The sequence below is a fragment of the Schistocerca cancellata genome, chromosome 7 (genome assembly GCF_023864275.1).
Source record: "Schistocerca cancellata isolate TAMUIC-IGC-003103 chromosome 7, iqSchCanc2.1, whole genome shotgun sequence".
Lineage (NCBI taxonomy): Eukaryota > Metazoa > Arthropoda > Insecta > Orthoptera > Acrididae > Schistocerca > Schistocerca cancellata.
This window is the reverse complement of record NC_064632.1, coordinates 163,034,634-163,106,722: the sequence shown is the minus strand read 5'-3', so window position 1 is coordinate 163,106,722 and position 72,089 is coordinate 163,034,634.

Sequence of the window (72,089 nt, the reverse complement as noted above, 5' to 3'; positions counted from 1 at the left end):
TTCCTTCTATTTTCACTTTTTTTGTATCTTCTAAGTCGTTTGGCCAATGCTTGTAATTTCTGCTTCTTTTCATCTAATTGCTCTATTGCTTCTTGTTGTGAGATTTTACCTAACCTTTTTCGTTTTTTGTCTGACATTTCATTTCTTATAAATTGTGTTAGCTGTCCGATGTCTTTTCTCAGTTTTTCTATTCTGATCTGTAGCCTGTGTTGCCATGCTGGTTTTGTGGGTTTCTTCTGTGTGTTGGTTGGTTCTGATCGTTGCCTAGTGTGTATATTTAGTGTAGTGAGTGCTCCTACATAAACCAGTAGTTGTAACTCTTCCACAGTTGTATTTTCATTTATTTTGTTGTGTATGATTGTGTTGATAGTTGTTATTGTTGTTTCGACTTGTGGGTTATTTGGTGGTCTATGCAAGAATGGTCTAATGTCTGTATTTGTGTCTTTGTATTCTATATATGTCAACTGAAATTTTTCTTCTATATCTAACAAGTGTGTCACTTCATGTTCTATTTGTGCTTGTTCTGGTGGCTGTCTTAAGATGTCGTTTTCCTCTGATTGTTTAATTGACGCGTTTTGTTCTTTGTTTGTTTTCTCTGGGATGTTTGAGTCCATTACTGTATTTTCTTCTTCTTCTAATTGCACAGTATTTTGTTCCAGTATTTGTTGTACTTGTTGTTTGATGTTTTCTAATTCTGACTGGGGTATCCTGTTATTTTTATTGTTACACGGATCTGATCAGCTAGTCGTTGCTCTGTTAAAAATTTTAATTCCGGGTATCTGGTAATAAATGTTGTGTATACATGTGATCTGTATCCAGTTGTGTTGGTTCCTAGGTTTGTTTTTTGGTAATAACAGAACATGAGGTGTCGATTAACTTCATCTGACCATCTCATCCTCTGTCTTTGTTTTCCTTCTAGGGTGGTTGCAGGAAGCGTATCCTGCAAAACACCTCTATTTGGATTTAAATCATTTTCCAGTTGGCTGGCAGTGTCGTTACCATTGTGGGCGGGCATAGGGTTCAAGCGTCGTCCCCGACCATGACGGCGCTTGTCCGAGGCTTCTTTAGTTCTGTCCTGAACCAAGCAATCACACTAAAAGGGGGGTTAGCCCTATTAGTGGTTTGTTCTTTTCGTCGCCTTTTACGACTGGCAGAACATACTGGAGGCCTATTCTTTTCCCGGGCCTCCACAGGGATTATTATTATTATTATTATTATTATTATTATTATTATTATTATTCATACGATTTTGAAGGGCGTCCCTGCTGGTTTTTGAACACATTCTAAGTTGATTTATGAACGAATCATAAGTTGATTTTTGAACGCGTGCATTGTGTACGTGATGTCTCTGCCACGGTCTGCCAGTGGTGCCCCCGTGGAAACTCGAAACAAAGAAAAACTTTTCTGCAGACAAAAGAGGACGGGGCTATAAGCCGAGCAGAACAAACCCGAACGGGTGAATGCCAATCGCTGTTTATGTGGTTGATTCTGTGTGCGAATGATAAGATTGTTATAATTATTAGCGAAATCCATAGATTCAGACAACCACAGTGAAAACAAAAGAGAGATTACATATTTTCTCGGTATATTCAAGAACATGAAATTCGAACAGAAAACTTTTGTCACATCGCCACGCTACTGAGGACTAGCTATATGGCCCCGCTTGGTAGCCACTTAAGTTCTATTTTCGAAACGCGCTGTACGAACAAATAATAGCGCCTAACAGGAGAATAAACGCGGAATAACTGAGCCAGTGATTCTGGCGGGGTTAGCGAAGTTAACCGGAGAATAAGTTTTGACAATGGCAGGATGATGACAAGATTATTTGTTAAGGCGAGGAAGGAGAAGAAACGGGGACATCACACAAATTATACGGAAGAATACGATTCCAAATTTTTATAAACATTTCGTACTACTACTTTTCGATCTCATGCTTGAGAAACTGGAGCATATGAATGAAATGTGAAACTACTTCCTAACATAAAAAACTTTTTGCGCGTATTAGGTCTAATAGGCATTTGACATTGGTACTTCGTGAATTATATTCTGTCGTGTTACTTATGTAAATCAGGAACATAAAAATGACCATTTATGCCAAAACAGTCCCGCTTATTTGGCGTGTGTTACAATTGCTGCAATATTAGAAAGGCCTATTTCGTTTTATCTAGCAGACTATGACAAAATATACGTAATTAAATCGAGAAACCACACCAGTCTTGGGTAATATTCATACTAACAGCTATTTCAGTATTCGACAACGACATTTTGATTTTCATGTAGCAAAACGTTTGAAAACTATGATGAGATAATAGATTCTTTCACAGAAAGGATGGCACGCCTTGTAAAGTTGTAGCAAGATCAGAAAGAAAAAATGCTGGGACCTAAGGATTGAAGAAATGTGTACTGCCTTGCACGTCTTTTTTTTTTTTACTGATGTTACGTTTTCTGTTACACAAAAGAGACAATTTTGTATTTGTCGGGATCCACAACCTCCAGATGTTCAATAAACGTAATCGTGGTCCGCAGTAGGCTGTAATGCGATTTTTATGATGATTACACCACGTGCTTGTAAGAAACTTGTGCAGTAATGTTTTATCTTAATGTGAGGTGTGTGTAAAGTGTTATTTATACATGGCGATGTATGCAGACAATGTAGTGCTTTCCCATGGTGGTTTTACAGATGCTTGACAATGACACGTGGTCGAAATTAGCTAATTGCACCATTAAATAAAAATCGCATTATAGCCTACTAGGGACTAAGTTTATGTTATTAAACAAAAGAAAATATTTTCTGCAAATTTTCTGAAGAGCCAGAAATAATCCCACCCAGTATTGATTGTGTTTTTAAGAGGGGTAGGATGTCAAACCGGCCCATTGGGAGCAGGAGAGGCACCACAGGGCATTTTAATTTCCACTGTCTTGATCATAGGTTTGATGGCTTCCATTACAAAATATACACGATTGAATTACATAGAGTGAAATACAGCGACGTGCAATAGAAGAATGCTGTGCGAAGAACACTACTTTGACGTACTTAAGACCGAATAACATGTCTCACATTTCGTCGAACATATATGTTTTATACGTCAAATTCTTCAGAAAGATATGTGCCACAAAATGGACATATTTTTGAAAAATCGATTTTTTTTTTATTTTTGACATCCTATCCCAAACGCTCGAGGCCGAGGGGGGGGGGGGGGGGGGGCACTATGAAGTTTTTGGCCCAGTTCGGGCTGTATGTAAGATCATCGAGTAGTGTAGAAGGAACTGCTTCAGCAAACTGTCCGCTGATAAACTGTCGCTGAGATATCAGGGTGATCTGTGGCTACTTGGGGTTGAGTTTAAGGCTTCATTAATGGGCCCAACGTGATAGCGAAGGTCGTCAACCATACCTGACACTCCAGCAGTAATGTTCTTAGGGCTGGGACTTAAAAACAACTGCGTGTTGTCACCATGTAACTGATACAAGAATGTAACACGGAAAATGTATTGTTCATGTCGTTTGTTAACGACCTTGTGGACGATATTAACCGTAACCTCAAACTTTTCGCAGAAGATACAGTTGTCTGTAAGAAAGTAAGATTTTGATAATATTTCAAAGTGGTGCAAATTTGGCAACTTGCTTTAAATGTTCAGAAGATTAAAACAGTGCACTTCACAAAACGAAAGGACGTAGTATCTTGTGACTACGGCATCAATACAACACAGCTGGAACCGATCAACTCATACAAGTACTTGGGTGCACTAGCGATATGAAACGGAACGATCAAATGTCCGCTGTAGATAAAGCATGTGGCTTCTTGCAATTCATTGTAGAATACTAGAGAAGGCGAACAGTATACAAAGGAAAATGTTTACAGAAGACTCGCGAAACGTATCCTAGAACGTTGCTCAAGTTTGTGGGACCAATACCAAGTAGAACTAACGGGGGAAATTGAACGTATATAAATAAACAAGGGCAACACGAATGGTCGTCAAAGGTTTGCTGAAACCACGGGAGAGTGTCACTACTGAAGAAGCTGAACTAACAGCCGCTTGCAGACAGACACAATCTATCACGTGGAAACCACCATAGGAAATTTTTGGAACTAATTTTCAGTACTGAATCAGGAATATGATTACAACCTCTACGTATCGCTCCCATAGGGTTTTCGAAGATAAGAGGAGACTCATTACAGCAAGTACAGAGACTTTTAAGCGATCATTTTCTCGCGCTCTCTACGACGAGATTAAACAGGAGAGCAAGGACTGAACTCTTCGGCGGACACCTGCTACAACAGAGGCCATATGGGGAAGAGGCATACGCTGGTTAAGCCCATCACCGCGCAGAGAGAAACGGCAGTTTATCAAAGTCCACAATCACTTCCGCTACAGCCGAGCAGTCGTGCAATTAGTCGCGACGCGACACGGTAGCCTGATAGGGACGCTGCTTCGGCAGTGCGGTGCTTCCCGGCGAGTACTCGCAGGAGGGGGGGGGAGGGGGGGGAGAGGACCCGTTATTAAAATCCGGCCCGCGCCACAGCTGCAGCGGGCGGCGCCCATCGATCGGAAAGGCTCCCCCCACCCCCACCTACCCGTTCCCCACCCTTCTCTTCCCTAGCCCGTGGGCCTGTTATGCCCGCGGCACACGCCGTTGCGGGTTTAATCACGCACTAATAATCTCCAAACGACACCAAGATCTGTCGGCCGAAACACTGCCATTAATACAGACTCAAAATGGCGCTGCATACACCAGCCGCGCCGAGCGACCACTTTGCGGCCCATTCCGTTGCAGTTCAGTACACACAGCGGCACCGCTTACTGAAATGTACGACACGTTGAAGACAAGTCACCGGAAGTTAAGAAGCACGAAAAGTGCCATGACTGGACAAAACTATATGCAAAACTGTGCAGTCCGTTGTAGCTCGCCCATTAAGAAACCCTATCCTGCACCTGTTTAACGAATAATACGGCCTACAAAGCTTAGTGATATTGTTTCTGACTTACGTCACCCCTACTGGCGGCAGAGTGACGCCAGTCAAATTGCCGTTCTTCGGCCACTGTATTATAAAATTTGACAACTTTGATATTTAAAAGTATCTTTAGACGCTGAAATAAGTGATGATGTTAATGACATGATCATTGTGATCGACTGTACATTCAGTTTATTACGAGCACGATATGATGGGAGCTCCTACAAACTCTGGGTTGCGATTCGGATATCCTAAGTATTGGGAAGATCAATTTATGGACAAGGACATGACAGCTGTGTGTCAAAAGGAGCTGATAGGTCCGTAGCTCAGCGGTAGTGTTACCGTCTACCACGCAAGGGGGCCAGGGTTCGATTTCCGGCAGGGGACTGGGTGTTGTGTATCCTTTATCATCATTTTCATCATCATTGACATGCAAGTCGCCGATATGGCGTCAGCTAAAAAGACTTGCAATATGACGGCCGAACCCTGAAGGGGGTATCCCGGCCAATAAATGCCATACGACCATTTCATTTTTTTCATTTTTAGATCGGATGTGGTTGTCGAGAGACGACTGAGGCGCCACCTGGACAAGGAAAAACAGGATTAGAGCCTACATTTTGGATGGGTAGAGCAGGTTATAATTGGATGGACAGATAGATTTCAGGAACCACTTCATGGTGATTAAAAGTTCGCTGGGACAGGGATCTAGATCGAATAGCGAATTCATATTTTCTTACACTCCATAACATGTTTCAACTACTGTTTTCATCAAATTTCACAAGCACGAAAAACACAGAACAAAATTATAATCACGATTTCGAAATCACATTTTAAACAGTAAAACATTTCTAAGGGCAGATGTGGGTTCTGACCATCATTTATTGGTTACGATTTCTGATTAAAGCTGAAGAAAACGCACAAAGACAAAAAATTATGGGACCTGGATAAGCTGAAAGAACCAGAGGTTGTTGACAGTTTCAAAGCAAGCATTAGGCAACGATTGACTGAAACCGGGCAAAGGAATACAATAGAAAACGAATGGGTAGTACTGAGTGATGAAATAGCGAAGGCAGAATAGAATCACATAGGTAAAAACACAAGGAGTAGTAGAAATCCTAGGATAACAGCAAATATTGAAGAAGAAAACATACGAATGCAAAAACTGAAGTAGGCGAAAAGCAACACAAACTTCTGAAGAATGTGTCTGACAGACAACGCAATAAAAGCTGGTAAGGCTCGAGTACAAGTGCATGGCTGTAGAACGAAGGATTAGAGGAAAGATAGTTACCACCTACCGGGAAATCAAAGTGGCATTTGGAGAAAAAAGAAGCAGCTGTGTGAATATCAAGACCTCATATGGGAAACCAGTCCTAAGGAAAGAAGGGAAAGCTGAAAGGTGGAAGGAATATATTGAAGGGTTATACAATGAAAATGAACCGGAAGTAGATAAGGATGAATTGGGAGGTAGGCGACTGAAAGAAATAAGTCGAAACAAGGCCACTAGAGCAGACGAAATTCCCTTAGTATTACTATCACTGGGAGGGTAAACCGTGACAAAATTATTTGTTTGACGCGCATGATACATGAGATGTGCGAAAACCCCTCAGACTTCTAGAAAGATATAGTAATACTAATTCCAAGGAAGACAGGTGTGAATATTACCGAATCATCAGTTTAAAAAGTTACATTAGTAAAACTCTGACGCTAATTATTTGCAGTAGAATGAAAACAGTGGCACAAGATGACCTCGGGGAAGATCACTTTGGATTCCCGAGAAATGTAAGAAGACGGGAGGCAGTGTGACTCTTCATCATTTCTGATAAGGTACGTTAAAGAAAGGCAAAGCTACGTTTACAGAATTTTTAGATTCAGAGAAAGTTTTTGACAATGTTGACTCGAATACTCCCTCTGAAATTCTTAAGGTGACTATGGTAAAAAACAGGGAGTTATTTACGATTTGCACAGAAACAAGACTGCAGTTGTAACAGACGTAGGACACGAAAAAGAAGCAGCGGCGGAGAAGGGAGTGAGACAGGGCTGTAACATATCCCCCTCCCCATGTTATTCAATCTGTATACTGGGCAAGTAGTAAAGGAAACCAAAGAGAAATTTGCAGAGGGCATTGATGTTCAGGGAGAAGAAATTAAAACTTTTCCGATGATACTGTAATTCCCTCAGCTCGGACTTTGACGAGCCGTTGGACGGAATGGATTGTGTCTTGGAATTTGGTTATAAGATCAACATGAATAAAAGTAAAACAATGGTAATTGAATATACTGAAATGAAAGCAGGCGATGCTCAGGGAATTATATTAGGACATGAGACACAAAGTAGTAGTATACAAGTTTTGCTATCTTTCTAGACAACAAAGTAACATATGACGGTGAAAGTACAGAGGTATAAAATGTAGACTGGAAATATTAAGAAAAACGTTTCTTTTAAAAAAGTATGGAATTCTTTTTGTGGATTTATTCCATTTATCTGAAGTATAGCCTTGTTCGTAAGTGAAACCTGGACAATAATCAGTTGAGGAAACAAGAGATCGAAAGTTTTTGACATTTGGTGCTATAGAAGAACGCTGAGGATTTCATGAGCTGATCAAGTGACTAATGAGAACGTGCTGAACCGAAATGGAGAAGGAACGATATTTATGGCGTAGTCTAACAGAAGGGATTGGTTGATAGGAGAATTCCTGAGGCATCAATTTGGTAATGGTGGGAAATGTGTGTGTTTTGAGAGGGGGCGGGGTGGGGTGGGCTGTGGTGCGGTGGGAATTGTAGCGAGACATACGGTCTGACTACAGGAAACAGGTTCAAACGGATGTGGGTTGTGGTAGTTATGCAGAGATGTAGAAGCTTGCACGGAACAGAGTAGCATGGGACTTTGCATCAAAGCAGTCTTCCGACTGAAGACCGCATAGCAAAGTAAAGCTCACGGGAGGATATATCCGCGTAAATTCCCAGGACGAATAGAACGCCACCGGTTGTTTCTTCTTTAAAAATGGTTCAAATGACTCTAAGCACTATGCGACTTCTGGCGTCATCAGTCGCCTAGAACTTAGAACTAATTAAATCTAACTAACCTAAGGACATCACACACATCCATGCCCGAGGTAGGATTCGAACCTCGGACCGTAGCGGTCGCTCGGTTCCAGACTGTAGCGCCTAGAACCGCACGGCCACTCCGGCCGGCGTTTCTTCTTTATCGATCATCACTGCAGAATTTATCACTGAGTTCTATCTCTATTGTGGTTATAACATCCTTCATCTGGATGCAAGAGCTTCTCTCTAGAGAAGGCCATTCATTATTTGTTCACACGAAACGCTAGGAAGCGGATCCGACGCCTGTTTTCGAATTACATCATTAAATCATGTCACAAAAAGGAATCTTTACAGTTTGCCATTATGCTTCTTAAACCACATTCTTAAGAAAAATCATCATCATAAAAGCGTGGAAAACCGTCGCGTATTTAGCGAAACGGTTCTCGGCTTACAAGGTCATCATGGCACAATAACAGTCCGTTACTGCCTGATATACGCCAAATAAGCCGAGAACCGACTGACGGAGTAAATTAATACTGTAGAAGATCCATAGTTCGTGGTTTTCTTGATGACTGACGATTTCCACTAGTTTTGCGGCACGACATCTTTGAAAACAATGCTTTAGTGACTGATGAACCAGACGGAGACAACCAGACGTTATTTGAATGGTATGTATGGGGGAGGGGGGGGCACTTACCATCGGTTGCCAAGTGGTCGCACTTACCTTCGATTGCAAAGTTTAGTTATAGCCGCAGCAATCATTTTCTAGGCGTTTATTATATTGTGCGGTAGATCGATCGCTGCGACACTTACCTGTAAAGAAAAAATAAATTAAATAAGCACGCAGTTTTTGATAAAGTAGTTCAAGTAGTAAATGCGTGCAATTTATTCGGGAACAATGTTCTTCGTAAGCAGCAAATTGCCGAAATGTACTGACGATGACATCGCTCTGCCGAAGGCTGTTTGGGTAGAGAGAGAGTATTTTGACAAAGGAGGCCTCACACATGTACGTAAGAGACGAGACATCCCGAAGTTATACCTTTCTGGATGCAAGGTTTCTGGTTTTTGAAGCCGTTAGTCGAATATCTGCAATATACTTAAAAGCTTTACAGTCAAAATAACGCAAAAAAATGTTTAAAACGAAGCACAATTTTATAAATGGTAACTGCAACGTATAATCGGTAAAAAACAGAATACAAAAATGCACAGTAAAAGTATAAAAGAGAAAAAAGCTATGTAAAATATTATAGTGGTCTTAATCAGCTCAGTAACACAGTGAAGTTATAAGGCTGGTTTTCTCCAAATATTAAAGACGAATTTAATATCGAAAGTCACTGCGCTCAAAAGCAGAGACTACGTCGACCGGTAGACCACTTTATGCCCTTGCTGGGCAAACGGCACCACACCCACCCCGCACACTGACTATCCTTCACGTAGGAGGCGGCCAAGCATCGGTACCAACACCTATGCCCACAAACAACACGACCCCACTCCTGGAAATCACGTGCTGCGAAGAAACGCACCATATACAGGAAAACACATCCACACAAGAACCCCCCCCCGAACCCCAAGCCCAGAGGAGGAATAGACGTACACGTAAACACAGGGCGGGGAACACGAAATCACCACAACAGGCCACGCAGCAACAACAGATCAGCAACACACAGAAAACAGTCAACAAGACACCGAGAATGTAACTCACACTACCATCCTCCTCACCACAGATGTAATACAGACGCCACAACCTCTGTCACAAAACACAAATGCCGCTCCTAACAACACACCAATACCCGCACAAGCGGCCGCTAACTCCACAACAGCACCTCAGGCTGCCACACCCAACACCAACACATGACCTGGGGGAATACTAGAAACACTATTCCCTCGACACACGACCGTTCAAATCCTTACCAAGATGCTGACGGCCGTCACTACACTCATCACCCAGCTCATGAGCGCCGAACCCGGCCAATACTGGGCTGTCATACACACTGCCATCACAACACTCTTTCACACTCTTACCTGAATAATATACCACACCCGGCCCATAACACAGAACCGCACACACTATCACAGATCCTGTTCTGGAATGCAGACTCGATCCACAACGAAAGGGCAGAATTTGCCGCGTTCATGGAGCGCAAGGGAATCCTTGTCGCGCTACTGAGCGAGACTAAGCTTAAACCGCACAAACAATTAAACTTTCCTGGCTACTGTGTCTATCGTACCGACCGACCGGGCGACGCCATGGCAGGTGGAACTGCAATCGTCATACACAAAGACAATGAGCACACAAACATAGAGCTCCATGAACTGGAAAAAATCGAGGCTACGGCCGTCAGAGTCAAGTTCAACGGAGCCTAAACCACACTGATATCGGTATACAACAGCCCTGTAGGCATTTCAACACGCGATATCAGCACATTACTCAACATTTCACCGCGAGTAATAGTTGCTGGAGATCTGAACGCAAAACACCCAGAATGGAATTCACGCATACGAAATCCCAACGGCAAAAAACTGTACGAACATTCACTAGGCAGAAACTACATTATACTAGCGCCGACTGAACCGACGCACATTCCCTATCAGAGGGGACACAGGCCAGACGTGATAGACATGGCCCTCATCAAGGGCATTACATCGACACTCAACGTTGCCGTTGAAAACGATCTGCCCTCAAATCTCCAACCTGTAATACTATACATTGAGGAAACACTGCAGCACATGGAACAACGCAAGATGTTGGACTACGGGCGTGCGAATTGGACCTTGTTCAAGCAAACGCTCGATAGCCACATCCCACCTATACACGAAATTAATGAAACAGCACAAATTGACGAGGCATTAGAAACCCTCACTAACGCCGTCCAGGACGCAATGGCAGGCACCATACCTGATCGCACCTCACAACAACGCAGTGCGGCCCTGTCCCAGGAAATCCTGGGCCTAATCTCAATGAGGAATCGCCTCAGGAGACAATGGCAGCGCACCAGGCGTCCGTACTTCAAACGGCACATTAACAGGCTACAGGGCATCATACACGATAAAATACAAACACATAGAACACAACAGTGGAACCAAAACCTCGAAGGGCTGGACACCGCACGACCTGGCGTGTGGCAACTAGCCCGATACTTCACCAGGGAGAAAATGTACACCCCAACGCTTCAAGGGCCTGACGGACCTGCATACTCAGCGGAAGAGAAAGTAGAACTAATGGCTCGAACACTCGCAGCGTCATTCACACCGAACCTGGTACCATCAGATCCAGTGTTCACACTTGCTACTGACCAAGAGGTTACACGCATTCTAGCCCAACCATCGCGCGACGACATTCGACATGCTAGCACAGCCGAAGTCTCCTGGGCTATAATGCATTCCGCTGCTAGGAAAGCCCCTGGTCATGATGGCATTCAAAACCGTGTCCTCCAGGAGTTCGCGGATAAAGCAACTGAGTACCTAACACACATAACGAATGCCATACTAAAACATCAACACTTCCCCGCCTTTTGGAAGACGGCCAAGGTCCTGATGTTCAGGAAGCCGGGGAAAGACCACAGCCTCCCACAAAATTACCGACCCATCAGCCTTCTGAGCTCGCTCAGTAAGATTGTTGAGAAGGTGATTCTCAAACGCATCACTAGGCACTGCATAACAAATGACATCGTGAGACCGGAGCAATTCGGCTTCAGGAATCACCACTCCACAACACAACAACTCCTACGGGTCGTTGAACATATGGCTTCAACATAAACAAAGCTACAGGAGCGGTGTTCCTGGACATCGAAAAGGCTTTCGACCGTCTATGGCACAACGGCCTCATCCGCAAACTCAGCGACGCGGGATTCCCCGACGGGCTGCTACGTCTAATACACTCATACCTCACAGACAAGAGTTTCAATACTGACGTGCAGGGAAAACAATCAACACGACACGGTATACAGGCGGGAGTACCCCAGGGAAGCATCCTAGGGCCCCTACTGTTTAACCTCTACATAAACGATCTCCCAACCACACATAACACAACGATGGCAATCTACGCGGATGACACAGCCATCCTTGTGCAAGATTGGAAACCATCAAATATTACGTCACGCCTACAGACTGCACTCAGAGTGGCTGAGCCTTGGTTGAAGAAATGGCGTGTTAGAGTAAACGTCGACAAGTGCGAAGCCGTTCTGTTCACTAGAAGACCGAAGCAACTGCGCAAACACCGCTACTGCAGACCAATAATTCTACATGCACGTCCAATACGTTTCCGCGAGAAAGTCATATACCTAGGTGCCTGGCTGGACCGGAAATTACTCTGGGAGGACCACATACAACACATGACCAACCGAGCTAGCGCGAGGCTCAAACAGCTCTATCCTATGCTCAACAGGCGTAGCACACTGAATAGAAGGGTGTAGGTCCATGTACATGACGCTTATCCGACCCCTGACGTACGCAACTCCTGTCTGGGGATACGCTGCGCCTACACGCCTGCGCCGTCTGCAGCTCATACAAAACAAAGTACTCAAAATCATAAGCAATGCTCCACGATACACACGCATCGCGGACCTTCACCGGGAATACCGACATGAGACTCTCACGGAGGTAATCCACAAACTCACCACGAGACTATACAGAAACTCCACACATTCGCAGAACCCGTTTATTCTGAATCTGGGGAACTACGACCACAACCATAGATGGAAACATAAAAGACCAAAAGACATACTTGTAAGGACGTAACATCTATGGCCAAGCATACGCAAACATAACGGCACTGGCGAGCCCCTGTTAATCACACGCCATTACTGTATATCCAGCTGAAATACACTGCCGAATAACTGGCAACACACAGAGAAGCCGTACCGTACACTGCATGCAAACAAGCTCCACACATCCCCCACAGAGTGAGATGATCTATGGCCGATCTCCCACTACTGTATAATGATCTTGATTGTTCCAGGAATGTAGCAGCTGCAGCAACTGGGACACATCGCCATCGCTTGTCACGGTAATGATGCATGATACCTATACTAACAAATCCAACCTCGCATGAACTATCGCAGCTAGTAAGCCACTACTGCTCTTACTACCCATCCCACTGTCGCAGAGGTTTTTTTCCCATGGCACGAGCCATGGCACTTTTTTCCCTCTGCTCTTCAAATCGCTACCCTCACTCGCGTTTCGTCCACTATCTATCACCTGATGGACCGTGTTAATGCGTAGTCTTACCCAGACGCACGGACAATATCACAGCCCAGCATCTTGTGATCCACTTACTAGATAACTAACATGTTTACGGAGGTGACACTAGAACTTTTGGTTTGGTCACCACGTTGGTGCGGGCGTGGAGGGGCCCCATCTCTTTAATAATAATAATAATAAAAAAAAAAAAAAAAAGCCATGGGTCAAGGTGGAGTCGATCTACTGCAAGCTCGTTACGTCGCAGCGGCTGGAATGAAGACCACTGCGGTCGGGTGGCTGGTTAAACCAGTCGGAGTTTATTCTGCCTCACCACCAGCCACTGTTTCGTAACTGATGGTGTCACACGAAATCGAGATCTCCTTAGGTGTAATGAATGAGAAACACCGTTCGCATCACTCTACGATGAAATCGCCGAACAAAAGAATTTTCTGCAGCATCTCACATCTATTTAGCACGAATTCCATTGTGTCCTGGTATCCAGCAGAATCAAGTCTATTTAGCCTGCTTTTAGTTACTGTTGCATCACACTATTTAATTAATTAATTCTCTCTCTCTCTCTCTCTCTCTCTCTCTCTCTCTCTCTCTCTCTGATGGATAACGCATATCATTTTGCGAAAGAAGGGAATGTCCTGGAAAAGTCAGTCTGTCTGTAAATTCGTGGAGAATCTGCAAGAGTACTTGGCGAATCTAAACAGACTGAGTGAGGCCCCAGCACCTCAAGAGATGTTCTCAGCTCATCTGTTTGGCAGCCTCCATATAAATGTAGATTTGCGCATCAAAAAGTTTAAGGTGTGATGGTACGCGAATTCTTGATATTTTACCTGATGAAAAAACAAAACAGCAACTAAATCATCTTGTTTTATGCCATCAGTGTCAACTGCCAAACGGCAACATCGCTGTTTAAAATACACCAACAGGAGACAGACAGACAAAATTAGTTTTGTACCTTTGTTGTATTCCACTAGTTTAACTTCGTGGCAAATTAAAATTGTGTGCCGAACCGAGACTCGAGCTCGGAACCTCTGCCAGGAAGTTTCATATCAGCGCACACTCCGCTGTAGAGCGAAAATTTCATTCTAGAAACATCCTCTAAACTGTGGCTAAGAACTAGCACTCCTTCCAGGAGTGCTAGTTCTGCGAAGTTCGCTTCTGTGAAGTTTGAAAGGTAGGAGACAAGGTACTGACGGAAATCGAGCTGTGAGAACGGATCGTCAGTCGTGCTTGGGTAGCTCGGTTGGTAGAGCACTTGCGCGCAAACGGCAAAGGTCCCGAGTTCCAGTTTTAATCTACCAGGAATTTTCGTATCAGCGCACACTCCACTGCAGAGCGAAAATTTCATACCTCTAGTTTAGATTTAACTTGGCTCTGCTAGCGTAATCTATTCCTCGCAGATCCATGAACTATGGTTCACACACAGTTCGAGGATAATTGTTGTTGTGGTCCGTCAGCAACGATTGTGAAGACGTTAGCCTTCAGGACCAATTTCGATTGTGAATGCGTGTCTCTGAGCTAGGAGCGGGTGTCGAGGGTTAGAGAAGAACTACCAATTGTGGCTTAGGGGCCAGAGACGGAACTGTCCCACGAGCCTTGGCCACTGTGGCGTATTCAGCCAGGACTGGTCGCGAAATTTAAGCAGGGCAAATGAACGCTTTTTACAAATGCAGCAGACTTCGACTGCGTCCATCGCACGTCAGGTACTGCCACATGGGTAATTTGCAGCGTTCAGTGTCGTATCAGTGATGGAAAGAGTCTCCTCGCATGGTCGTGAATGACTCATAGTGGGACATGAAGAGATCACTTGTGGTCTGGAGAAAATTTAAAGTGATGTTTATGGCATATCACTCCCTTAGATCTACATCTATTGTCGTAACCATCTTACGTTGTGTGGCAGAGGGTACTTTGTGTACAACAGTCACTTCATCCTCTTTCCTGTTCCAGTCACGATCCTCTTTCCTGTTCCAGTCACGAATGGTGCCCGGAAAGAACGATTGTTGGTAAGCGTTCGCGTCAACTCTAATGTCTTTAATTTTATCTGAAGGTAAAATCAAAGACTTTCCTCGAGATATACGTAGGAGGAAGGACTACATCAGGTGACTTCTCTCGGACCGTAAACGCTCAGTATTTTAACAGTAAACCACAGGGTGATGCACAGAGGCTCTCTTGTAGCGCCTGCCACTGGAGTTGGCTGTGCACCTCCGTGACGCTTTAGGGCTTACTGAGAGAACCATTCACGAAACTTGCTGTTCTTCTTTGAACCTTCTCTATTCCCTCAGTCAATCCTATGTGGTAAGGGTCGGCCACGCGGGATTAGCCGAGCGGTCTTAGGCGCTGCAGTCATGGACTGTGCGGCTGGTCCCGGCGGAGGTTCGAGTCCTCCCTCGGGCATGGGTGTGTGTGTTTGTCCTTAGGGTAATTTAGGTCAAGTAGTGTGTAAGCATCGAAACTGATGACCTTAGCAGTTAAGTCCCATAAGATTTCACACACATTAAACATTGCTAAGGGTCCCAGACTGACGAGCAGCATTCAAGTATTGACCGAACGTGGGTTTTGTTAGCTACCCCCAACATAGGTAAGCTACACTTCCTGGCGACAGCCTCTCGTGTGAATCATTTTGTATACTCATTCAGCTTTAAATGGCTCTGTACGCATACTACTAGATATTTAATGTAAAATGCTGGTTCTAGTGAATGTTGGGCTAATCATATAACCATACAATAAAGACTCTTTCTGCCTATTCACGCGCAATACATTCTCGGTGGCTAGAGGCTAAAGTGCCAGACTCCAAATCCAAATGTCTCGGGTACGATCCCCGATCATTCCTAGGATTTTTACCTGTCACGTATCACTTCTTTCTCCTCGGACAGTGTTTCTTGGAAGCGAAAAATGCCAAGTTGCGCAATGGTTTGTAATCCACGCTGAACTGTAGAGCCTCCTGTAGCTGGCTGGATAAGTCAGTTCAAAGGCGGTAGGAAGTCATCGTCATACGAAGTCCATCAGGGCAATGTCTAACAAAGCGCTGCGACGTTCAAATCAACCATCTGGATGGAAAGCTTTACTTTTACATTGCATTTGTTTATGTTGAAGGTCAACTGCCATTCTCTGGATCAAGCGTGAATCGTCCGCAGATCTTTCTTTATTTCGTTGCTTCACTACAATCTGCTAGCCTTGCGACATGTCAATCATACTCAAGAGCGTCATTTGCGATCAACGTCGTGGAGCTTCTAGCGTTATATGATAGATCACGTAACATTTTGCGAACACTAATGGCGCTGTAACATTACCCTGTGAATACTTTAACCCTTTGTTGCCTGACGGTACTTAAAAGTACCAGTAAGTTTTGACTCTCATTATTTTCTCGTGGTGCAGTTTCGTGATCTGAGAGTCTGTCGGTACGTAACAGTAACTCTGCTCTACTGTTTCATAGATGTTATTGTGCAATACATAGACCTCTCTGGCGGTCAGAGCTTGAAATTGTTTTTCGCGCGCTGCTGTGAAAACAGAAGATTGTATGTGCTTGTTTCCATGGTGTTGCCTGAATTTGTGCGCAATTTATTGAAACTTCCGTTGAGTTTTCCATTGTACGTACTTATCTTCTTTGTTTTTTCATAATAGTTTGAAGCATTACGTTACATGTGAATGAGATAAAGTGGAAAATATAAGGAGGACTTATTAGTACCGTCAGGTTGTGTGAACACTTTATTGTAGCAACAATGCGTTACCTCTCACTAGTTGTTCTGTCCACTTTTTCTCACATAGAAATCGGTAAATACATTTGCCTGTGGAGCAATTAGAACAAACAGGAAAGGTTTGCCAGGCAATTTACCTAAAGAAAAATGTCTAAATCAAATCACAGAGAGTCATCTTTAGACCTAACAGTATTTCAATGGAAGGAAAATAAAGTAGTGTATTTTGCGTCAAACTTCCATGGCACTGAACAGAGCGTAGTGACAAGAAAACAGAAAGATGGAACTAGTATGACTATACCATGTCCAGTTATTGTATGTGATTACAATAAAAACATGGGTGGTGTGGATCATGCAGACAGATTACGTTCAACTTATGGTCTTGACAAGCGATCAAAGAAATGGTGGCACCGTCTCTTCTGTGGAGCAATAGAAATTGCTTTTGTCAATGCTTACGTCATTTTCAGTGATCTACATGGGGCACTGCCACTGCTGGAATTCAGGCGTGCTGTGGCACTAGGGCTAATGAATGAACAGCAAGTGCCAAATCTCAAAAAGAGAAGGAAGGATAACTTTTCTGTTCCGAAGGATGTACGTCTTGGCAACAGAGGCAACCATTTTGTAGTGTTCAGTTCTAAAGGAGGACGATGCGAAATTTGTGCGAAAAATAAAATTCAGTCGAGAGCACATTCACAATGTGGTACATGTAAAGTGTATTTGTGCTGCAATGAGAGAAAGAACTGTTTCCTACAATTTCATGAGGTATCACTAAATATGTGATACGTATATACTGTCAAAAATGTATAACTAAGTTACTATGTATTGTGAAGTTGCTCTAGATTAAATCTATGTGAAATTTAAAAAAAAATTCAGAAATATCATATTTCTGTTAATTAATTTTCTAATGTTAAAATATTTAATATTTATGTGGAATAAAGTACAACTTATAAAAATTGGAGCATTTTTCTGCGCATGTTGTGATTCTGTCCATGGAGTCTGACGGTACTTGTGAGTACCAGGAGAGAAAAAAGTTGTGAAAAATAAAATAAAATTTTACATAAAATCCTACCGTCATTTGAGGCCACAATAGCATAAATTCTGCAAAGAAAATGTTAAAAAGTACATTTTTTCTTATGTCAGGAAACAAAGGGTTAAGTTATCTTTACGCGTGATGATTTGTCTCCGTTAACAACGACACTTTCTGTCACCAGAACAAGGAGAATAATAATTCTCCTACTTTTAGGTACCGCTAACGTGGTAGTCATGTGAGCCTTCCGTAAAAAAATGGCTCCATAGTCTCAATGAATGATTGAAAGGGAGATCGGTGTCATTCTAACGGAGAAAAGGAATGTATCTGCAGTAATAGTTCTAGTGTTGCAGTCACCACGGCATGGAAGTGTTGTGGAAGTAGCTGCGTAATAAAGCTTACTGAATGGAGGAAAAAATAACACAAAGTGTGCTGACAGAATAAATATTCAACCCTCGAACACTTCCGCTGCAGCAGTCGCCTGACGAGTGACTCCCTGGTCGTCTAGCTGGAGCAGCAGGCTGGCTTTATGACCTTGGTTGGCCGTCCTTATAGGACACTTGTTCCCGACGTAGCGCTAATTCACTCAAAGTATCTACTGGTTATTGCAGAAGATGAAACGTAGCAAGGTGGAATAGTGCAACCTACTAGAAATCCACTCGTTGAATATTTTCATTTCTGTTCTACACTTAATGCATGTATCCTGAATATATGAGATATCTGAAATCTTATCCATGCTACACTTCCCTAAATTTTACTATTTACGGCATACTTTACAAGCTAGTGATGAGAGAAATGTAATTAGTTCGTCTAGCATTTTCTTTGATGAAATATTCTAAATTTATAATTCACTAAAACCAAGTGCTCTTCAAAATTCGACGACGCTAACGTAAAGTTATCATTCTCCTTAGTTAGATAAAAGTTTTACTTTTCAAAAAAACGTGGGCTTCAAAAGTTATTAGTATTCAAAATTATCATATTCCAGAATATTCTTAACTTAAAAATCTCAACCTGTCATAATATACTATAGTTTTCTATCCTAGATTTTGTCAAAAATGGTTCAAATGGCTCTGAGCACTATGGGACTCAACATCTTAGGTCATAAGTCCCCTAGAACTTAGAACTACTTAAACCTAACTAACCTAAGGACAGCACACACACCCATGCCCGAGGCAGGATTCGAACCTGCGACCGTAGCAGTCCCGCGGTTCCGGACTGCAGCGCCAGACCCGCTAGACCACCGCGGCCGGCCTAGATTTTGTCCGATTATACAAATCGTGTAGCTTCCTCGACTAACATGTTATGTTGTACGTACTTCATATTAGAAAAATGAACTGTCCAAATAATTCGTGGCGGGCTGCAGACTTCCCAGCGCACACTGAAATTTCGATATCGTCAAATAGTATCTGTCACTTTACTATTTTCTGATTATACAGGTTTATTCAAACTAATCTACACATTTTCAAGTGGTTGCAAAAAAATATTTGTACTGAAGCATGGTATTACGTGATGATATGTTGGAAACGGCAACTATTTATATTGATCGCCAGTAAAATGGTTGCCAGACCAACGGAGATATCGTTTTCAGTAGTTCGTGACGCTGTTGTACGAGGACACTGAGAACTTCATTTTGTCAACATGACGGTGCCCCACTGCACTTGCACAAGGCTGTTGGTGAGTTCTTTGATACCGAGTTACTACGACGACGGATCGGTTGCATCAGCTGGCAATCTCCAGCTGCTAGGATTGCCACTACTTTCTCCGGACTCGACAACGTGTGATTTTCATCTATGGGATTAGGTCAAAGACACTGTTCTACACTTCCTCACAACACTGGTGACTTAAGAGGGCGCAGATATCGATGCAGACAATTTAGGGGGCGTGTGGGCCGAACTCGACTACAGATAGGATGTGTGACTAATAGTTGACAGACTGACATTTGTCAATATAGCATAAAAAACTTGAGGTGCTGGTTTCACACATATAATTAAATAGTACGTAACCGCAATACAAACATTTTTTACCGTCACTTGAAAGGGTGTCCATAATTTTCAGTAATCCAGAGTAACTTATACTTTATCAAGATAACTTCACTGCCTAAATTGTTTTTGTATTTTTTACTCTTGGTGTTTTATATTAGTATCTAAAGATGTAATAGTCATATATTTTACCATTCTGTCATATCTACACTACGCACATCTTTATAGACGCGTTGCCCAAGCAAGCTGATCATCGCGTATTTGGTAACAATAAATACAAATGAACTGAAAAGCAACTGTACAGTGTTCTGATGAAATATTATTATTATTATCATTATTATTATTATTATTATTATTATTAACTGCTCGGATCACCTGCCAATCACGACAAGCAGTCTACGAGACTTGAGAGGAGTAAAAAAACAGGTGGGTAAAGTTACATGTGCAGCGCCGGGACGGCTGGAAGGTGGGTGACTGATATTGACGCTGTCTGTATTGGAGGGTGTCCAAACAGGAGGAACCTGGAGAGCACGGTCAACCGCCGCCTAGCGTGAATACTGAAAATGACGGAACTCTTCAGGCTCTTCCAACGTCGCCTCAGCGACTACCGACCTACACCAGAAGGAGACTGTTACCCTTCTGGAGATGCTGTACATGAAATTGAGCTACTGAGAAGACACGTCACGACTTTGCGGGTTACGACACCTGTTCGTTTCCTGCTGTCACGACAGGCGATGGAAGGGAACGCCGTATCTGACCACAAAACGGCAAGCTTCGCAACCAGCAAGTGGCACTTGGCGTGGCGCTGCAATGCGCTGCGCTATGGAGAAACATCGTCGGTCGTAAACCAATGCCGTCAGATTTACGGCCTGCGCAGTTCGGCTCAGTGCTGTGCGTCCAGCGGGCAATGAGGCCACGCATTGGAGTCCACAGGTGGCAGCAGGCTGACGAGAGAGAGAGAGAGAGAGAGAGAGAGAGAGAGAGAGAGGGGGGGGGGGGGGGATTCAACGTCTCACTGATGACAGAGGAAAGAAAATTCTAATTGGATTGTTAAGAGGAAGGAAATGATATGCGTCCTCTGGAAGGGAACCATGCCGGCATTCGCCGTAAATCATTAAGGAAAGCTAGAGAAATCTTAAATCTACGTGGACCAACGGGGATCTGTGGCTCGCTCCTGCCAAATACGAGTGCACCGACTACAGCGCCATCGAAGGGGCAAAAGGCTTGAAAGCGTACGTTCTTACTAGGTTCAACCACTCACTGTATTGCTTCCGCCGGCCGTGGTGGCCGAGCGGTTATAGGCGCTTCAGCCCGGAACCGCGCTGCTGCTACGGTCGCAGGTTCGAATCCTGCCACGGGCATGGATGTGTGTGATGTCCTTAGGTTAGTTAGGTTTAAGTAGTTCTAGGGGACTGATGACCTAAGATGTTAAGTCCCATAGTGCTCAGAGCCATTTGTATTGCTTCCTCGTACGACTATCCCGCGGGAAAACCTTGAAGGCAAAACTAACGAGGTTCGACACTCACGGACGTTTGCCAACAATTGTTCGTCCCGCGCACCTTTCGCAACTGGAACAGGAATGGGAGCCGAGGGAATAAGTGACAGTGGCACTCAAAGTACCCTCCGCCACACACCGTAAGATGGCTTGCATTGTGTAGTGTAATATAGCATGGCACAGTGTAGTATGTATGGTAGAGGTGGATTTCTTGTGTCTCACTTATACGTCAATGACGCATGAGTATCCTCGAAGTATTGATTCCCTCCACAGAGCACCTTGCAACCCTGAAGGCTTTCACGTACGGCACTACATGTAAAGTTGTAACAAAACTTTTTAAAAATAACGAGATAGAAACAAGAACAAGTGGCTAATGCAAGTGTTTCCGCAGCCATTACTACACGTACGCACAATAGGTATGGTAAAGGGAGACTGGCAAAGCTTATAGGTGACAGTGTATTGGGTGGGATCACGCATGAAAAATTCCTGTAGTAGTTGGTGCTAGAGCCCCAACTTTTTCAGATTTATGTCAGCTGATAGGTATACCTGCTTAAAGAAGTCCCTCTAACTAAGGGCTCACCTTTAAGGGATGCCATGTTTCCAAATAAAGAAGGAATTTCATCCGAATGTAAGAGATATTAGAGATAAAGTCAGAGAACTGCTTATACATGCTGACTCTGAAACTATTCGTACATCGGAGCACCACTTAAATAATTTGATAATCCAGAGGCTTCCTTTACCAGGATACAGATTAGCTTACTGTTTTTCAAGGAGTTCTTGCGGCGTGGGGGAGGGGCTATGTACGTAAAAAACAGTATTCCATTTGAGTAACACGACACTGCAGTGAACATATATTTGAAAGTTATGCAGGGGCAGTTGAATTTAGTGAACCTAAACTTCTAATTGTAGTTGTTTATAGGTCCCCTAACTCTGACTTCAGAACATTTCTGCTCAAGCTACGGAGGGTTCTGGATTCATTTTGTAGGAAGTATCAGAAATTAGTTATATGTGGTGACTTCAATATAAATTTTGTATATGATGGTACAAGAAAAGGATGTTGGTAGATCTCCTAAATTCATATGATCTGATGCAGACTGTCTTTTTTTCCAACTAGGGTGCAGGGGAACAGTACTGCAGCCATAGACAATATTTTTATTCATTCTTCATTACTATATGGGCATTCTGTTAGTTAGAAAGTTTTTTAAACCTTGTCACGGAAAAAGAGTGGCACGATGCTTATAGTACCGATAACATAGATGACAAATATAATGCTTTCCTTAACACATTTATCATGTTCTTTGAGAGTTGCTTTCCGTTAGAACGTTCTTAACGGAGTACGAGCAGTAATAGGCAGCCTGGGTAGCTGACTAATGGGATAAGGATATCATGTAGAACAAAGCCACAATCAAGCTACAGTAGCCCATTACAAACAGTATTGTAATGTGCTTAAAAATGTCACTAGGAAGGCAAAGAGTATGTGGTATGCAAATAGAATAGTCATTTCGCATGATAAAATTAAAACCATATGGTCAGTAGTGAAAGGAGTGTCTGGTCAGCAGCACAAGGTCGACGATATAAAGTCACTTCCTAGTAAAAATATTTCTGTTACTGATAAATCAGATATATGTACAGTATTTAACAATCATTTTCTGAGCATTGCTGTTGAATTAAATAAAATTTTAGTTTCTACAGGGTATCATAACTTTCTTGGCAAATGCCTTTCCGAGATTGATGTCTGAAATACACCTCTGTGATACACACAAGGGGGAGATTGAGCCAATAATTAAATCACTGCAGACGAAGGTCTCTCACGGATATGATGGAGTGCCTAGCAGAATATTACAGTACTTTGCTGCACATGTTAGTATTTAGCCATATTTGTAATTTTTCCTTTAGGAGTGGTCAGTTTCCTGAACGATTAAAGAACTCAGTAGTAAAGCAGCTTTATAAAAAGGGAGAAAGGGATAATGTAGATAATTTTAGACCTATTTCTGTGTCATCAGTGTTTGCTAAAGTTATTGAAAAGGCTGTATATGTAAGGATAGTTGATAGTTTTATATCACAAGATTTGTTATCAAATGTACAGTTCGGCTTTAGAAGTCGTGTAACAACTGAAAATGCTATATTCTATTTTCTCTGTAAGGTACTGGATTGGTTAAACAGAAGGTTTCGAACGCTAGACACATTTTTTTGATTTAACTAAGGCGTTTGATTGTGTTGATCACAAAATATTGCTTCAGAAGTTGGACCATATGGGGAGTAGCTGAAAATTGGTTCACCTTTTACTTTAGCAACAGACAGCAAAAGGTCATTATTCACACTGTTGAGAATGGCTGTGATGTGGTGTCTGAGTGGGGTACAGTCAAGAAGGGGGGACGGGGGAATTGCCCCAGGGATCAGTGTTGGGGCCATTCCTGTTCCTTATTTATATAAATGGTACGCCCTCTAGTATTATGGATTACTCTAAAATATTTCCGTTTGCTGATGATACTAGCTTCGTAGTAAGGGATGCTGTGTGCAACACTGGCTCGGTTTCAAATAGGGCAGTTCATGACTTAAGTCCAGGGCTTATAGAAAATAAACTAACGCTAAATCACAGTGAGACTCAGTTTTTACCATTTCTAACACACAATTCTATAAAACCCGACGTTTTAATTTCACAGAATGGATATATGATTAGTGACACTGAACAGATCCAATTTCTAGGTGTTCAGATAGAGAGTAAACTGTCGTGGAAAGCCCACGTTCAGGATCTTGGTCAAAGACTTAATGCTGCCATTTTTACTATCCGAACGGTATCTGAAGTAAGTGATCGTTCGACACGAAAATTAGTCTACTTTGCTTATTTTCTTTCGCATATGTCGTATGATATTATATTTTGGGGTAACTCTTCCCATTCTATAAGGATATTTTTGGCTGAGAAACGGGCGTTTAGGGCAATAAGTGAAGTAAGTTCACACACCTCTTGTCGACCCCTGTTTACGAGTCTGGGTATTTTGACATTGGCCTCTTAATATATACATTCCTTACTGTCATTTCTTGTTAATAATAGTAGCTTATTCCCAAGAATAAGGCAGCTTTCACCCAGTTAATACTCGGCCGAAATCCAACTGCATTTGGATCGGACTTCCTTAACTCTTGTGCAGAAAGGTGTGTAGTATACTGCTGCATCAATTTTCAGTAAGCTACCACTCGAATTCAAAAATCCTAGCAATAATCTATGCGCTTTCAAATCGAAACTGAAGAGTTTCCTCACGGGTCACGTCTTCTATTCTGTCGAGGAGTTCCCTGAAAAATTAAGCTGATTCTTGTTGTATTGCCGATTGCGTTTTTTCAATTTATGGATTGACTTTTTTCGGGTTCATAAACATTTTATTTTTACCTGTTATTACTTTTATGTTGTAATTTCATGTACGGAGACGTTCCATGACCTTGGAGATTTGCTCCACAATTTGGTTCTACGGAACTAGACGTGTAAATAAATAAACTCACATCACTCGACTGGCTGGCATCCCCAAACCTACTAGCAGTCGGTGAACTCTTCTGGCAGACACTGTTCCCTCCCCACTAGGTGATTTGGGAAATGAATCGACACAGTCGGACACCAATAGTATAAGGAACTTCACACTTATCACGACCGTTACCCACTCTGACGCTGTCTACCTAACCGTGCAGTTCTCGAGCTTCACCATTACAGAAACACTCCACCGTTAGGCCCCTAATCAGATACCCACCTCTCTACACCTCACCTCCCGATCCTTGCTGCGCGAAATTTTCACGAAGTGCATGACACCCAAACACATAATAAAACACATCGGAGCTGGAGAGACTTTTCTGAAGAGCCATAATGATGACGGTAAGTTCTTGGTAGATGAGCCAACATTTACCTCAAGATGAGTACCGTTAATAGCTGAAACCAGTAATACTCATTGACTAGTATTAAATTTTGTCTGCTGTATACAAATTTCTAAAGATAGAAAAAATTGTCCGTTACAGTGTCTCCGCTAAAATATATTTTAGTGTTTCAAAAAATTAGAAATCTACGAACGAAACCGAACAAAGCGCGAAGCACTAAAAACGTAATATTAGATGCAACTGTTAATACGTCGATGTATACTGTAATTTTCTTCTCTGTTTTCAGTATCCCCAAGGCCTGTTTGTTCGTCATACATCTGGTTTCCTTCTCTGCTGAGTCCTTGTGGTGTCACCGCCAGACACCACACTTGCTAGGTGGTAGCTTTAAATCGGCCGCGGTCCATTAGTACATATCGGACCCGCGTGTCGCCACTGTCAGTAATTGCAGACCGAGCACCACCACACGGCAGGTCTAGAGAGACGTACTAGTACTCGCCCCAGTTGTACGACGACTTTGCTAGCGACTACACTGACGAAGCCTTTCTCTCATTTGCCGAGAGATAGATAGAATAGCCTTCAGCTAAGTCCATGGCTACGACCTAGCAAGGCGCCATTAACCATTTCTAGAGAGAGTCTCACTTGTATCATCAAGAATGCTGTTTACAAATGATGGATTAAAGTTAAGTATTCCAGCAGCTACGTACTTTTCTTTATAGCATTCATTACGTATCCTGTTTCAGACCTAAGGCAAGCCTGCGTGTGTAAACGCGTGCCTTTCGGTTACCCGTCACTGTGGACTGGCTGTCTTGTCAGTCCACTACAGTCCTCGCCTAGCTCCCTCTACCTCCACTCCTACACAATCCCCCCTTCCCTCCAAGGCACCGTATGGTGTGTGGCGGAGGGTACTTTTAGCACTGTAACTGCGTCCTTTTCCTGTTCCGGTCCCGAATAGTTCGCGGGAAGAACAATATTCTTCGTAAGCCTCCGTGCGAGTCCGAATCTCTCTAACTTTCCAACATAAATTTTCCGCGAGATATACGAAATAGCAAAACGACATACTGGCTGTCTTCCAGGAACTTACGTTCTTGGAATTTGAACAGCAAAACCACATCGTTCTGCAAAACGCTGTTGCAGCATCTGCGACTGGAGTTGGCCGTACATCTCTGTGACGCTTTCGTGCTTACTGAATGAACCTGTAACGAAACGCGTTGCTCTTCTTTCGATCTTCTCTCTCTCCCATATCAATCTCACCTGGTACAGATCCCAAACTTAAGATCATTATTCAGGGTTTTGTAAAGGTACCTCCTACGTGCCTGCAGGATTCTTCGAATGAATCTCACCTTTGCATTCGCGTTTCCTTCGATTAGTCACATGAGGTAGTTCCACTTATACAATCGCTCTGAAAGCGTACACTCAAATATTTAATGGATGTGACTTCCGATGATTGTTCTGCAATGCTCTTATTGTTCTATCACTGATCTTTCCGTCTGAGTATTCGCAATACGTTACATTTGTTTATGTTGAGATTCAAATGCCACCCCCTGCACTAAGTGTCGATCCTCCGCACGTCAATCCGCATCCTGCGATAATTTTCTAGCATTGTGACTTGTCTATATACAACAGCATCATCCGCGAAAATTCTCAGGAACTTCTCACGTTGTGCACTACAGCAGGGCCCATGCCATACGGAGGTGATCAAGAAGTTTCCGTTCGAAGGCTACACTAACTTTTTGCCCGCATCGGAGTTGCGCTGGGTTGCATATTACATATGCACTGCAGCAACGCACTCAAACGGAAACTTTATCGCCCCTTAGCATATTGCGAAGGGTGATGGTTCAAAATGGTTCAAATGGCTCTGAGCACTATGGGACTTAACGTCTATGGTCATCAGTCCCCTAGAACTTAGAACTACTTAAACCTAACTAACCTAAGGACATCACACAACACCCAGTCATCACGAGGCAGAGAAAATCCCTGACCCCGCCGGGAAACGAACCCGGGCGCGGGACGCGAGAACGCTACCGCACGACCACGAGCTGCGGACAAGCGTGATGGTGCCGTAACACACTCTTGGAAAAGGGCTAAGTTGCTTTTAAGTCTGAACGACTTCTCTCCGTTCAGAATGACAGGCAGTGTTCTGTTTGCTAGAAACCCTTCAATCAAACCATACAGTTGGTCTGATATTCCGTACGCGCGTATTTTGTTTATTAGGTGGCAGTACGGAAGTGTTATTGAATGCCTTCCGAAAAAGTCAAGCAACATAGCATCTACATGCATTTACTGCTTTCTGTGCACTGAGGACGGGCAGAGCGAGCTAGGTTTCGCAGATACGATTTTCGATCTCCAGGATTGTCTTAATACGCGAGCATAAACGAAGTTCGAGAATACAACCGACTCTCCCCTTACTCTCTCTCCCTCCTCAATCTGTATGTTAAGGACTGCTGAGTGCGATGTCCTGACCTGTCACGCATATTTTAGCAACTACCGCTGAGTTAGATAAGATCTGCTCATCGCCGGGTGGGCGCTAAGCCAGCTGCAACCATCACAGGAACCCCCCCCCCCCCTTCCACCTCTCTCCAGGCACTATCCCTACAGCTGGTCGCGATGACTCAGCCGCCGCGTCCCACTGCCCGACAGATGAGTTTTAGTCTCCCCTTCCCTTCCCTTCCCTTCCCTTCCTTCCATTACTTTCGTCACCCTTCTCCCGTGATCGGCCGTCATCTGCTCCCTTTTCCTCAACATGCCCATGTCGATCCCTCCTTCCTGTGCGCTTCTCGCCTACTACAACCGATGACACCCCATCCCCTCGGCGACCAACGGACCTGCAAACGTTAACATGAAGAAATAGAGCATCAATTTTTCTTCTAGGTACTTCCTTATGGTCATGTTATAGCGAAAAGTTTCCAATTAACTGCAGAGATGTTAATGGAGCGGGTGCAACAGCTTCCCGGTAACTCAGCGCCTTATTCTGTGCGTACGCAACTCGCATAGCAGGAAGTGTTAAAAATATGGGGAGTTCGAACGGTAAAAGTGAACCAATTGGAGTGGAGACACCTTCCCAAAACGCAAAGCAAAGGTCTCGTGTTTTATTTCAGATAACGTGTTGTTGATAGTCGAATAGGTAACGACGCGTCGTCTACGAAATGCCTTCACACTAAAGACTGCTAGGTTGTTACCGAACTAGTGTAAAGAGGCATGTGGCATATACCAGTGACGTTTGTGAAAACTACACGCCCAACAGAATATTGTAGTTGCTGTTACTCCGAATACTGGTGTGATGCAGCTGTCTGTAGCACAAGAGCCATTCAGTTGACATGTCTGCTTTTTGGCATCCGAAATTCCTTAACTTTTGCTTTTTTGTTGCAAGAGCTGCCTGTGGTGAAAGTAGTAATGAAAGTCCGAACATTAAAACAGCGCGGTGTGGAAGGAGAGAAATTGCGTGATGCGGCAGTACAACACGTCATTTTAATAGAATAAATACAGTCTTGCTTGAAGCAGTACAACGTACAGCAGTCAAGATCTGGATCAGCATCGAACGACGCGTGCCATACGAGTCTATTACTGCGTTACACACACACACACACACACACACACACACACACACACAGACACACAGAGAGCGAGAGAGAGAGAGAGAGAGAGAGAGAGAAAGTCTTCATTCTAGACGGCAGTGCTGCTCTGCTGCTGCCGCCTGTGCGCCGTACCACGGAGGAGCAATGAGCCACAGGCGCTTTCTGAACGGGAGGCGGGAGGCGGGAGGCAGCTGGCTCCAGCGTCACGACCGGGAATGTGGGGCTGGGGGCGTGCCGGTCGACGCGACTGCTCTGCTATGTTATGTTATCGCCGCCGTAAATCAGAGCGCAGCGCCGTGCAGTCCGGCGCTGGCAGGCGCTGACGCCAGAGCGCCCCCTCGCAATGACAAAGCGCGACCGCCGGCTTGTGTTGACGGCTGCAGCAGCCATTGTCTGTCATCCTTGTGCTAGTGTACCGGTACACAACTTTCCCCTTCCTCGCACTACAACTCACTGTGCCCGCTGTAGCAGGTTCTGCTGGAAAATACAGCTTTCTCTCAGTGTAGATGGCGCATTCAGTTCCATCGCAGTGTACCACACAGGTCACTCATCCATAATCGAAAGTTGGCAACTATCAAGTATGTGTTTTCGTATTTGAACTGTTCGTGCTTGGCATCCAACGGACAATAGGGGGGGGGGGGGGGGGGGGGGCTCACATGTGCTGTCACGTCGCGCGACTCGGCGGGGCGCTTCTGCGAGCGGGCAGTGAAGTTTATTAGGGCCAAGTTCTTACCAAAGCGGAAGTCGGCGCTCAGGAGTGCCAACTCTAAGCGTCTGCTTATAAACGATGAAACTCGCGCGCAGGTACGAGCGCAAACGTGTCGCCCGTAGTTTCGTCAGTTCTAAAATGTTGCACGACGTGTGCGCACCGGTGCAGTGGTTAGCACACTAGACTCGCAGTCTAGAGGACGACGGTTCAAACCTGCATCGGGCCTACCCGATTTAGATTTTCCGTGATTTCTATAAATCGCTTTAGGTACGCGCCGGAATTGTTCCAGTGAAACGGCACGGCCGACTCCCTTCACCATGCTCCCCTAATCTGACTGTACCGAAGACTTCGCTGTTTGGTTCCCCCCGCCCGCCCCCAAATCAACAAACCAACCAACCAACCAACGTGTGCGCATCGAGTACATTCGTTGCAGCCATGTTTCATGCGAAAACGAATCGAACACGTATTATTATTGGTGCTACAGCAATAGGTGTTGCAATTATGAACATAGAAAGGGAGTACGATTACCGTCACAATGCTTGATTAAAGAGCTGCAGGACAATTACCCAATTATCGAAATATTTAAGACAATATATTGCCGGACATCGTAAAGGACAAATCAGCTGGACTGATGCAGTTACGAGGAAGACATTTCTGCATGCGGGCCCACTGAGGACGATTATGCCACCGCACATGGTGAGTGAGTGATTCGCATGCAAAGGAACTTGTTACAGTTGCTCTCCGATTTTTCGTAATGGGGCATTCCCTCAAGGAGTCTTTTGCCACAACCGTTTCCAAAATGTCGCTGACTAATATATTTCCCAAGACATGTAAAGTTCAAAAATGGTTCAAATGGCTCTAAGCACTATGGGACGTAACATCTGAGGTCATCAGTCCCCTAGAACTACTTAAACCTAACCAACCTAAGGACATCACACACACCCATGCCCGAGGCAGGATTCGAACATGCGACCGTAGCGGTCGCGCGGTTCCAGACTGTAGCGCCTAGAATCGCTCGGCCAACTCGGCCGGCACATGTAAAGTACTTTGTGACGCACTAAGCACAGAAATGAAATGTATACTGGCGACGGCCACCCGTCTGGTAGACCCGTGGTTTGGTCCAAATCTTTTTAGCTCGCGCCTTCAGCGACTTGTGTGTCGATGAGGATGATATGATGATGAAGACAGCACAATACCAAGTCCTCGAGCGTAGAAAATCTCCGACCCAGCCAGGAATCGAACCCGGACCCGTCGTATGGCATTCTGCTGCGCTGACCACCCATTTCTGGAGGCGGACGCATTAGGGACGAAGGTCATGAAGGTAAATAATCAAAAGTATTAGTTATTAATATTTTTAATTTAAGAAATCGCTGAAAATTTCATGGAAGAAAATTCACACAGACCTCAAAGTAAATTTTTTAGTGAGATAACTACTTATAACCGAGTAAAAAGACTTACCAGTGTTACTACTCTTGTCAAATAATTACAATATTGGTCGTAAAATGTATTCAGAGAAATAGTGCCTTGACCTGGGACGGAAGTGTGAAACGCTGCACATGTAGGAGACGAAAGAGAAAATGGTACTGAAGCATAGAATGGTGCTGTTAAGAGTCTGATTTTACACATATTATTGTCACACAATTCAGCCTGCCAACGTTTTCAGACAACCCTTGGCGACTTTTGATGAACAGTAAATAAAATAAAGTTGTGGTACGACAAAGCTGGTGCGTAAGAGTAATCAAGAGACCCGTCGCTATGTTTATGATCACATAGTTCCTTCTTTTCCTTTTTCTTTTCTTCTCGTTTTTTGTAACAAACAAATCACGTTTCGCTTCGAGGAGAACAAGTTTGCAAAACGCAAATAATTTATCATAAGCTTCAGTCTTTAGATTCTTATTTATGGGGAAAGGCGAAGCTGTGGCTGAGACTGATTGTGTACCAAGCTCCGGTAGCCATTCTCCCCTTGCAGTAGGAGACACGGAGGAGCGGGAGGACACAAAAACACGGATCAGGAGGGGAGGGCGGGGTGGGGGTAGCAGGGTCGGGGTGGCACAGTGCCGCATCTCCGGTCAGATAAGGACTGACACACTGCCCTTGGCAGCCGCCGCACTATATCTGCGTCCCTCTTATCGACTGAATACCCTCGAGAGTGCGCGTGCACACACACACACAGACACACACACACACAAAGTCTGTCTTCTGGTGGAGCTTGCCAGATATATCGAACCTTTATATTCCGGCATGGCAGATACAAAAAAATTTGTACACGAGCCGGACCACATTTTCCCGATATCGCCTACGGAAAAAAATCGAACAATTTCTCAGGTCGGCATTACGACAGAAAAGGAAGCAAATGGACATTAGGTCACAGTGGATCGTTTCAATACCGCGATGCCGCAGTTAAAGTGAATTCCACATGATTCGGAACCGGAGCGCCCAGAGTGCATTTCTCCTGGTAGACATAGGCTAGGCGTGAGGTTCTTATTTACGCGTGTAACAGCGGATACGGCGTGTTATTAATTTCTGGGAGGCTTCAGCAAGTCATGAAGTAACTCCGGCACAGGACATACAATGATCATCCAGAACAATAGGACCACCGACCTACAAGCGCCTCGAGAATTTCGGAAACTACGCGACTTGCCAAGTATTCTAGGAGTGCTGTGACGGGTCCCTTCAACACAAGGCCAAACCACGACCAACCGTCGTTAGGTTGGGCGGCCACCCCTTATGGCAGATGTCGAACGTCGTAGGCTGGGCAGACTGATAAGAAAGGACAGGCGGCGAACTGTGTCGGAACTAACATCAGACTTCAATGCTGGGCAGAGTACAAGCATGTCTGAGCATACAGTGCACCGAACACTCCTAAAGATGAGCCTCCGCAGCCGACAACCCACGCATGTGCCGATGTTAATACCACGACATCGGCAACTACGGCTGAAATAGGTACGTGACCTTCAGCGCTGGACGTTGGCGCAGGGGCAGAGCGTTGCATGGCCTTCATTATGCCGATGAGAGGGCGCGAATCGGTCCTCTTCCACGTGAGCAGCTCCTTGACGCCTGTACTGCGGGACGGAGACAAGCTGGCGGCGGCTCCCTTATGCTCTGGGGAACGTTCACGAGGGCATCCATGGGTGCAGTGCAAGGCACCATGACGGCCAAGGAGCATCGCACATTGGTTGCAGACCGCGTGCACACCTTCATGACGATCATGTTTCCCGAAGGCAGCGGCATTTTTCTCCGAGATAATGCGCCATGTCACAAGCCAGGAGTGTGATGGATGGTGCGAGGAACACAGTGGCGAGTTCCAATTGATCGACTGACGCCCCTCACCCTCCCCCACACCAGCTCATCAGATCTGAGTCCGATCGAACACTTCTGGGATGTGATTGAACGTGACGTCAGAGCTCATCGCCCCCCATCTCCGGAATTTTCGGGGATTAGGTGACCTGTGTTTGCAGATGTGGCGCCAGCTCCCTCCAGCGGCTTACCAAGGCCTCACTTCTTCCATGCTACGACGCGTCGCCGATGATGTCCGTTCCAAAGGACACTGGCTCATCAGTGTACACTACCCTGAGACGGAGTTGTTGCACCGACCAGGGGCCACCTCAGCACACATTAAAGATGTCACGGAACGGGTTAGTAAGTGCACGACTCGAAAGTTAAGTAAAAACGTATTGTTTTCAGATGTTACGGCCTTTACAGTAACTTCCATTTACAGTGACTGACCAGGCCTAATGGGAGGGCACTGGCTGTAACGTCGGTCGGCGGAATCTGAAGCCCATGCAGCGCAGACCTCTGTACAGTCCCGGTGAAAATGGGTTCCTCAAGCCCAACATTGAAATCGGCGTCGATCTGACGCACAGTTGACCTTCAACCGTCCCGTATGGCACTGTGGAGGCGACGTGACGTTCGTTCGTCAAGTACCTGTCATCGTCCTGTGCGGCGGTTTACGGGTGTGGAAGAACTTGTCTCTGCGGCACTGACTAGACTGATCCCCGGTATGCTGTAACTCACGCGTCATGTACCGACTGTCATCCTACGGTGAGCGAGGGTCGATTGGCTCGCGACGTGCTTACGGTTGCCAGGTATCTGACTTTTGTTAGACATTTTTGCAATCAAAACTAAGGTCTGATTCAAGCTAATGATGTAGTTATATAATTTTAAATAATACCGTCAAGAGTTCCATGAAACATTTTCCAAGAAGAATTACGTTGTTGGTAAAGTGGTTTCTAATGAGAAATATACCCGACTAAAGATTATTGTTATTTCTTTGTAAGTCTAAATGAAATGACCGAAGTTATTTAATATCTTTTCGTTTTCTGTCCTACAGGAAAAATAAGCGTTTATTTTGTTTAATGAATACCTTTAAGAATATTCTGACACAAGACTATCTTAGGAAGAAAACTAAGCCATTAAGAAGACAGAGCACTGAGTTACTATCATAAGTGCCAAATTATAAGGATGATTACTGATCATATTTTTTTAGTTTCAATGCATTTAAGGTTTATCTAGAAAAAACTGACTGTAATTGATGATTACGATTATTATGACTGAAAATACTGACTTTATTTTTATTTAAGATAGGAAATCCGGGTTTAGGGAGAAATATACGGCTAAGTATAGCGCCGAATTCGGATTTTCTGCGTTTGGACGTGGCAACCTGACACGTGGGGCCACTTCACTACACACAGCTGTCTGTTAACAGACGGCTACATTGTCTGCACTTCACCCATACACCGCACGTAGCCGCAACATTCGGGCGTCATACACTGCACGTCTTCACATACGACAACCCTTGCCGCGACCTTTGCCTGCCCACTTCTTTTGGAATGTTTTGCCTATGATTCTGAATCGTGGTAGGAACTGAACTTCCAAACCGCAAAGTATGACGGATGGAGTGAGCGGTAGCAGCTACAGCGTAAAGCAACACTGGGCGAGACAGACGAGCGCCAACGAAGTACTGCTCCTGGTCACGTCAACTCTTCTACCTCTTCCTGTACGTGTATTTCTTTAGTAATTTCGGATGTTTTTGTTAATAAGTATCACAAAATTTTGATATCGATTTATCGTAGGAAAGCGCATATTGTAAAGCATTGAAGCTATGTAATGCTCATGTGTCTTACAGTATTATAGTTTTTAATGGCCCGCGATTGTGCTTTTAGAGGTTTACTGAGACAATGAAACAAAATTTTAAGGAAAGTATGTCAGAGAGGCTCTTTGAAGGTGCCATCTGCGCAAGCCTGTTAATCATTATGCTGCTTCAACCACTACATACGTCACACTACCGTTCTTTGATGATGCAGATCCTAATATACATTGAAGAGCCAAACCATTGTGACCATGTACTTAATAGCTTTTTTGTCCTTCTTTGAAAGATAAGATGTCTACGCACATGTAATTCGCGTAAACAACGGTTCACTGACTTGCGTAAGCGGTGACGGCGCCCAATAGCGACCCAGATGGGTTCCATAGGAGTTAACATCAGGCGAATTCGGTCGCCAGACAACAACGTGAGTTCACTATAACGCTCCTCAAACCACTGTAGCACGGTTCTGGCTCCGGAAACGGAGAATTACACTGCTGAAAGATGACATCACCGCGGGGGAAGACACCAAGCATGACGGGATGCAGGTGTTTCGCAGCTCTTAACATGTCTTGAATTACTAGCACAGGTCCCATTCAAGCGCAGGAGAATGTCTCCCATAGCGCAATACTGCCCCCACCAGCCTGCGTCCGTGGCGCGCTGCACGTTTCGAACCGCCGTTCACCTCAAAGGCGGCCTTATTGGAGACGACCATCGACCTACCGTAGCAAAAATTTGATTCAGCCGAAGAACCGACACGTTTCTATTAATCGGCGGTCGAATCTTGATGGTCCCATGCCAATTGCAATCGCCGATGATGGGTCAACATGGGAAGGCGCAGAACAGTTCTGCTGCGGAGCTCCATACACAACAGACGATGAACAGAGTGCTCCGAAACACTTGTGCGTATACCAGCATTGTGCTGTTTCGGCAGAGATGCCACAGATCACCCTCAGTCCTACTTTACACGTTCTGTGAAGAGTGGTGGACGTCCAACCGTTTATCGTCTGGTGGTAATTTCACTGTCCTCCTGCCTCTTCTCATAGATGCACTAGAACATTCGACCATCTTGGCCGTTTCCGAAATACTCGTTCAAAGCTCTGCGTAATAATCTGCCCTTTGTCAAAATCTCTTATCTCAACGGATTTCTCCATTTGCAATCCATATCTTCGCTATGTCGATTCCCCGTCCGTGCCTGCTTCACTTACATCCTTTTGTTACCTCGTCATGTTTCCGCAACGCCACCCGGCGGCATCCAACGTCTCGGTGGGCAGTGTTAAAAATGTTTTGGCTTATCGGTTTATGCCACCGGGAATCGACCGTGGGACCTCCGCGTTAACAGCCAGCAACGCTGACCACTAGAGCACGGACGCAGCATAACTAAAGCAGTGAGGCGATGTGGACGTTCAGCTCACCGGACGATGTGTGTCTGTACTTCCGTAAAAGAACACGTATTTTTGCCCTTGGGGGTACAACGAAAGATGAAGGAACACTATCGGATACACATGACAGTCCTGTGACGTCAGTGCCCCCACCTTCCTTCAGATTGGTTAGGACGAACTAATTATCGTTAAACATGGAGCACGGAAATATGTTCTCCGATATTCAGTAGAAGAAAAGGTAGGATAGTCCACGAGAGACATTAAATGGTTGTTTTTCTTCATAAAATGTGTACAAAATTGTAAAATATAAGAATTAAGAAATAAATAAAAGCTCAAGTAGTACAGAAGCTATGAAAAATTCTGTTCTCCAAAGAAACTACGATAAAGCAGAATACACAAGGGCACGTACCTATAGAACAGCCAGTGTTTAAGACTTCTCATAAGACGGTCGCACATTCCTACAAGACGGCCACAAAGCGTTGACAAGTCTCACGGTCGCTTGACAGAAGCATTCTCACGTCACGACACGCCAGCTGGTGAGCGGTTTTACAGCTGGCGCTGCCGTTCCCTCACCGAGAGACGCTTCACCTCGAAACAGCCCGAGTTTGGTCTGCGGTTAAGACTCGCGGCAACTGACCTTCTGAAGAAGCCGTAAATACAGTCACTTCCTTCAGGCGAAACACTAACGCCTGAAGAGAAGCGGCTTTTTATTCGTCTCCTATTTACTGAAGCTTTTAATATAAGGCAAACAAGGCACTGTCAGTCATTCACATTGGCAACCGTTAAAAATGGCCAAAGCCTGCTTCACGGAATGGTGAGCACTTTCAAAACAACGCAGCGAAACAAAACGGCCGCATTTACACAGACGAGAGTGCTACTGACGTGCTCTGTGCATTCCCTGTTGAGGGCGCCTTTTTTATGGCTGTACTGCTCGCCAAATGCTGGTGCTTGTGCTGAGAGACGGCGAATGAAATACTTACCATCCGATTTTTCGAAAACCATTAGCTCAAAAAAAATTGATTTTTGCACATCTTACAGTATGGTATCTTCAATCGATAAAGGATCGTATTTCTTTTCGTTATCTATCACATTCACTGCGAAACAGTTTCCATAAACTTTGTGCACGGATGATTGAAGTGAATGAAATGTAAGTTAGTTGGTTGGCTGGTTTAAAAGAGAGGGGAAAGGACCCAACTGCCAGGTCATCGGTCAATCGTTCCTATCAAAATAATTCCACAAGGGTGGGAGTAAAATAATCGAGACATACAAAACACAGCTGGAAGAAAGGAGAAAACCACAAGAATGACAGAAGGTCAACAAACACTAAAACTGACGAAATCGAACAAGAAAACCACAGAGAGACGCAAGAAACATGTAGAAGAAATCAAAACAAGAGAGCAGATTACCATGGCTAGCTGAGCATGAGAATAAAGAGGAGAAGCCGGCCACTCTGCAAACACATTAACACCTCCACCCTAAAAGCACTAGGGTGGAGGACACAGAGGGACAAAGGACATGCGCTAAAACTTAGATCAAATGATAAAACCCACCCTCACGATGTAAAACTAAAGCTGCTGTTGAGGCATTGTCGCTCAACAACGAAGGTAGGGTACTGGGAAAGTTAAAATTCCGCCGGAGAGCGGCTAAAAGTTGGTGGTCCAGCAAGAAGTACGCGACCGTCATTTGTGAGCCACAGCGACACCGAGGAGGGTCCTCGCGACAGAGGAGGTAACCATGCGTTAGCCGTGTATGGCCAATGCGGAGCCGGCAGGGGACAACTGATTCCCTGCGAGAGGACTGCATGGAAGACTTCCACACATTCGTAGTGTCCTTAATGACACGAAGTTTGTTTTGCGTACTATTATGCCATTCCGTCTCCCAAAGCCGAAATACCCTGCGGCGTAAGACAGAACACAGCTCAGTTTCGGAGATGCCCATCTCCAGAAGCGGTTTCCGCGTAGCATGTTTGGCCAGCTTGTCGGCAAGTTCGTTGCCTGGGATTCCCACCTGTCCTGGGGTCCATACAAACACCACTGAATGACAGGACCGTTCCAGGGCATAGATTGACTGCTGAATCGACGCTACCAAAGGATGGCGAGGGCAGCACTGGTAGATAGCTTGTAGGCTGCTCAAGGAATAAGTACACAGGAGAAATGACTCGCCAGGGCATGAGCGGATGTGCTCAAGAGCACGAGAAATGGCCGCCAGCTCTGCAGTGAAAAAACTGCAGCCATCTGGCAAGGAGTGCTGTTCAACATGTCATCCACGAACGTACGCAAAGCCTACGTGACCATCAGTCATCGAGCCGTCGGTGTAAACCACTTCATGGCCCTGGTACATGTCGAGAATCGAGAGAAAGTAATAGCGGAGGGCTGCATAGTTAACAGAGTCCTTAGGGCCATGCGAAAGGTCCATAAGAATCTAAGGCCTAGGTGTACACCATGGAGGTGTACGTGAATGGACCTCGAAGAGAGGTGGTAACAGGAAGGACTCCAGTTCAGACAGAAGGGACCGGACGCGAACCGCAATCGTAAGCCCTGACCTGGGTCGCCGATGCGGGAGATGAACCGCCGTGGTTGGGGGTAATTCCGATCCGCAGGAGAACTACGAACGTGTGCAAGGTACTAGCGAACAGTTGTGCACGCCTAACCTTCAATGGAGGGACTCCAGCCTCCACCTGGACACTGGTCATCGGACTCGTTCTAAAAGCTCACGTCGCTAGGCGAACGCCACACTGGTGCACTGGGTCGAGTAAACGCAACGCTGAGAGCGCCGCCGAATCGTAAACCACTCCCATAGTCGAGGCGGGATTGAACAAGGGCTCTGTACAGCTGCAGAAGCGTAGAGCGATCTGCACCCCAGTTGGTGTTGCTCACGCAGCGGAGGGCACTGAGGTGCTGCCAGCACTTCCACTCACGAAGGTGAGGTAGCCAAGTCAATCGGGCGTCGAAACCCTGTCCTAAGAATCTATATGTCTCCGCTACAGTGAGTGCATCGTCATTAAGGTAAAGTTCTCGTTCTGGATGAACGGTGCGACGCCGACAGAAATGCACGACACACGACTTCGTGGCTGAAAACTGGAAAACGTGGGCTAGAGCCCATGACTGCGCCTTGTGGATGGCTCCCTGTAGGCGCCGCTCAGCTACGCCAGTACTGGAGGAGCAGTACGAAATGCAGAAGTCTTCCTCGTGCAGGAAAGGTGAGACCGACGTCCCTAAAGCTGCTGCTAGACCGTGAATAGCCACTAACAACATAGAGACTCTCAATACGGAGCCCTGCGGTACGCCGTTCTTCTGAATACAGGGGGAACTATGGGAGGCACTAACTTGGACACAGAAAGTACGGAGCGACAGGTAGTTCTGGATAAAAATCGGGAGCGGGTCCCGAGACCCCACTCATAAAATGTGGCAAGGATATGATGTCACCAGGTCGTGTCGTATGCTTTACGTAAGTCAAAAAAGACGGCAACCAGATTTTGGCGTCTGTTAGAGGCTGTTCGGATGGCAGACTCGAGGGACACAAGATTATCAGTGGTAGAGCGACCTTGCGGAAGCCGCCCTGACATCGAGCCACATGACTGCAGGACATCGAAGCACGTGACTCCAGGACTCAACCCAATGTCGACCCACCGATCGTTCCAGTAGCTTACAAAGAAAGTTGGTGAGGCTGATGGGCCGGTAGCTATCCACATCAAGTGGGTTTTGAGCGGGTTTGAACACCAAGATGATGGTGCTCTCCCGCCATTGGGATGGAAAGACGCCGTCGCACCAGATCCGGTTGAAGAGGACGAAGAAATGTCGCTTATAGTCAGACGAGAGATGTTTAATCATCTGACTGTGGATCCGGTCCGGCCCAGGGGCTGTGTCGGGGCAATCTGCACGATCGCTGAGGAGCTCCCACTATGTAAATAGAGCGTTATAGGGTTCACTGTGGCGTGTAGTGAACGAGAGGACTTTTATTTCCAGCTGGCCGGCTGGTGTGACCGAGCGGTTCTAGGCGCTTCAGTCCGGAACCGCACGACTGCTACGGTCGCAGGTTCGAATCCTGTCTCGGCCATGGATGTGTGTGATATCATTAGGCTAGTTAGGTTTAAGTAATTCTGTTCTAGGGGACTGATGACCTCAGATGTTAAGTCACATAGTGCTCAGAGCCATTTTAACCATTTTGAACTTCTCTTTCCAACCGCCGTTTGAGTGTGCGAAAGGCTGGGGGGGGGGGGGGGCGGGGGGTAGTTCTCCGACACAAAGGCTCGAGCATAGTGCTCAGCAAAGTGCTGGGCAATCGCGTTTGCGTCGGTAGAAAACAAGCCATTGATGTTAATGCCAGGGACATCTGTTGGGGTCTGGTACCGAAAAAGACGTCTGTTCTTCATCCAGACTTGGGAAGGTGACGTATGGCACCCAATGGTCGACACATACCTCTCCCAACACTCCTATTTCCGTCGTTTTATAAGCTGGCGAACACGGGCACAGAGCAGCCTTGAAGGCTATTAGGTGCTCTACGGAAGGGTGCCGCTTATGTCGCTGTAGAGCTCGCCGACGCTCTTTAATTGCCTCAACGCCTTCCGGCGACCACCAAGGGATTGACAGTCTTTCTCCGAGGCACGCTAATGAACGAGGGATCGCGTTTTCCACCGCAGAAACGATCTTTGTAGTGACCTTCTCAACCACAGTATCGATGGCACCATGCGGGGGAGATTCAGCGGTTACGGCAGAGGTGAAGGCTTCCCAGTCTTCCTTGTTTAAAGCCCATCTGGGTAGGCGTCCGTGGGCATGGCGCTGGGGGAGGGACAGGAAAATGGGGAAGTGGTCAGTATCACACAGGTCGTCATGTGTTCTCCAGTGGATACACGGGAGAAGGCGAGGACTACAAACCGAGAGATTAATGGTCGAATATGTGCCATGTCCCACACTGAAATGTATGGGGGCACCTGTATTTAAGGGGCAAGAGTAGAGTTGTGACAGTAGATTTTCGACCTCCCTACCTCGGCCAGTAAGCATGGCGCCACCCCACAAGGGCTTATGCTCGTTAAAATCTCCCAAAAGTAGGAAAGGTTTGGAGAGTTGATCAATCAGTGGAGCCAATACGTTTAGGGGTACTGCACCAACTGGCAATAGAGCTCTACAAAACAGAAGATGTAGCGAGGTACAAAAAGAACGGAGACCACCGCAACAAAAATGCACATGACGACGCGTGGACGGACATAAGCAGGGAAATAAAGATGCCAATTCAGGAACTGAAAAAGAGCTTCACAGCTTTACTGGTTTTCTACAGAAGAAATAAGTCTCTTCGTCATAGTAATCAGTTCTCTAAACTGTGTGTCTATTATTCTTATTTTTGGCTCGATTATCCCTTTAAATTGCTCGAAATCATCTAACAACATTAGAGTAAAATTTTAATTAAATCTTCCAACGTTTCGAAATTTATACAGATTGAATATTAATAAAACCGATAAACTGCAGAGACGGATTGCTGACTGGAAATGGAGGAAAAAGTTTCTACTAACATGTGTCCCGAAATGCATCGTTGTCACGTTAGATGGCGCTGACAAATGATAATTCCTCTGACCTCGTACCGTGTGTGTTGCAGGCTGTGTGACTGCAAGTAGCAGAATGGTCCAGTATTCATGTCAGGGACAAGCCGAGATAGTGTTTGTGTGCGGCCAAACAGATGCAAACGGTTGAGAGGCAGCACGCCTATACCAAAACAAGTACCCTCACAGAAGACAATCACATCACACGGCGTTTCAACCTCTTATTGGGCGTTTGTGTGCTCATGGCTGCTTTCAGACAGAAGAACGTGCAGGGAGGCGGCGGGCTGTGCGTACGCCAGATCTGGAGGACCGGGTTCTGCCTCTCGACCGTACACGAGCACCATCTCGGCTTGTCCCGACATTCTGCTGCTCACAATGACGCAGCCTGCAACACGCAAGGAACACACGGGACGTGGTCAGAGGAACTTTCATCCGTCAGTTCCATCTACCATGTCAACGATGCATTGCCGGACATAATTCTCACAGGACCTTTTTTCTCTATTTCCAGTTAGGAATCCATTCCTGCAATTTGTCGGCTTTATTAATTATCACCCTGTATATTGCAAAAGTCTGTTTCCATATTGCATTATTTGGAAACAGAGTTCTCTAATCCTGCAACGAACATTTCATTTCGGTTTCTTACTGTTATACATCAACTTGAAGGTGATCGTCACAGAGGCATTCATGTGTTCACTCACGCACAGGCTAACCAAAGATCAGCACCGAACCCCCGACGCGTAGGAAGATGCTTTGGCGCGCACGAACTGTTTACAAACACCAGCCGCGCTTGATACGCGCGGTGATAAGGAACTCACTGTCCGCGTCTATAGTGGTGGAAAGTACTCAACTGAGAGTTTGCTGCGACAGACTGCACGGTGATAAGAAGAGCAGGACTACCACTACACAATCTCCCCCCCCCCCCCTCTCTCTCTCACACACACACAGAGAGAGAGAGAGAGAGAGAGAGAGAGAGAGAGAGAGAGAGAGAGAGAGAGAGAGATTTCAGTTTCTGAAGAGGACACCAGCTAGAGTAACATTTTGTCCGTACTATTTATCCATTGTTCACAATGAGAGTAGCAGCGGTTTCTAATATCTTCTCAGACCCACCAACATCAAATGTACTGCGACTAGCTGGTGCCTATGATCTGTAGAGATTGATATATATATATATATATATATATATATATATATATAGGCAGTATAGTTTTCATCAGCAAATCTCTTGCCCATTCCAGTCTTTGCAATATGACACTAAATGTCTTACAATGTGATTAATTTAATTTCTTATTCAGTACTATAAACTGACACCAGAATTGAACATGAATGTATGCATATATACTGGACATTCATGAAAGCTTGTTACTTCCTAATGTCATTTCCAGCATTGAAAATGACAGATACAAGGTGCAAAATGTATGTGAATAGTGGAAATTATCACTCCTGCTCCCACCTATGTGGCAGAATGTGCGCTTCTCTTACCCCTGATTGCCTGGATCAAGAAAAGATAGACGCACTGTAAAAGTAACGTACACTCGGCACAAAAATTACACACGTTACTTTAATGGAAAATGGACTCTGCTGTCTGAATTGTTTATGGTTAAGTACATTTTTAATGCTCAAAACATAGACGTGTTTCACTACCAAGAGGCCGAGACTCCTCTCTCAACATCCATTTCGTTTCTGCATCGATCGTCGTACGTCGTACATCTGGCGCTAACAGTACTGTTGTTTTGTTATTGTTGTTGTTGTTGTTGTGGTCTTCAGTCCAGAGACTGGTTTGTTGCAGCTCTCCATTCTACTCTATACCGTCGAAAGTATAAGTTTTTGAAAACAGCGAGAGGTCGCGCTCAATATTTTTTATTTACCGGTTTCGCCCATCAAATGAACAAGAGCACCATCAGAATATACACTGTAAGAAATACAATATTCGCAAGAACGGCGCAACTCAGAGTAGCATGTCGCACGGCACATACTGTCTACTGACAAAACGGCGAAGATATTCACGCAGTACCTACAACATTCAACTAAAAGTGACACAACCAGACGTCCTGCTACCAGCTACGTTTTCAGTTGTTTAGGTGCTCTGCTACTCTTAACTGGTTGTCGTGACCTGACGTCCTGAAGTTAACTTGAACTGAACACAGTGTCAGTGCGTAGTGGGACACGGTCCCCACGCTGTTACATGTGTGCCTGTGATTGTGTGCGAAAGGTGTTAACATTTTAATAACTGTTTGGTTTGGCTTTACGTTGATTTGAGTTTCCAAAACAACCACGTCTGCAGCGGAAAATATTAAACAGAGAGTTCTGTTAATGTCTATAGGTGATAATTATTGGTTTCATTTATTAGCGTTTTTTGTAATATAAGTGACGTTACAGTAGTTTGTGTGTAATTTACTGGTTAATGTTGGATATAATAATATATCTGTCAATTTTTAATTGTTTGTTAATCCCTGTGTGTCTTCGATATTGAAAATATCGATCAATATATCGAAATTATTATCCAGACAGCATCGATATCCCTCCCTTGTATTGATACAATATATACGTCTGAAACTTTATAAATTTGCCCATCCCTAGTGTTGCGTATGTTTACACTAAGGTAACAAACGGCGACGCTTGCGGCTGTTAACAGGCAGAGCAGGCAACAAGCGACGGCGAGCCGGAAGCAGCGGCAAGGAGCCGTTACTACAGTACGCGGAGCACGGCGGTGCGGGCCGGCGAATTACTCGTGTGGTCGCGCGTTATCATCCGGAAATTATGCCCGCGGCGCCGGCGGAGCCGCAAGTTTAATTTTCCGCCCTGATGGGCCCTGCATACAAATCGCGCCGTAGTGTCGTAACAACGCCGCGTGCGTAAGAATAAGCCACGCACAATTCAGGTAGTGTGTCTGTCGTGCCTCGCATAGCACAGGAAAAAACTCAGTTGTCTCGTTACTTTGTGTGACCCAAGCGACAAATCAATATTTCGCTGCGGATTCAAATTCAACCAATCGCCTCTGAATTTTCGTGTCAGTCAAGCAAAGTGTTCATTGTAAAACAGAAATTTAGTGTGTATTCATTTAATGTTATTTCACTGTGTGACTCCCTTTTACTGTTATCAAGGGACCATCTGCTTTGGAAAGTACAGGAGACCGTTACAGAACACCCCCAAAAGAGCAATTTAAGCCTCAGATAAGCATATAAAGTATCGTTTAACATTCGAAAACAGCAATTTGACACTAAGTACTATGTGAATTACACAGCAATTATTGAGGAAGTTCTGGTTAGAAGCCAAATAAAAAGCTCATGACTGCGTTAGATTCAAGTGTACTTAATATCCAGACTCCGTAATTGGTAGAAATATTTGTATTAACACTGAAGGCACTAATTGGCTAAATTCCTTAGTAACTACCAATATTCAATAGGATTTATATTTGCCTTATATTCTGTTCGTACTGTATGCATTATTTCGTCAAAGTTTGCAGTGTAATAGTCAGAAATATAAAATACTTATGCAGTTCTTTATTAAAAATGTAAACATATACTGATTTTTCAGCCCTACAGATCATATTGAACTATGTGGCTACTGTTAAATCAAAGCATATTTAATTTGTAGCTCCACTTTATGTTAAGAAAACCACGCAACTTTTATTCTGCATACAAATTAATCAAATGTAAATCGCATTGTTAATTTCCGTGTATTATCTTGCTTGTTTATTTCACAAACTACAGAACATACCCATCGGGAAATAATGTACGTGAACTACGCTGTCCACAGTTCATCTCTGTGTATTGATTTTCTATTGGAATTTTATAAATTTGTATCTTAAACAATACTACTGATTGTTACTAAAAGTATAAAAACAGACACGTAACAGCACTGACATTACGAAGATTGTAGCCAGTTTTAGAGTGTCAAAATGTAGTCAGTTTGTAACGCCAGTTGTTCACTGCTGCAAACCACCTACACAGTAATAAAAGGATTCATTGCAACTCCTGAACTTACATTAATGATTTCCATGAAGTGGCAAGATTGCAACAATTTTTTACGGCAGCATATTACAGACAGCAAGACATCAGCAGCAAAGCAGATATGAAGATATAAAACTTGAGTATTAAATTCTACCGGCGAGTTGTCATCACCCAAGAACTTTATTGACATTTTCATTCTTATTAGTTTCAGCCTGAATTTTCGGTACAAGCACATAGTGTCCTGTACCTGGTGGAGGAACCTTTTTATTATTTATTCTTGGTAAGTCTACTCAATCATATTTCGAAGTGAACTTTACTATTTAGCAGTTTTAAACAACTGTATTTACTCACATTCCCATCAGTAATGTTAGAATAGTATGTATGAGAATAAGCTGTATATGTAATTTACTAAACATCAAGTCTCAATAATTCACTGTCGGATCCGGTAACGTTAACACTGTAAGGCAAAATACCATCTCCTATCGATATATGTCCCTTTTCAAAAGCATTATTTCGGAAGGAATCTGAAACTGTTTGTATTGTGATTATTATTATTATTATTATTATTATTATTATCATAATCAGACATGTTTACGATAAGGCGTGCAGCCTGGCTAATACAATGCCATACTTGCCAATATTTAGAGTGAGGATTCCACTGCATGAGATGAGAAGCTAAACCAGTGCCATGAGAGGAGTGAGTGTCGCAACTGCGACACCTGCGCCGGCCGGAGTGGCCGTGCGGCTCTAGGCGCTACAGTCTGGAACCGCGAGACCGCTACGGTCGCAGGTTCGAATCCTGCCTCGGGCATGGATGTGTGTGATGTCCTTAGGTTAGTTAGGTTTACTTAGTTCTAAGTTCTAGGCGACTGATGACCTCAGAAGTTAAGTCGCATAGTGCTCAGAGCCATTTGAGCAAACACCTACACAGAACTAAGTGCACCATCAGTGAGACGTGCAGTCGCCGCAGTGACAAGAGAAGAGCGGGACAGGGGAAGATGTCATGATCCCCATTTTATTACCAACGTTTCAGTGTTTACATATATTAATTTCCAAATTCTTCTGCAAACTTTCTTCAGAACTAGGAGCCTGGAAAATAGTAAGATAAAAATTCTGAAAAATAAGCTATGTTTAACACAGCATATTCCTGAAAATGAGACCACGTGGAAACTGGATTCTTGTTAAGTTTTTATATTTATGGTACATGAAGTTCAGAATTGAAATGTCAGTCACCCAAAGGAGTTTCATGCAACTCTCAAAAATTTTCTATAAAACCAACTTGAAAGTTTTCTGTGTATGTCTAATTCATTACGGCTAATGTAATTTATCAATGTCCCCTGTGGGCTTGTGGCAGAACGCCTGCCTGTCATCCTGCTGACCTGTGTTCGATTCCCAGCCTACGGAAAGTTTGAAACGGAGGTGCGTGTTTTGTCATTTTTTCGTTCGTCTTTAGTTCAACTGGAATACCTACATCACTTAAATACAAAATTCATCAAATAGATGTTAAGTACCACAAATCTAATTTTCACTGTTATGAAAATTACATATGACTGGAAAGGAAACGCATTACAAGAGGGCATCTATTCGGAGAAGATTAACAGCACTTTTTGTATGTGTATGTTCACAGATTTTACGGTACGCGCTTTACTATTAGTTGACGACGATTACCTTTCCTTGTTCTCTTTATGAATGGGAATAGCTGTTTCATATCATCTCGGCAAATAGTAACAGGTTTTTCAGCGCGGCCGACCGAGTCAACCGTAGTTACGAGACAACAAATTAGAAAACGTCCATTTTCCATAAAAATGTACCTGTTAATTAGATGATATTTGATAAATTTTATATTTAAATAAGCTGAGCGAAAAAGACATATAATGACGGAAATCAGAAACGAATCAGCAATCGAACGATTATCAGTCTCGAGAGCTACCCATCTTTTTTATCAATCTTTACTGATTTTACAGTCACGGAAATCATCGTACATCCTGCACCATTATTTAAAAATCTGTATCGGCAGTGAATCGAATCCTGGCCACTAGCGTGGCATAAAAGCATGCCACCATAAAGCCACACAACCCAATGGAGCGTAGCGCCTTGCATCGCGCCTACGTAAATCAGAGGCGGAAGCGATCAGAGAGATACAATGAGTCATGGTTACTTCATGACAGATGCACCCGGATCCAGTAGCTAGCTGAAAGCAGTTTCAGCTGTGGCTGAAAGATGTCAGTATCTTACGGACTATGAAATTAGCAAATAGTGAAAATAGTAAATTAGGGAAACAAGACTGTTTATTGCGGCTGTCATTAATTATTGATATTTTGTTTATTAGTGTAAATTATAGTTTGAATCCGAAGTATAAATAAATAATATTGCTACGTCTATTAACTGAGTATACGTTAGCTTGATAACTGTGTACCGAGAGAGTGAATCGTACTCGGGGGAAACTGTACAGCCCCACTACCCAGTTTCCGCGGCTGAGAAAAACAGGAAACACGATAATTTTGTTATTTGGAGAGGGAGTTGTTTTGATAGTTGTGGATTTCGTAAATTTGTTCTTTTGATGGATTGTTTGTAGAAGCTATTAAGTTGTGATTGATCAAAACTAACAGACGAGAGATTGCGCGGTTTAATACTAATATCAGGTTGGCTGCGATGTACATCAGCCGATCAGAGGGCAGTATGTTCGCGCCTATTTTGCGGGCTAAGAGAATTGCTTTGTGAAGCCTAAGGGGAGTTCGGGTCTCAGCATGATCGTGTTTGGATGTGGATATTAGGAGCTCTGAACAGATAAGAAAATTTTTCGGAATAATGATTAGAATTTGACCGTGACGTGCCGCAAAATGGAAAGTGTGAAAGAGATAAAAACGAAATTCCGATTTTAATATATAAACTGTGACTTTCGAATAACCAAAATCTGCATGGCATGTTATAAAGGCGCAACCGCAAGATGAACATTCGTAATAGTCAAATTGTGTAATGTTTTGGCGAGCATTCTCTCACAGACAATCCGTTTGTTACTTCTTTTGGGAACGTCCTGATTAATTACAGTAAGCTAGCTATTACGAGTGAGTGTGATTGAACTTAAGATTAGCACGGGCTTGGCCGTTTTTTTTTAATCAAACATGTGCCAATACATCGAAGTTTTCAATCGCAAACTACCTTTTAATTAACTGCTCAGTTATCCTGACACTGAAAAACATTTGTTGCACCCGTTGGATTTGTATAATTCTACAGGTTCTACTACAGCTTTTCCAGCAAAAGACCATCATTTGCTTTTAACAGGGAAGGCATGTGTACCAGACTGCAGAAGGAGAAATTCACCACATGGTGAGTATACTCTTTCCGTAAGACGAGCACAAATAACCGCACCGTTGCACCATAGACAAATTTCTTGAGTTTGAGTAAGTTAAAGTCGCTCGGAAAACTTCATGTCGATTTTCTGCTTGGAAGTTGCGCTCCTGAGGATCGGCAACAAGGGAATTCCCTTGTAGTGTTCCTCGACCACGTCACCAGGATTCGCCTTCGTGATGAGTATACCGTTTTCTCAGCGGAGCGAAGGCACTGGGGCGGATACGTCGCATTCAGGGCAAACGGTTTCTCGTCTGCTCCGATTCCCTTAGTCCCTTACAATAGCTACAGAACTTGTACCTAGCTGAGAAGTTGGCTCAGCTGATCGATATATGAACAACTATGGTTGCTCCAACGGCAGGGAAAGCAGGTGTCATTCTGCTGGGCGCCAGGGCGTGTGGGGATACGGGGAAATGAACAGGCCGATCGGCTGCCAAGAAAGCCTGCAGAGGGCACTGTGTGCTATTCCCCTGCAGGCTGACGTTTCTGCACTACACAGGAAGTGTATGCAGTTGTGGGACGAAGAATAGGTGGCACTGACAGCCAGTAAGCTGCCGGGGGGTTCCTCCTGCCGGTTGCTCAGGCGGGATGAAGTGGCCTTCACACGTCTTCGCATTGAGCACTATACTCTTACACATGACTTTTTACTACGGAGCGAGGATCCCCCGTTTTAAGATGCTTCTGGCGTGCACATCTCTGCACGCCATATTTTAAAAGAGTGCATTTTAAACCTTGATGCAAAGGCAGAAGCAAATATCAGTGGGAATCTGCCCACTATTTTAGCTGATGATAAGACGAGCGTGACTAAAAGTTTTACAGTTTTGTGATGTATATGGACTCTGGCCTAAGGTTTAGGGCTGGAGGTTTTAGTGTGTTGCACAGTGGCTCGCTCACCCCTTTTTTTATTCTTGTGGTCAGCCAGCCACGTCCATCTGCTATATTGTTTTAACTCCTTCTACCATTTGCTTCCTGTTTCATCGATGTTTTAATTCTGGCATGATACTTCGTTTCGTGCTTCCGTATAGGTACACACAGTTTTCCACATTTTGTTACTTTTCGTTTCCGTACTGTTTCACACTCCTGTTTCGTGTATTTTCCGGACGCTCGTCTCAAGCTGTTATCGCGCGTGCGCTAAAGACCTCGCCGTCATGCGCCCATACCAACATATTCATCCATCCATCACCTAAGGATCGGGCCACGTGGGCTGTTTTGTGGCCTGACTGCTTGTAGGGCACGCCCTACCAAGGTAGAGGCGAACACCCTGAGGATGACCGATCCTGCTGCCGACAACAAAACCGACTGGGAAGGTTCCCGAGTAAACAGCTGGATCTGCAAACGACACCAATCTGAAGGAAGGAAAATTGCTCCACTAAGAAAAAAAAAAAAATAAATAGCTCACCGACATTGCCGACCACAGGTAGAAAAGTCAGAAAGACACGGCGTCACAAGCTCGCATAGCAGCAGTTTGCAAACCTCTGTGTGTGTGTGTGTGTGTGTGTGTGTGTGTGTGTGTGGACATTTCAATTTTTAAGCTTATAATTTATGCGATTGTCAAATATTGTTTAAAAATGTACACGCTCCTAACATTTATATCGCAAATATTGCGGAAATGGAAAGTGCTAGTGATGTGAGTTTGGATTGGTAGGCAGGGCCTCGTATTGTTAACCAATCAACAGATTATAATAATACTTAGAAAGTTTACTTTTCGTGCAGACACACACTTTTTAAATAGAACAGTGCCTATTGATATTAACAACCTAAATATAGTGTAAATTAGACTGGCAGTGGTGTTTGCTGCAGGATTCTAGTGCGAGCCGCGTAGTTTGGTCTCATAGGAACTTACCACAAATTTCCAAAAAATTTCTAGTGCGAGTCGCTTACGAGATATCGTACTTTGAGGAAGTTCCCACACCGACACTTGTTTGTGCCATTCAAACTTGGTAGTTGCTACGTAGGATGTGGTTATGTTTGCTTATAGTGTGCGACTTGCCAGTCAGTTAGTGAGTGACACTGCCGGCAATAGGTCGAGAGTGGACAATGGGACTTAATCAACTTAGAAAAAGCCATCATGCTCAAGGTCCAGGAAGAATGCAGTTCGTTCTTATATGGTGTATGCAGCAAGATATCCCAATAGACGTCAGTTATCTCGGTAATTATTTGTCAACGTCTTCAACCAATTATGTGAAACTCGTAGTTTAACACTTGGACCACGTTAACAGAAGGAAACAAGTGACGACAGAAGAGGGGGAAATTAATGTTCCTGCTGCTGTTGCTGTGTTGATCCGCACGTTAGCTCCCGCGGAGGAGGAGGAGCAGGAGATTGGTCTTCAACGACCCGCGACAACGCGGTCATTAAATGCAACACAAGTTCGGATTAGAAAAGGATGTGGAAGGAAATCGGCCGTGTCCTTACAAAGGAACCATCCCGGCATCTTCGTGAAGCGATTTTGGTAAATCACGGATAATCTAAATCAGGATGACCGGAAGCGGGATTGAACCGTCGTCCTCCCAAATGCGCATCCAGTGTGCTAACAACTGAGCTACTTCGCTCGGTGGCATGAGTCAGGCAAGTGTCCTACGCATTCTCGATCGACATAGGTTCCATTCCTATCAAATCTCTCTCCATCAAGATCTGCATGGAAACTACACTAGACTCTTGCTAATCCGGCCTTTACTGGCACATATGAATGCAGGATTAGCGGAAGTGACGGATTGTTGAGTGTCTGAAATGTATTTTATTCATTTATTTTTTATTTATTTTGAAAAAATAGGGGAGATAGTGTACTGTACTTTATTACGCCAAAGGATACAATTTTAAAACATAGACGATATACTTCAATAAATCCAAAAATACATTAATTTTCAAAGAAAACTTAATCCTTGAGTTTATACTGTACATAATTATACAGTCACTATGAAACACGCCCCTAATTTTTTACTGTCGCAATGATGATACGCGAGGGTGGCATGCTTTATCACGCAACCGCTTTACAAGCATTACCTCGGTACTGCATGTTGCATAACGTACCCCAGGAAGACTCCGACAGCTTCAGCACCAGCAGTGTGAGAAATCTTCATGCTCTCTCCTCCTGTGTCCTCTTCTTCATCACTTTCATCATTACTTTCTCGCACGCTTTTGATTATTTCTTCATATGTTAAAGTTTGGTCCGTATCACAGTTTTCCTCGTTCAGCCACTTAGTAACATCTTCATCATCAATTTCTTCTCCTCCTGGAAGGTTGTGGAACATGTTGGTGTACAAAGTAATTGATATTTTCGAATTGACTGGCTCATCGCTGTCACTCACTACTGGATCCAACTCGGCGTCAATGGACGGCCACAATTTTCTCCAGCTCTTCATTATGGTAGCGCTCTCCACTTTATCCCATGCTTCGGCTACTTGGGAAACAATATCACGTATGTAGATTGCTTTCCACGCCTCAGCATAATCTTGCTAGAGTCGTTTTCACTTTCGTTCAGCAAGGAGACGAGAAGTGAATGTTAATAATGACGTTTAATTGATTCCAAAATTCCCTGGTCCATGGGCTGAATTAGGGCTGTCACGCTGGGTGGGAGAAAGAGTGCTTGTACATGTATACCATCGGACTTTAGAGAAACATCTGAAGGATGACTGGGAGCATTGTCAATTATAAAGATAGCTTTCAGTGGAAGCTTTTTCTCCTTTCGCTCTTTTCTCATTGCTGGTACAAATGTTTCATGGAACCACCGAGAGAATGTTTGTCTGGCTATCCGGTTTCTTCTGAGCGCAATACTGCACTGGTAGAGTATTTGTGTCAGTGTGTTGAAAACAGCATGGATGTTGGGATTTTCCAATCACCATAAGCAGTAGTTTATGACTCCCATTTGCATTACAACACGCCATTAATATTACACACTGTTTCTGCTGCTTGTAAACACGAGCTTCCTTCTCGTTCTTGGCAGCTAATGTTTTTGAAGGAAGTATCTTGTAAAAGAGTCCTGTTTCATCAGCATTATACAAGGCATCAGCAGTTAAATCTTCTTCCTCTATTATTTTCCGTATCTCGCTTACAAACTCATCAGCATCCTTATCGTTAGCTGAGCGACTTTCTCCGGTGACTGTCAGTTGCGGAATGCCACATCGTTTTTCCCAGTCTGATAGCCAATCTTCGCTCGCTGCAAAAAAGTTACTACCGCCAAATTGTTTGTTAAATGCAGCCGCTTTTTCCTTAAAATCGCGCCACTGACTGGAATTCCTTTACTGCGTTGCTGTATGAACCATCTATAAACAGCTACGTCCAGTTCTTCATTCTCACTCTTTCGCATAACATTCCGTTTTCCCAACTCACTATCCACTTGTGTTGAGGACTGTCGAATAACATCATCTTTCTTTTTGATGTCATAAATAGCTGCTCGTCCAACATTGTGCTCAGCAGCATCGTATTTCTGCGAAGAACCTCAATTTAACTTATCTAAAATTTCGAGTTTCTGCTTGAGGTCTAGCGTAACGTGTTTCCTTTTAGAAGATATTATTTCGAATTGTAAAGAAAGCTACAATTTCAAATACAGCATATAAAGCATTGTTTAACTAAGCATTTTTGCGCACGATAATTCATTGTGCACGTGTTTTTGGATGTGCGCCGGATTACTGAGAGGCCGGCCTACTGAGGGCCGGATTAGCAAGAGTATAGTGTATTATGAGAATCGCGTTAACTTCTGTACATGCGCATTAAGACAGCATACTCCATGTGTCCCATGTATCTTGTTTACTGATGAAGCCACATTTACCAATCATGGATAGGTAAACCGCCGCAATATGCACTATTGATCCGTTGAAATCCCCATTGACTTCGTCAGATGGAACTCAGCGCCCATGGAATGTAAACGTGCAGTGTGGAATACTGAACCATCAGCTAATAGCCCCTTTACTCTTAGACGGAATACTGAATGCACACCAGTATCGGAAGTTTCTAACAGACGATCTTCCACGGATGTTAGGAGGAACCTGTGGTACCAACATGACAGCTGCCCATCTCATACTGGTCGAAGTACTACAGCTTGTCTTCACGCATTTTTACCAAATCGATGGATTGAACGCGAAGGACCTGTACCTAGTTCGGCCTCCTCCCCGGATTTGACGGGCTGTACGGCAGTTTTCTGCGAGGAAAGACGTTTACGAGGACTTACCAACTACAACCGATGATATGCAATATGTATTACTGCATCCTGCTCGGACACTCCTCTGAAATGTTGGCACATGTAGAGCAGTCGTTCCGTACCTAACCGGAAGCGTGTATTGCCGCTGCAGGTAGTCATTTTGAACACAACCTTCCATGTTCAACTGTCTCGTTATTCTTCAGATTCCACATAACTTGTGTATCAACTTCTGTTGTTCTTTAGTGTGTTCTACCACAGGTACTGTCCAAGTGTTGGTGTACAAAGAACACCAATCTAATTTACCCTACTTTTAGTTTGTTAAACGTGCATTGTTCCATTTAAAAAAGTATATGTTTGCACAAAAAACAGTTTCTAAAGATTATTACAATCTGGCGATTCGCTAACAATACAAGCCACTGACTACCAATAGATTGTCAAAACCGCGCATCAACAGCACTTTTCATTTCTGCAATATCTAAAGTGCAAGTTTTGGGTTTAACTTAAAATTAACAATATTTTTTCAGTATTAGCAAAAAAGAAAAAATTTTTAATTTCAAATCAAGAAGTAATAATTACATTGTTTCCTACAAAAAATGTTTAGAAACGTATTAGCAGAGACACTACTCTTTGAGATACAATCTGTCACGTTATTAAACAACTAAAACGGTGACTGCAGCTTCCCTACAGTCTTGAGATGAGATTTTAAAGCTGCTAACTCAAACACATTTCATCAGACATCTAACAACTGGCTCATCATTCTGTAGTAAAACATACCACTAAGGCTTGTAGGGAATGGTAGCTTTCTCATTTCTGCGAGGAATTGTTATCTACGTTTTTGGAACTCCGAGCAAGAAAAGATTAATGATAATGTCTGCAATATCTGAATTATTGTAAACACAAGTGTATGACTTTCTTATTTGCCGACGACGCACATCAGAATGGAAGCTACCGTAACTGAATCTCATACGAGTGATTGCAGTGCATTGACATGTTATGATAGTAAGGTAAGCAACGGAAGTGTGGTTGACTTAGCCACCACTTTTTGTTTATTAGCGTTTCATGTTTCCCATTGCTCTTCGCACAGGGACCTGACATCCATTTTTATTTGATGTAGGCTAACAAGTTAGTGAAATACAATTCGATACTAAGGTATACTCCGGATATAGCAACTTCCGTGGCCAAATGGTCTATTGTCTCATTATACGAAATGCCTGCATGATCTTTTATTCAACTGTTATATATATACATATATATATATATATATATATATATATATATATATATTATATTTGTTCGATAGCACTACAGTACTGCATGGAATATGTCCACAACATGTTTATCGCTATGTTTTTCCTCAGTTCCTGTCCTGCTGTGAAAATCTGGTATTATTATAATTCTTACAACAATTGTATGCCACAGGTACTTCTTAAAATTTTGAACAAATGCTTTCAGAACATGCGTTTATCTGAAGTGCAATTCCTTGAAAGCTAGGCTGTAATGATGTACTAGCACTGATGTAAAAATAAACAAACATACACTGTGCCTCACAATTCCTATTGCAAAGTTTAAACGCTGTAAGGAGAACTTGGTAGATAAAGTTTAGTTAAGGAACCCACGTCCGGAAATGTGCCATTTTGATTCAAAGTAAGTTCTAAGATCGGATCTTTTCAAATCTCCCGCTTCAAGCCAGGCACACAAACTGAGAAGATGGCGCCGCCGTCAGTCGGGCGTACTTCGTCACGTAGAAGAGGACAGGACGAAGAGTGATGGAAACACTGCCCATGCCGTGGGCTCCTGTATAAGACAAAGGCCAGAGCTCATTGCCTCTGCTGTGTGCATAACGGTAGCGGGAAATCTGAAACTGATCCGATCTTCAAACTTATCTTACATCCAAACGGCACATTTTCGGACATGCGTTCGTAATCAAAACATTAGCTACTGAATACGGCCCGGCAACCCTCTAGAAGCCTGTAAAGATACTGTGAAACGTACTGTATAAAATATATGAATGTAACCGTACATTGGGGTGATCAAAATCATGGGTTATCTCCGAATACCGTATCGGACCTTTTTTTGCCTAGCGTAAAGCAGCAACTAGAAGTAGAGTGGACTCAATAAGTCGTTGGAAGTCCCCTGCAGAAATACTCTGAGCCTTGCTGTCTCAAGAGCCGTCCATAATTGCGAAAGTGTTGCATATGCAGAATTTTGTGCACGAACTGACCTCTCGGTTACGTCCTATAAATAAATGTGCGACGGGATTCACGCCGGGCGATCTGAGTGGCCAAATCATTCGTCCAAATTTTCCAGATTGTTCTTCAAATCAATCGCGAACAACTGTGCCCCAGTGACATGGCGCATTGTCATCCATAAAAGTTCCATCGCTAAATGGCTGTAAATGGTCTCCAAGTAGCCGAACACAGTCATTTCCAGTCAATGATCGGTTCAGTCGGACCAGAGGGTACAGTCCATTCCAAGTAAACACAGCCCACACCGTTATGGAGCCACTACAAGCGTGCACTGTTGACTACTTGGGTCCATGGCGTCGTGTGGTCTGCGCCAATCTCGAACCGTACCACCAGCTTTTACCAGATGAAATCGAGACTCATCTGACGAGACAGCGGTTTTCCGGTCGTCCAGGGTCCAACCGATATGGTCACAAGCACAGGAGAGGCGCTTAAGGTGATATCGTGTTGTTAGCAAAGGCACTTGCGTCGGTCGTCTGCTGCCGTACCCTATTAACGCCAAATTTCGCCGCACTGTCATAATGGATACATTCCCGTACGGCTCACTGATTTCTGCGGGTACTTCACGCAGTGCTACTTGTCTGGTAGCACTGACAACTCTACGCAAACGCCGCTGCTCTCGGACGTTGAGTGGAGGCAGTCCGGTCACTGTGTTATTCATCGTGAAGGTAAGAGTCTGAAATCTGGTATTCTCGGCACACTCTTGACACAGTGGATCTCGGCATAATGAATTCCCTAACTATTTCCCAAACTGAATGTCCCATGCGTCTAGCTCCAATTACTACTCCGCGTTCAAAGTCTTAATTCCCGCCGTGCGGCCGTAATTACGTCGGACACCTTTTCACATGAATCACCTGAGTACAAATGACAGATCCGCCAATGCAATGCCCTTTTATTCCTTGTGTACGCGATACTGCCGCCATTTGTATATATGCATATTGCTATCTATGACTTTTGTTAACTGAGTGTAACATATTGTTATGATTTTTGAACTGTTGCGCATTTGTGGCTCGTTCAATGAAATGGTGACGGCAATATACACTGGGGGTGGCTGGGGGGGGTGGGAGGGTGGGGGTGGGCAAGAGCAATAAAAAAACTGTCCTCCTCCTCCACTAGATCCGCGCCTGAAGACGTGGCAGATCCCACTTTTTGCCGTCAGACACTCTCAGCTGGGAGGCATAGCACCTCTCGCCACGTGGACGGCACAGTGCGCGCGGAGTCTTGGGTGGGACGAACGAGGCGGCCCCCTACATAGCAGGAGCTGGTGGAGTGGGTCGTAAACACAGCAGCAGCATCAGCGGCGCACGGCGGGCACGAGAGGCGGAAAGTGAGACGTAGGCGGAGACCCGCGAACGCTATACTGGCGCCCAACTGCCGGAAGTGACGTCGGCGGGCGGTGGCCGCCATCTGGCCCCAGCACGGCTCCATCCCGACCACGCCTGGCCAACGCCCGCCCGCCCGCCCACACGACGTGCTTATTGCTGGGGGGAAAGGGTGCCACATCCAGCTGCTGAGGAGCCCAGTGGAACGAACTGCTGAAAAAAGCGGGAGTCAGCGACAGAAAGACACGTTAGGTGATCAAAACAAACCACTCATTACTTGTCTTCATGTCGCGACTGTTTACAACATACCAGATAAACTAAAGAAATGTCCTGTTTCATGCCACTTTCATTTTCTTCTGTGACGCGTTTGGAGGGCTTACAGCCTCATCTACAACGTGATCATCGAATTACACTAAAATTTCATTTTCTGGTGCAGCCAGTTCTCTGTTTTCGACTTCATTTCGCTATAAGTTACAATTTGCCACTAGTTATCGTGATATGGCACTGAAATTATAAATTTTATCAGTACTTTAGTTACTTGCGAGATATTCCAGGAAAAGGAACCTCAAGGGTCGATAGACGCTTTTTCGTCATCAAATAGCACACAAACGCGGAACACCACAAACAGTCCAGAGCTGTGTAGTTGTCGAAATACACTGTCTTGTAAAACAAAGAGCATTCTTACAATATGAATGAAAGATACAGATAACACGCATACAAAAGTTAAAATCTTATTACATAAATACTTATAAACACATATTTCAGCAAAATTAATTGTTAATGAAGCGGTTTGTTGAATTCGGGGTTCAGTTCATGTTCTCATTAAAGAATAGATTATCATACACTTACTGTGTATCGTCTTGTAAGCTTGAGAAGTTTCTAAAAAAAAAAAAAAAAAAAGTATGTTGCCACTGTCTCCGAGTTGTCAATGAACATCTTCTGTCCGTGTTTTCTCTTGTGAATAAAAATTTATATCGTTTATTTTTCTCAGCTGTCACACAAATTTTTTCGTTAATTCGTTAACATAAACATTCCTGTGCGACAAATATTGAATTATACTGGAAAGTCCAACTGCAGTGTCAAATCCAATAAAAAAATGCGAAATAGTGAGGAAGATACAAACGCCGGTTAGTAACGCATGCAATTTAAAAAGGCAGAGAACGCAAAATTACTCCTTGTAATGTTTCCGGGAGTCGTTTCACAGCGAAACCGATATGGACAAATGCACCTACAAATATGACAATCGGGAACGTCATCGGAACTATCGGAATGTGACTGTATCGAATGCTTGTATCGCCATTATGGATGAAACATGAGCACAAGAAGCTTGTGCGGTGTTACTGACGAAATAACGGTAGAAACAATGATTGGTTGCCGAGTTTGTTTTGTCCGGTTTAATCTTGCAGACAAGTTATCTCGTCCTTCCGCTACGGATGAAATATTCTGAGTCACATGTGATTCCAAATACTCTGGTTTCCAATAACACGAAAAAGAAACAATATGTCGACAAAAGTTAAGACTGGCACAAAATTTGCGTTTTTAGTACGCATCACTGTGTTACACAAATCGAAAACAAATGACAAGATTAGGTTCCGGTTCCTTTCACAAAACGCTGTTTCCTCTCACGCTAGTTTTTTGCCCGCTGAGAGACAAATGTGCCTCATCAGTGGCTGCTCGTTTGTAGTAATAATAAATGTGTAAAACCATCTGTCTGTTAGTTTTCGAGATTAGCGTGTTCAAAAAGAACCAGACGGATTTTTATGGAGTTTTCCCTGGTAACTTCAGCGAAGTTAGGGACACTATATAGGCTATATTTCATCGAAATCTGACTACGACAAAAAACGATATTTTATAGATTATAAAAATGTATGTAGGTATATTCCACTTCTCCTCAGAAATCACTGGGTCTATTTCAACCTAACATGGTATACACATCACTTGCTGTCTGGAAAGAATAGCTGTGAAGGTAAGAACGATCTACCTATCAAGGGGGTACGGGTGGGGGGTGAAAAACGAGGGTAAGCCAAGAAGCGCGAATACCCAGATTTCATTCATCCAGTATTTGAGAACGACAGCACTTGGCGATCTGCAAATTTTTCTCTCTGACATCTCCCACACAACGATGAAAGGAAAAAAAGTTTCTCACTTACTACATGTTGCAGACAATCTGCATATATGGCACTGAATGTACCTGCAAAGTTATATCATAGTTCAGGAGCTATAACGTCATAAACATTGAGACGCGTGAAAAACTTCCGCTTCGTGCATGACGGTCAAATTTATCACTTCTTTGATACGAACTCTATTCGCAATGAATACAGCACGCAGTATCCGCATATGACGCGGAATATACCTACAAATTTCATTGTACGGCACAGACAGAGGGGAGATGATGTACTGAGAAAGGGAAGAGGAGGAAAGGGACGAGGAGATAGACGTAGAAAGTAAAGAGGAGGAGATGAACGGCGGGAGGGGGGGGGTGAGAGTAGCAGATGGGCAGAGAGTGGGGTGGGGGGTAGAGAGGGGAAAGGAGGAGCATGTCTAATAGAATTCAAATAAACAAAATCCCGGACGACGCCGGGTACTAAGAAGATAGTTTTAAACAAAATTTCAAATGTGTGTGTGAAATGTTATGGGATTTAACTGCTAAGGTGATCAGTCCCTAAGCCTACACACTACTTAACCTAAATTGTCCTAAGCACAAACACAAACAAACACACACACACACACACACACACACACACACACACACACACACACACACACACACACCCATGACCGAGGGAGGACTCGAACCTCCGCCGGGACTAGCCGCACAGTCCACGACTGCAGCGCCTACGACCGCTCGGCTAATCCCGCGCGGCAAACAAAATTTAAAACATTTATGCTAAAAGCAGCTCAGTTCTTAGACTAAATTAACATAATTTGAATACAGTTAAGTCTGCCATGCCTAGTTCTCACGCACACATAAAACATCTTATATTTTGCAATTTCAGTACGATAAGTACTCAGAGATGATGGCAGATGTGTGTTGAACCATTTTGGGCAAGAAAACTAACGTGAACAGAATTTGAGTTTTGCTTAAACAAGAGTCCCCGTATTACAATTTGTTGTGCAAATACGCCTGTTCTTAGGACAACAAAAAACCAATGGACGAACGTCAGAACTAGAACATGCACAATATAGCGGCGCTCCACAGTGCGCTCGCAACGTCTGTAGTTTGAAAGACAACTGAAAGTCTTGGAGCAGAATGACAGTGGAGTCTTTGGCTATGCAGTGCGACTGCTGAAATATCAAGCTTCGTTGAGTTGGTGTTTGGATACCATTTACGAAGAAAAAGCAATACAGGGACGAATGCACAATGAACGTACGCGAGAGACAGTCAGTTGTGGCTGTTTGTCGCTCCCTCTCTAGTTCATAGACCGTGGCGGCAATTCCTAAGCCCGAGTTTCGAATCCACTGTGTGTACCGCGCAGCCCTAACGGGCAGTTGGTATTTAGCACTGTAGGAGGAATGCACTCTGGACGCAACCGCAAAAACAGCCTGCCTGGAAGACTGATACGACGGGAAAGCTCATAGGTAGCTCCACGGACGCGGAGAGCGTGCGCGCGTTCATGGCTCGCCGACAGAGCGAGCATGCGCCGTGGGCACGCCGAGGTGTGTGTACACCGGACACGCTCATCACGTAGCAGCGATATCTGGAGAACACGAGCTTCAAACCCAACTGTCGATACGGGTCACATAATGCGTTCATCATCCCTCTGACCGATGTGGAAATGGCATTTTCGCCATAGTTCTCCAGCAAACTTACATGAAAAACGACAAAATATGCCATCCTGCTTTCTATCCAGTGACGAGTAACCTGTTACCAGCGGCTGAACGTCATTAAAATGCACAAAAACAACTAAGCTAGATGGTACTTACTGCGTGTCGATATCAACTTGAACAACAGCTTGTCCTCACTCACCTGCAACAAGACAGAAGTGATCGTTGTTTTCACGTAACGATACAAGATAGTGAAAACATCTGCGAGTGTTTAAAAAAATAGCAATAAGAAAACATTGTTCGATGCTGTTCACAGATAAATATTAACGTATACAACATGAAACACACATTCTCCTATCATAACAATCTAGTCTAAACCTTCGATTGAGCCATGTTTTCTTTTCTTTTTTTTTTTTTTTTTTTTTAATTTACACTTGTACACGAAAACGCAGATAACTTCAAAATTACGCATTCCCGACACAGAATCATTTGGAAATGCAATCAAAACAGTCGGAAAAAATTTTATTTGGTTTATGAACAGCTTTAGTTTTCTCAGATGAGTACCACTTTTTCTGTCAAGTACCACCATCAGATCACCTCACAACACAGTGCACAGTTAAAACGCTCGAAAAATGAAAGCGATCGTTGCACACTTCTGATTCTGAACTTCTAGAACCCAAATGAGAAGTCGTCGTGTGGCGTACCACAACACATGGCCTCTAGAAACCTTACGACAACTAGTAGCTTGATATTCGCGATGAGTCACGGCTTTATCGCAACAGATGATGGGGCGTCGCCAGCCTGCAGCTTCACGCGAAAGTTCCTTATGAACGACGAGGTATCAGGTTGAATACAATAAACTGACAACTCTGCTTTATACCAAATTGAATAAAACTACGTATAATAGTTTACCGTGTCAATAACTAGCCACTGTGTTAACTTCAGCCTTGTGTTACGTGGAGTACTTACAGAAGTACGCAAGATCACTTGAAAAACCAAACTTAGAACCTCCGTAACTCGGTAACATCTTGATAAGTCCTTAACTATTAGCTAACAGTCTTGGCTACATACGGAGGCAGTGTTTGAACTTAGCTCTAAAAACTGCCTTTATTTCGAGTAACCGTAAGAGTCGAGCGTTGCGCGCAAACTCCGGATATTCTGTGTGAAACGTCAATTATTTCGAGTGACTAATCGTATCTGCGTTCTTATTAAGTTCTAAGTGAATATTCACAGAATATTAAGCGAGTATTCAATCCACGGACAATCTGTCTCTACTTTCCATATAAAGTCCGTGTTGAGACCTTGAACTGGCTACTAAGTCACTGTGTTGTGCATGTGAAAATCGTCATATCAACTGTATATAGTACAGTCTCAGCGGGTTAATGTCTGCTTGAAAGGGCAACACTGGGTGTGACAGGAGGAATGGTCAATACTCGGGGATATCGCAAGGAAGCCATTCGAAGCGAAATAGTCTAATGAACATGGGCACTAAAATGCATATCTTAAGCGCTATGAGCACTTGTTCAATAGAAGAGACTTGTTTCACAGTAGCGAAGATGAACAAGCGCTCCAAGCTCGTAAGGTATACCCTTTCCAGCCAATGTTTACTGGACTTTTTTCTTGTTTTGGTCTATACAATCTCCTCGCAAAGTACGGAAAATAAAGAGTTTACAGTTGAGGAGATTTGTTTCACAGTTTCGAAGACGAAGAAATGGTCATTGCTCTAAAGGTATGCATTTTTAGAGCGCATGAGCACTAGGTTTTTTTGATTCGAATGCTCGTTCCTCTCGTATCCCTGAATACTGACCATTCCTCCTAGGATATCCTGCATATCAGAGTTTTGGTGCTAACTTCCTCCCACTTGATACCGGGGACGTTCTATAAGTAACGCAACATTTTTTTTCTGGGCCTGTTACTGTTGAAAAAATTCGGAATTTATTGTGGAACATCGTGGAATATTCCAGCTTCAGCCACGATAGTTTTATCAAGTTCCGATAGGTGGCGGCACTACAAGTAACTTTCGAAGTGGCGTCTGTTGCGCAGGTGCGTTCCAAGTGGAGAGCTATCACAAGTTTCTTTTGACAGAAAACCAGAGCATCGCAGACATCCATAGGCGCTTGCAGAATGTTTACAGGGACCTGACAGTGAACAAAAGCACGATGAGTAATTGGGCGGAGCGTCTGTCATCACCGCAACAAGGTCGCGCAAAACCTGTTCTATCTTCCATGTGCCGACCGGCCGCACATAGGTGTGACCCCTGCAGTGTTGGAACGTGCGGACACCCTCATTCGAGGCGATCGACGGATCGCAAACAAACATCTCGCTGCTCAACTGTACGTCTCTGTTGGTAGTGCTGACACGCTCCCCCACCAGTGGGCGTACTCAAATGTGTGTGCCTATTGGGTTCCTCACTGCCTAACTGAAGACCTTGAAGGACTCACTCTGCAAGAACAAGTACGTGGCTGATCGGGAAGTTATTGATGCAGTAGCACGTTGGTTTCGACGTCGACCAGTAGAGTGCTACTATGCGGGCATACAGGCTCTCCCAATACGGTGGTCTTAGGCCGACACATTGGAAGGAGATTATGTTGAAAAATTGTAGCCTAAAGTGCGGGGAATAATATGGTGTATTTGAATCCTAAATGAAACCAACCTGTTCCCAGAAAAAAAAGTGTTGTACTACTTACTGAGGCAACGGCCTTGCCGCAGTGGATACACCGGTTCCCGTGAGATCACCGAAGTTAAGCGCTGTCGGGCGTGGTCGGCACTTGGATGGGTGACCATCCAGCCGCAATGCGCTGTTGCCATTTTTCGGGGTGCACTCAGCCTCGTGATGCCAATTAAGGAGCTACTCGACCGAATATTACCGGCTCCGGTCAAAGAAAACCATCATAACGACCGGGACAGCGGTGTGCTGACCACACGCCCCTCCTAACCGCATCCTCAACTGAGGATGATACGGCGGTCGGATGGTCCCGATGGGCCACTTGTGGCCTGAAGATGGAGTGCTGTTATTACTTACTGAGAGCCCCTCCTAGTTAGCAAGACAAGAAACTTTAAACATTTTACGCTCTGTTGATACGATTAATGCGACTAAGTTTCTTCTAGTTTGCGTACTCGAGAAAAATATTCGTCGTCGCTACAGTAGAGGCGTGTGTGCTGTAGAAGAAATCACTGAAAGATTGAGTGGGGCATTTTGTGCAGGCGCAGTCGCTCGTGACACAAATATTTACTAGTCGACTTCACTTTAAAAAACCACATCTGTCTCAACAAGACTTCGCCAAAATTCGCCTTTCCAAGCAGCTTCCCCCACCTTGTGCATTGCCTCTTTTTCTTTTTTGAAATATCTGTGAGTGTCCCACTACTTTCAAGAGAAATTTACTCGCAGATAAAGCTGTTTCACGCTTTCTAACACCAGTTTCATGTAAGCGTGCGAAGTGCAGTTGACACTGGCAGCGTGACCCGACAGGACACAACGCACAGCACGGACGCCCGCCCTCCCGCGCCCTCGGCAGGCCAGATTAATCGAATGAAGCCCCGACTGGCCCTATTGCTGCTCCGGCCGCCTCCCACGCACGCCCTGCCGTGCTGGGTGCTCGCTTAGACCTTGTACACACTAGTATACAAACTCGAGTGATTTTTGTATATAGGCACTGTCTATATACAATCGATCGCTTTAGCATAGAGACAACTGAGAGAGATTTCTTGTCTATAGACACGATTTCCAACAAAATACGAGAACTGTTGACTCCCGTTTGAAATGGGAGACATGGCACAAGTCTTACAAAATGTTGTGCGACATCTCGTAGTGTGGACGTTGGTAGACATAGCCTCCAGTTATTGGCGCCGTTTAAAAACGGAGAAAGTGTTGCAACTGACTGAAGAAATTCCCACATCATCGTGTTTTTGGGAAGTTTATACTACATAATTGCCTAAGTAGCGACATATTACAAAAATCATTTCGTCCGCTATTTCATCCGCGTGGCGGTTCGGGGTGGGCTATATATATAAAAACTGAGTCATCATTGCCCACCCCAAACCACCACGAAAATAGGGGACGAAATGATTTTTGAAAATATGTCGCTACTAATGCAATATTGAAGCTAGACCTACGAAAATTGGTATTTGGTTACTCTGTCACAAATAAAGGAATACGAGTTTCAGCATTTCTTGTGAAATTTAACCCCTATGGTGGTGAAATATTGGGCGAAATTTTTTAAAATAATTCATTATTAAAAAACTACTAAAATATTTTAAAGCTACATCTATCAAAATTGGTATTCGACTTGTCAGTTAAAAATTGACAAATATGTACTTCAGTGTTTGTAGAAATTTAACCCATAAAAGGGGTGAACTGCGGGATGAAATGCTTTATGAAAATATTACATTGCGGCGTGAAAGCGTTTTTACAGCTAAACGTACGAAAATTTTAATTTGGCTTCTCGGGTACAAATAAAAAATAAGAGTTTCATTGTTTATGGAAGTTCAACTTCCATGGGAGATGAAAAAGAAGATTAAAGTTTTTATGGAAATATTTAATTATGGAAGCATTTTTTGAAGCTATATCTATGAGAACTGGTATTTGACTTCTAAAGAAATATGTGTTAGGGAATGAAAGTATTTATGGAAATATGACTTCAAGAGCTCATTAGGCAGGATTAACAAAGACCTTCGACTCCAGCTAACAGAATCGCTTTTTGATCAGAAGAACATCGGAAAAGACCATGCTTCTAAGGTCTTAATTAGCGTAAAAAGATTAGAAGATGTAGCAACTTGTGAACAACATAAAAAAATCAATTAAACAAAAACAAATAAAATCTGTGGAGACAATATAATCTACGCAGCGGACGCTAATCTACTTCCGAATATAAAAGCCGAAACAAGGAGTTTGTTATTGAAGAGCTGGTCAAAAAACATTATGTATCAGTGAGTAATTTTGAAAGAAAAAAAAAGAAAAGAAAGAAAGAAGAGATTGAAAGAGGAAACATGCTGTCTTCTACTTTAAAAGCCTGAAGTAAACTACAGCCTAAACGAGGCCCTTCCACAAACATTTCAAGTTTCCATCAACGTCTCCTCTTTGAATTTCTTTAATTGTCCATTATTGTCATTGCTCAAGCCGTGATCCCAACAAGGTGAGACATATTTCCAAATTTCGAGGAACACGGCATTCACGTGTGTACACGAGACAAAGCATCTAAACTGCCTACACATACCGTCTAGCTACATATCTAATGACAGTCCCTCTACAATGACGATAGATAATCGCTCGTACTATGTACAAGAGTATGCTTACTGTTTAACGTTCCGTCTCTCTGAAGCAATTCCAGAAAGAAAGCAGAATTATGTGGCTCCAACAATTCCACCATTGCCATAGTTCTTCCTTCGAACTTTTAACGCATAGTTCTTCGTAAACAGCGTATACCGAAGCAGTTTCGTCTTTAACAGCCTTTATGAGTGCTACTGCTCCATGCGACAATTTCTGTGAAGCTGAACTAGTTTAATTTTCCCACCTGAGCCTGACTGAACCACCATTTCGACCGCAACTGCATCGTGCAGGCTGCTACATAAATAAAAAGATGTATCTGCATCAGCCGCCTTTCACTATTTTTCCAACACTGCCTTCATTACTTCAGACCAGTTTCGTCTAACAATTGCCGAACTACATTATTTGAGTGGCATGTCAAGACGCCAAGTGGGTTTCAGCAGCAGCAAACCAAGTAATAAAAAAGAGTCTTCTCGCGGACCGATGAGAAACAGACAAGATGCAATGTATTGCTAGTGGCTGCATGTAATCGCCGCTGAGCATGTCGAGTGACATCGCTAAACTGGTGCAATTTTCCACTTGAACATGACTTTGAGGCACCGAAGCACGTACTGGAATAGTAAACAGATGATTGGTGCTCTGAAGGTGGAAGTGGTAAAATACAGGGAGCGAAAGGTTATTTACAATTTGTACAGAAACCAGATACCAATTATAAGAGTCGAGGAGCATGAAAGGGAATGAGTGGTTGGGAAGAGAGTGAGATAGGGTTGTAGCCTATCCCCGATGTTATTCAAAAAATTGGTTCAAATGGCTCTGAGCACTACGGGACTTAACATCTGAGGTCATCAGTTCCCTAGAACTTAGAACTACTTAAAACTAACTAACCTAAGAACAACACACACATCCAAGCCCGAGGCAGGATTCGAACCTGCGATCGTAGCGGTCGCGCGGTTCCAGACTGAAGCGCCTAGAACCGCTCGGCCACAGCGGCCGGCGATGTTATTCAATCTATATATTGAGCAAGCAGTAAATGAAACAAAAGAAAAAAATTTGGAGTAGGAATTAAAATCCATGGAGAAGAAATAAAAACTTTGAGGTTTGCCGATGACATTGTAATTCTGCCAGGGACAGCAAAGAACCTGGAAGAGCAGTTGAACGGAATGGACAGTGTCTTGAAAGGAGGATAAAATGGTTCAAATGGCTCTGAGCACTATGGGACTTAACTTCTGAGGTCATCAGTCCCCTAGAACTCGGAACTAGTTAAACCTAACTAACCTAAGGACATCACACACATCCATGCCCGAGGCAGGATTCGAACCTGCGACCGTAGCGGTCGCGCGGTTCCAGACTGCAGCACCTAGAACCGCTCGGCCACTCCGGCCGGCGAAAGGAGGATATAAGATGAACATCAACAAAAGCAAAACGGGGATAATGGAATGTAGTCGAATTAAATCAGCTGATGCTGGGGGAATTAGATTAGGAAATGAGACCTTAAAGTAGGAGATTAATTTGCTATTTGGGGAGAAAAAAACTGATGATGGTCGAAGTAGGAAGGATGTAAAATGTAGACTAGCAACGGCAAGGAAAGCATTTCTGAAGAACCTAGGTTTGTTAACATCGAGTATAGATTTAAGTGTTAGGAAATCCTTTCTGAAAGTATTTGCATTGAGTACAGCTATGCGTGGAAGTGAAACATGCACGATAACTAGTTTGGACAAGAAGAGAATACAGGCTTTCGAAATGTGGTGCTACAAAAGGATGCTGAAGATTACATGAGTAGATCACATAACTAATAAAGAGGTATTGAATAAAATTGGAGAGAAGAGAAATTTGTGGCACAACTTGGCTAGAAGAAGGGATCGGTTGGTAGAGCATATTCTGGGGCATCAAGGGATCACCAATACAGTATTGGAGGGCTGCGTGGAGGGTAAAAATCATAGAGGGAGACCAAGAGATGAATACACTAAACAGATTCAGAAGGATGTAGGTTGCAGTAGGTACTGGGAGATGAAGAAGCTTGCACAGGAGAGAGTAGCATGGAGAGCTGCATCAAACCAGTCTCTGGACTGAAGACCACAACAGCAGAAGAAACATATTTGATTTATATTTAGATCGTGTAAAATGTAACTAACCCATCCGTTACCGATTTCAATATCGAATCGAGCAACCAATCTTAGAGTTAGTACTCTTGTAGGAGGACAAGGAAATATTGTCGCAGAATCTGGGTATAGTTAGTACTGGTCGACAAAACCATCGGAAAATGAAATGGGTGTGAGTTCTTAAGGGATCGAACTGCTGAGGTCATCGGTCCCTAGACTTACACACAAACTAACTTAAACTAGCCTATGCTAAGAATAACACACAAACCCATGCCACAGGGAGGACTCGAACCTCCGGCGGGACCCACGCAGTCAGGTTCGAATCCTGCCTTGGGCATGGATGTGTGTGATGCCCTTAGGTTAGTTAGGTTTAAGTAGTTCTAAGTTCTAAGGGACTGATGACCTCAGATGTTGAGTCCCATAGTGCTCAGAGCCATTTGAACCATTCGACTCCGTAATTGTGGTGTCTCACGAACATGCGTTTGGATCACGATACGGGTCTCACTGTAATCCCTTTCGTGATTGTATTAAAGGCAGCGCTCACTAACGTGATTGTCTTGTTTGCTGTAGCCAGGTGTGTCGCTGATATTGTTTGCATCCCTTTCGACTGTTGCAATAGTCTACCCAACGTAAGACAAGGCACATACGAATGGAATGCGGTACACACTAACTACAGTCAACAGCCAGAAGCACAAGGTCTACGTCGAGAAAACCTGAGAGATCTCATAACTTATTTCCAGTCTGCAAGTACAATGAATAACCTTAATATTCGGACACTAACAGATTTTTACTTTGCTGCATCACAACTGTTTTCTGAATAAAAGAAAAGTATAATATATCCACGTATTATATGAACGTAGATGTCTATTAAATAATAGTATAAATGATGTTTACACAACGTATACCACTTGTTAAATAATACGACTGAAACAAAGCACTCTTCGATGGTCACGTTACTTTAACATCCGTACAGACGGCAGTGCCGCACTTGTTTTCACCGTTCACACCGGGGTAAATGCGTCGAGTCAGAAGGTGTGTGTGTGTGTGTGTGTGTGTGTGTGTGTGTGTGTGTGTGTGTTTTTACAAGTGCGGTCGACTGTCCAGACAGTATACGATGCCACACGAAACTGATACTAGTTTTGAGATACGACAGCTTGTGATTTTTCACAACGCGAAACGTAAATCATACAGACAAATTGCTGCCACGCTCAACATAAGTAAGATTACTGTGGCAGATATCGTCAGACGATTAAAAAATGAGGACCGTATCGACTCTATACCTCAAAAAGGGCCAGCCACCGAAGCTGGATGCACGTGACAACAGGCGACTAATAGGGAAAATAAAGAAGGATCCTACATTCAGTGCACCCAGATTAATACGTGAGCTGCTAAACGAGACTGGCAAGAAGGTGCATCCTAAAACGATTCGCAGAGCGTTGAATAGAAGTGGCTGCAATGGAAGAGTGGCCAGGAAGAAACCGAATGCGAATGAACAGAATCGAAAGAAGAGATTCTGTTTTGCCAGAGACTTTATTACAAAGGATGAAATATGGTGGAACGACGCCATCTTTGACGCCAAAAGTAAATTTAACGTTTTTGGGTCGGATGGACGAAGTATCGTGTGGCGGAAGAAGAGCGAAGAATTTACAGTCACAAATATTAAACCGACTGTAAAGCATGGAGGTGGAAGCGTTCTTGTTGGGGCTATATATCGATATTTGGACCGGGCGAAATGGTGTTCATAGACAGTATTATGGACAAATATGTCTATCTGAACATGTTAAAGGACAATTTACGGAAAAGTGCTGAAACCATGGGGATACCAAACACGTTCAAGTTTTACCAGGACAATAAACCGAAACATATGCCTCGCATTGTGCAGGAATATTTGTTATACAATTGCCCCAAAGTCTTACAACCACCATCTCAATCACCAGATCTCAACCCCATTGAGAATGTTTGGGGAGAACTGGAGCGACGTATTAGAAAAACACCAGTATCGTCTAGGGAAATTCTGAAGCGTCGATTAAAAGAAGAATGGAACAGTCTACATTCGGATTTTTTAAAGATCATTTGCAGTATGCCGCAGCGTTTGAAAGAAGTGACAAAACAGAATGGCTACCCGAGAAGATATTGAAACATTTAATGTTCCACAAAAACTTGTCCTGAAATGATTAGTTCTGCAAAGTGTCCGAATATTAAAGTAATGTGAATATAGAACCGAGTTGTATTTAAATAGTATTATAAAAGAAGTTATGTACGTTATCTTAATAAAGGTTATGCTATTATTTACAAGACACATCACGGAATATAATACTTGGTCACATGGTTTGTTTGTTCTGTTACAAATAAAGTTATGACGCTACAAGGTTAACATATCATAGTGTCCGAATATTAAAGTGATTCACTGTGTATCATAAAGGACAAGGAAAGGACCATCATTTCGGAAACAGTGGACTTTCTACTGCAGAGTGAAAATTCATTCCGTAAACAACCGCTAGATCGTAGCTAAGCCGTTGCTATGCAATACCCTTTCTTACGGGAGTGCTAGTCCCTCAAGAAATACAGGATAATTTCTGCGAATTTTTCGGTTTAGGATAGAGGTACTGGCTAAACTAGAGCAATGAGGGTACGTTGTGAGTCGTGGTTGTAAAGCTCAGTCTAAGAGCAAGGCGACGATGAATTTTATGAGCAACTTGATGGTGTAGCAATGGGTAACGCATTAGGTCCTGCTAATTTCTATATGGAGAAATTCGAACAGATAGCTTTAGAAAAAGTAAATACGAAACCAACTTGTTGGTATCGGTTTGTGGATGACACATTTGTGGTCTGGCCACACGGTAAAAAAGCTTTGGACGAAGTCTTTGGTTTTCTACATAATATAAATCCAAAAATCCAGTTCACTGTGGAAATATAAAATGACAACAAAATACACTTCTTGGATGTTTTAGTTATGAGACAAACAGATGGAAGTTTGGAACATGAAGTTTTTCGAAACGTAACGCGGACGTCAGGTATTTACCTTAGAGCTCTAATCACCATCTACAACAAAAGAGGGGTGCCATTAAAAGTCTTGGCGATAGGGCTAATAGAATTTGCATGCCGTAATACCTGGACGCCGAATTAAAACATCTGAAGCAGACTTTCGACAAAATTGGCTACCCGGTTCAAATGGCTCTAAGCACTATGGGACTTAACATCTGAAGTCATCAGTCCCCTATACTTAGACCTACTTAAACCAAACTAACCTAAGGACATCACATACATCCATGCCCGAGGCAGGATTCGAACCTGCGACCTTAGCAGTCGCGCGGCTCCGGACTGAAGCGCCCAGAACCGCTCGGCCACCGCGGCCGGCTGGCTACTCGGGGAAAGAAGTAAACAGAATTCTACGACCACATAACGGAAGGGCGAAGGATAACCATGAAAAACAACTATGGAGGAATATAGTTTC